We start from the raw sequence: 72,089 nt of genomic DNA on the forward strand, positions 1-72,089 counted from the left end.
GCAAGGCTACCAGGTCTGCCAGGAGAATTAGCGAGCCTCGCGCCACGTGGAGATCACCCCCTGGCCGTTCCCGCAGAGGCCCTGGTCCCGCTTGCACGTGGATTTTGCGGGACCCTTCAAGGGCCACTACTTCCTGGTAGTATTGGACGCCTTCTCCAAGTGGGCGGAGGCACTGCCAGTCCCTACTCCATCGGCAAGCGCGACCATTGCGGCGCTGCGGCAGGTCTTCGCGGCGCAGGGATTGCCGGACATTATTGTGTCCGACAATGGTTCCGCTTTCGCCAGCGCCGATTACCTGGACTGGCTGCAGAAGAATGCAATCCGCCGGATGCTGGTTCCGCCGTACCACCCCGCTTCCAGTGGTGCAGCCGAGCGGGTGGTACAGACCTTCAAGAACAAGCTCAAGAAGAGCCAGCCCGGGGATTTCCGGACGCAGGTGGCCCGGGTACTGTTCCAGTACCAGACCACACCCCATGAGGTCACTGGCCATGCCCCCTGCGAGCTTCTGCTGGACCGGATGGTCAAGACACCCTTGAACGTCTTGCATCCAGACCTCCGGTCCACGGCGCTCCTGAAGCAGCTGAAGCAGAAGCTAGCTGCTGACTGAGGGTGCCGTCCCGGGCCTTTGCCGGAGCCGGGAGCGTCGGTCTACGCCAGGAACTTCCCTCCTGGCCCACCCTGGTCTGCCGGGCATGTGGTTTCACCAGCGAGTGCCTCGTCGCTGCTCGTCCGCATGCCCAACGGGACCACCTGGCACCGGCACGCCAACCATGTCGGGCCTCGCTCCGGGACCTGGCTTGCACCCTCGGCCGTCGCTTCAGAGGACCAGCCCTCGGGGGGACCAACGACCACACCAATGTCGTCCAGAGGAGCGCCACCCACCACGGAGGTGACAAGTGTCACCAGTCCTGTGGCACCAGTTGGACCGGTGCCACTCCTAAATCCGGTCCCTGCGGCTCCACCGGATGGAGCGCGACCGCTACAGGCAGCGCCCGGCGTTGCCACACCTGGCCCGTCGACACCAGTGACCAGGCGGAGTACGCGGCAGCGAAGGCCACCTGACCGCTACTCGCCGGGGTGACCTTTGTCGTCGACCGGCCAGGACTTTGCACGACCAGACGCCGAGTTGGTGTCGGCCGTGTGCGTTGTGTATTTATTTATTTTGTTTTTAGAAAAAACAAACTGGGGGGAAGGAATGTAACAAGTATGTAGCGCCCCCTCGAGTCCGCCTGTCTGTGGCCGCCAGGCTCGGCGGGCAACATTGGTCACCGCGCCAATAAACGCCGTGGAGCGTACGTCGCCGAGGTCAGTCATCGTCCACCCTCACAATCAGGCTGCGTGTCGTCTCTTCTCGGCGGGTGCTTCGGCCCCCTTCGACCACGTTCTAGAAGGATCGTGACAGTTTCAGCGTTTATAACTATTGAAAAGTGTGCGCAAAATCGCATTAGCACCACAGTTTATAAGACGTATCTTCTGACAGCTGGTTGTTTTTTTCGATTTCAACAGTGTCCCTTGACGCGCATCTCAACTGGGGTTTTGAGGCGTGTGTACCCTGTAACTCCGGGCAACATAGTTTAGCTCAATTACATTTGAGAGATGTCAACAGCGTTTGGCTTAATGCAGGCAACAGCGTTAGTGCAACTAGGCTGTTAGTGTACCGGCACTTCCTTAGCATTACATTCGGTGTTAGCAAGCTCCTGTAATATTGGTTTGCACTATTGCGAGCTGTTTAAACAATTGTGGTGGTCTGAAAGTATTTTCTTTGATTTCAGACAAAACTTCAGATAACTGACAACCATGATTTTAAGCAGCAACACGCGTAAGTGTCGTTATTCTGAAGTGCAGGTTATTAAGTGGCTCTAAACAAAACAATCTAGAAACTCCAGCTTATCTTTCGAAGGATACCAAGCTAGATAACTTTGTTATTTGATATGGGCTATATACTGATCCGCTGTGCAGTACTTTCTACACGCTTTTGTGCAAGAAATCGCCAAATAAAAAATAACCTTCGAACAACTTGGTAGTTTTCGTGAATTAAAAAAAAAATCCTTTGCACAAACGTTTAGCAGGCTCTCTCTTTCGAGAGACATGTTAACGAGGACGCCAGATGGGAATATAGCGACACTTGGCGATGGATTCATTCGGTCAATACGATAACAAATAAAACAGGACTGTATCTTACAAAATATTTCTTCAACGGACAAAATGTTGGGCTCACACTGACCGTTGATGGTTGAACATATTTTAACACAGAGCCCCGAGATTAAGGAAAAAAACGAAGAACTTTGCCTGATCTTTTGTCCTTCGGTTTTTCCGAAGCCTCGGGGTTGTGTCTTAAAATAGTGATTCACAGGAAGGCGGTGCATACGGGTTAAGTTAAAGTGCCTAGATGACAGCTATGCCTACAACCGTATTTTAAGGCATATATTAAGTTGGATAGTTTGAGTTCATCGTTGCGGTAGCTCTGACAACTCTACTCGATACATCGCAGCGCGGTTACGCATGCATGCAATGTCGCAATATATGTCAAAATATTTTATGGGTGTTTTCATCTCAATGCAGACCGGGTTTTGGGGTCGATATTTTAAATTTTACAAAAACGTCTAATTTTGGGTTTATTTTCGATATGAAAGAGAACGCAAACGGCAACATTGGCGGATTTTGTTGTTTTGTTTTTCAGTTAATTTATTACTAAAACGGCCCAGCCAGAATTGACGTATGTCCGACTTCTCGGGGATCGGACGTGTGACCGCTTGTTATTTGGTCACTTCACACGTAATTGCACAAGGTCTCTTCTATATAATTATGAAAATACATTTCAATGCGCTTTGTAAATAAACACAAAATAATCTTGAAACAACAGAACGAAATATCTAACAATTTTTTGTTGATGGTTGTCGCGAAAGTATATCAAACGCTTGCGCGAGATCAATTTAAGATATTTGAATTATCTTCAAATTACCAGAAAGCTAAAATTCAGCTGTTTCGGTTTCCTATAGGTTTATGTGTGCAATTTAAAATGTGTAGTATGTAATTTTTTGTTCTTTATCAATAACTAGGTATGAGCGTAATCTATCACTAAATATAAAGCAAATAGGAAAATGTTGTGCACATAACCAAAAATAAAGCTCAAATTTTGATAAATGTTGTTGGAAAATGCCAAGGACGGTGTCAGACTGCACGATTTCTAAGTTGTAACATCACTTTGACAATACAGAGAAAGAAAGATACTTCGGATGAAGTGCCGAGGAAAGCATTTTCTGAAATACGAAGCCGCTATTAAGGTTACTTAAACATTTACAGACATTGTGCTCAAACAGATTATTTTGTTTGTTGCGCAAATTCAAATCATCTAAACGCAATGTAAAAAAAAAAAAAAAAAAAAAAAAACCTTTTGCTAGGTTTTTAACAGTAGAGGTGCATGATTTGTTACTTGCTGTGGAATATACACTTAAACAAAAAAAGGCTTCGTCGCTCGGTGGTGTAGACTGACTTTTTAAGCGCATTAAAAACCCTTGTTTGACTGAATTTAGCCACAAAACTTTTGGGTGCTAGGCTGAAAAATAAGATAGCTTCAGTTGTCAAAAATTAGGTACGAAATTATTTTCTGCTGGGTGCCAAGTCACGTTGTCATCTCAGGCAACGAAAAGGCAGATCAGGCTGCTCGCTCTTCTGTCAACACTTTGTGGACACAAGAAAAATCATCAAAAAAATAAAAAGAAAAAGAAAAAAAAACAATGTAGCAAACGGAGAAACGTTTTATAATGCAGAAATGGCAAGATTAGTAGGATTCCGATTTACTGGAAGAATGGTAGAGTGACCTGCATCGTGAACGTTTCTACGAGGTGGTTCACGGCCGTCTAAGCATTGGCCATAGTCGACTAAAGCGTGGGTATCCTTTGTGTGGCGAAGATTCCCCGGAGCATGAGCATTGACAGGGCCATCTGATCATACATCATATTTCACTTCAATGTAATGTGTATGGCCAGGAACGCCGCAACCATTTTTCACAGCTATACAATTAGCATACCCATTACACGTCATGATGTTAATTGACGACGAACCTCTTACTCCGCAGACTTGTGTTTTTATTTCCTCAAAGCAATCGGCCTTCTGCACCGATATTGATTATATTTTAGCTCCATAGAATGTATGAACATGAGTTTATACATTTTATACTTATACACATCTGATGTTAATAGTTTTATCCTATCATCTTTTACTATAGGTATTTTTCTTCTTAAGCCTTGTCGGCGATAGTTTATGCGTACTTTGATAATTTAGATCTATGTTGTTGTAGAAAAAAACCATCTCCACACCCTTGTCTGAAAGCATGCTTTTCTTGTTACGCTTGTCAAATTATAAGGCGCTGGAAAAAAACAACCACCTGTGTTAAGTCCTTATTCCGAACTCTGCTAGCCGAAATTTAATAGCCTTGGAATGAGCAGCTGCAGACTGTCGACGCGAAGCGGCGTGAACGCAGGGGGAGGAGGGAAAAGGGGGGGGGGGGTTTAACACGCTCCCCAGTGATACAATGCCGTCTGGAAAGGTCATTCGGCGTTCGTTGCCATGGTGACGACGATGAAATCAGACGGCTCTTTTGCTGCAGGAGAACACTGCGGCAGAGCAATACGAGGGGCCTGCTGATTCGCTTCCCGCATGTTTTTCAATGGGTGGAACGCGAACAAAAAGAGTTTGAAATAAGGAAAGTCAAATTTGGGGGTTTTACGTGCCAAAGCAACGACGGGCATCTGGCACGCCCCAGCGGAGGACTGAGGATTAATTTTGACCACCTAGGGATCTTTTGACGTGCAACCAAAAGCTCGATTACACGGCGCCTTCTCCCGAATGAGCCTCCGTCAGATTGCTGGCACCTTAGCCGGGATTCGAACCCGCCACATGGGGATCCGTAGGCCGGCGCTCTTGCCTCGGAGCCACCGAGGCGGCTGTTTCAAATAAGGACTTAACGCAGAGTATCAAACTGCCTAGTCTATGTACCTGGTGCATTATAGCCCTGCACTCGTTTGCGGCTCAAAAATTCAGTTCATATCCAATCTCGCCTCGAAACACATCGAAGTCGAGTGTTAGGCTTAGCGTCTGAAGCGGAAAGATTGAAACGCGGCACCTGCGCAACCGAAGCGAGCAAACGAGCCGGGAATATTTGTTGGCAAACCAGATTAGCGGCTACTTGATATAAAAAAAATCTAGAACAAATTAATGCACATACCGTTCGGTCCTAACACACCGATGGCCAGGGCTTCCACCCGTGCGTACCCGCCGCAGCCGTGGTAGCGCGAAAATATTTTATATGTGCTTTCCGTTGTTTAAGGCCTGTCCAAAATGGTCCACTCATAACTTGCGCCACGGTTTAATGCAGACACTGAGAACTGGATTCTGCCGGGATTCACATCCGATAAGCCGAATAAATGGAATTCGTTACTCTGGGAATATTTAGGGACTCTAGTATAGTCAATAGACCCTTCCCGAAATTAAGTGACATATGGTGGCTATAATGGCAGTTTAGCCTTTGCCGTACTAGTGGCGCCAATGAAAATGGAGTCTGCCGTATTTTATCGGGTACCGTCACATTGGCAAGTCAACGGCAAACGACAGTGTGCGCTTCACAGTAGATTTCCTTCACAATCTCTGTCAGTGACGACAGAAACAAAGATGCAACCAGTCAGAACGTCAATCCACGTACACGGCTTGATAAAGTTCTACAAATCAAGGGGCATTGGAGCGCCTTGATGCTACCAACAGATTGGCTGGGCCCGCTTACGCAAATCTTGCTTCCAATTCCTGTTTCGCATCGTGCTAACGTCACGAATGTATAAGCCTCGAATTATCTGCTAAGGAGCATCTTCAGCTTCTTCGTTCATCATAAACAGAAGGCCGCCATTAGTACAGAACATATGCCATTTTTTCCGATGATGATGGTGATCAAAGTGGCCAGACTGAATTTCGGAAAGGGTCTATTGCAAGAATGGTGCCCACACGGCTGTCCCACGAGTGCAAGCCCGTGCAGCTTGCGAGTGAGCATAGCGTTGGCAAACCTGAAAATGATCAGGCTTGTCCGCACGAGCAGAGACATGGCTTCTGCCAGAGGCCTTGCTGGGAGTTGTCTATGTTCGCCCGCATTGACACCGGTCGCCACATATTGTTCTGAGTGTTTTGAAAATAGCAGGAGTGCGCGTGCACAGATTCGATATGCGCTGGAGACGCGCGACAGCGAAGATTCCGAAAACTTTGGATATGACGTCACACTCCTGGGAGGAGAAGCTTTAACGGAGCTTTAAAAATGATATTCTGCCGTATCTGTGCTCCAGATTAAAAAAAAAACCTCGATAATCGTTTTCCTGGAGGCAGAAGGAAGACTATTTAAGTGTTTTTGTTCAGATACAAAACCGCTCCAGTTTCCCTCTAAAGCTTTTTTTATTTAAGAATTGTTTGTTCTTCGTTGTTCTTTTTTTTTGTGTGTGTGGGGGGGGGGGGGGGGGGGGGCGAGTGGAAGGAGCGTTTATTGTAATGAAAATATGATTCCTTTCCTTGTTCCGAAGGCGTCGCCGCCAGCGAGATAATAATCAGAAGTCACCAGCTTGTTTGGTAGGCTACAGTGCACGAGACGGCCTTTGCTGTTTTGATCCGTGCTGTGCAAGCTCCAGTGAGGTTGTCGCACGTGTAGAAAGACTAATATTCATTTGATGCATTGCGGCAGCGCCAGCCACCGCTGCCAAAATGCATCGAATGAACTTTAGTCTTTCTGCAAGTGCAACAACCTCACTGGAGCTTGCACAGCACCGAACAGAACGGCACAAGCCGTCTCGAGCACTGCCGCATGCCCCCTGTGAACTAAAGTAAAGGCTTCACGCATGCCCCGAACGCCTGTTAAGGTCGGTCAAGCTCGGCATACGCCCAATTTTCGTTCTCAAGAAAGGATACCTAATTTTGGAATGAAACATAACTCTCGATTGAACAGTGAATAAAGAGAACACTGAAGTAATCTTCCGCAGACAGCGCGAACGACATCAAGGAAACTCTGGATAATCGAAGCAGATGTTTTGGACGTAATTGTCGATGGAAAAAAGGAGACCACTGCTTTTCTTGAAATATAGGGACAAAATGTATTTTGTACTCTGGTTGACTCAACCAGAATCTCAACTACGTTTTGAATCTAGATTCCTTGCCGAAAGATCCTTCGGGGATCGTTCAACAATATTTGCAGGTTATGCGGTACAAAGTTTTGAGAAAATAACTAGCGACACCTAAATACCCCTGTGTATCTCGTGAAATATTTAAGCATCGTTATCGCGTTTTTTGAATGAACATTTTGCGCTGTGGCACAAGTATTGTGTTTTTAAAATGTTGCGAGAGTTTTAATTTAATAAATGAAATATGGATAACAATGCAGGCTAGCTGGTAGGCGGTCATACGTATAAAAATCCTAGAGGATAAAACAGGAATAGAAAAATAAATAAAAAAAAATTCAGCCTTTCCACTTTTGTGAAGAAGGAAGACCAGTGGAGCTGTACTGATACATTGCCGCAACGCGCACGCGCCCGTTTCTCGTTTCTTTTCGTCCGACACGCCGCCGATCCTGGATACGCCTCCGGCGAACCAGAGTCGGCCGCACACGGTGCACGTGAGGCCAAACGCGTAATCCACGAACTCTCTCTGGAACCTCGCCGTCGCGCCCGGGAACTGTTCAGCCGGCGTGGAGTGTAGTCGTCGCCGGGCCTCGCGCTTGCGCTTGGCCTCCGTGGCAAGATCGTTGTTCGTAGCGTTGGCCTGCCGGCGCCCTTTACATCGCTGGTTCTGTTCTCGGCGGAGGCTTTCCAGGCGAGGGATGCGCTCTTCTTTGACAAGGGAATCTTTAGCGGTGGACGCAGTGGAAGTCGAGGCAACAGCGGCTTTGCGGTGGTTGTGGACCCATTCGCGCTGCTGCGTACGTCACCGCTCCTTCTGGAGCTTTTGTTTGTACGAGATGGGTCGGCCACGCGCCCTTTCCCAGAAAGGGCGCGCGGCCGACCCATCCCACGTAGGGTGCTTTCAAACACTTTCATCACGTCTGTCTTAGTGTGGCAGCATCTCGGCCATTTCAATGCCCAGAATGCACGCGCTTCGATCTCGTTCGGAGCGAGTGCTTAGCCCTGCCCGGTGCTTTGGCGCCATTTTAAGGCCCATTCGGCTCGCACAGGCAGTTTTCAATACAATAATGGGTGTCTTCGCCCTATGATTGAGGCTCCCTAATCCCACGCAGAGCCGTTTATTGAGAGAGCTTGGCCATGCATTCGTTTGCATAGGCGAGCATCTCGGGGCCAACCACAAGCCGCGAAACAGCCCCTAGTGGTGGTCGTGTGCTCTAAATTTGTGACACGACTAATTTGAGCCGTTTTAGCGTCGCTAGAGTGAAAAGGTTTAGCTCTCGGTGACTGAAAACTTTGTGCATGTGAGGTTTTAGTCACGCCAATATTCAAGTGTAGAATAAACGAACGTGCGCTCCAAACCAGGGCCGACTTGCTAGAAACAGCGTCTCAGCCAGGGTGTACGATAGACAGGTGGGGAAATGAGAGCCAAATGAGCGACTGGATTGTATCCCCCTGGGTTTTCTCTTTTTCTGTGGCGCCATCTATGTGGAGCGCCGCGAACTCTCACTCTGGCTGGGCGACCGGTGGCGACCGGCTAAACTGACGGAGATGGTTTCTCGTGGATATTGAATGGAGGAGTGCCGCGCTCTCGGTTTATTTTGCGCACTCTCCCATAGAGTTCTCTGCAAATCCGATTCCGCTTATTTCCTTCTCTCCGCAGCGCCATCTGTCGCAAATCGGCGGTACCCGCAAGCAGACGAGCACACGAGTACAGCCGAGATGGGAAAAGAAGCACTGCCTAAGCCAGCGCACGAGCCGAGCGGGACTCCGCGTCTCAAGACGCACGCTCGCCCCACCCTTTGCACTGCTTTCTTTAAGCCAGACTCAGAACGCCGTTCTATACTTCGTTTCATTCTATCTGCGAGCGAAGCCAAAGCTAGAAGCGCGAGACCAGCGCTTTTTGCGTTTCTGCCCAGCTCGCGCGCTCGAGCAAAGCCTGAAGGCACGGAGATTTCGTGCTCGCGCTTCCAGCTTTGCCTTCGCTCGCACATAAGGTGAAACGAAGTATAGCAAGCCGGGCCAGAGCGAACAAACATCAGCAATGCAGACAAAGGCAGAGGTACGAGCGCGTGGCTTTCGAAAGTGCCTCCTATGCACGAGTTTTCGTACAAACAAAAGCGTTTTGCTGAGCTAGGCTCACGCGCCTGTACCTTTGTCTTCACTGCCGTCATTTGTGAGATGCAGTAGAGAGGCCGAGATTGAACGCTTCTATTTCACGCTTTAAATGTCGTTTCCAATATTGTGACGTCGCGGTCTCCTGACTGGTTGACGCTGTGTCACAAATTCAGTTTACGCTCTAAGCGCGGGGGGAATATTCGGCGCTGGCGGCAGCCTTTGCTCCGCCTATTGGACAAACTCTCCCAACACACGGCTCTGATCCCACGGTGTAAGATACACTCTTTAGGTGAGGACACGGCGGGGCTTAACGCGCGGCGCGAGGAATCAGATAGTGTTCGTTCGACGGGCATCCGAAAGGCTGCATTATTCCGCGGCCAGCGTGCCCGCGGCTGACAGTGTCGCCGGCGGCCAAACGGCGAAACTGTGTGAGACCGAAAAACATTACAAATACTTTACTAGGGGGAAAACATTCCACTCCTCTCAAATAGAATAGCTCCGGCGCGGACAGGTTTTCTGGGCTTGGCGAGAGCCATCTATCGTCGTGGAGGTCTCGGCTGCCGGGCGGTAAATATGCTTCGTTTCACCTTATGTGCGAGCGAAGGCAAAGCTGGAAGCGCGAGCACGAAAGCTCCGCGCGTTCAGGCTTTGCTCGAGCGCGCGAGCTGGGCAGAAACGCACAAAGCGCTGCTCTCGCGCTTTTAGCTTTGCCTTCGCTCGCAGATAAGGTGAACCGAAGTATAGCTCAGTGCTGCGCCAAATACTTTGCTGCGCTGTGCCGCCGTAATCTTCCCAAGGGTTGCACGTTGCACGTGCCTCGTTCAGCGACGCACCTCGCGGAGACGACACCGCCGCGGCCGCCGCGAACATCCACGTGCACATGCGCGTGAACTGACGCGGACCTCCACACCGTCAGCGGCGCTGTAGGCGTTCTGTCTAATGCAAATGAGCAGAGTGGAATGTATTCCCCCTAGTAAAGTATTTGAACATCACATCGTTGCCATGACACCCCGGTACACCGTGGACTTTCTCCACGTGCGACAACCTCGCTGGAGCTCTGCGCGTGTTGAGCATGAGGCGGCACGAGCCGTCTTTGCCGTGCCCACGTGTCGACGAGTCATCTGCCGGCGCCGCTTGAAACCATAGTGAGAGAGTGAAAGAGAGAGAGTGAAAAGCGAACTTTATCTGCACTGCGCGAGGAGCGCGCTGTCCTCACCTGAAGAGTATTATCTTACACCAAATACTTTACTAGGGGGAATACATTCCACTCCGCTCATTTACATTAGACAGAACGCATACAGCGCCGAATCCAGTTCTGACGGTGTGAAGGTCCGCGTCAGTCCACGCGCATGTGCGCGTGAATGCTAGCGGTGGCCGCGGCGGTGTCGTCTCCAATTCCACCTAAAGCCCCTGGCACATTGATGCTTTAGACCCATGTTGTCGTTAAAAAAACTATCTCCAAACTCCGGTCTAAAAACATGCTTTTCGTGCAAGGCTCGTCAAATTATGAGGCGCTGGAGAAATGCAGCCTTCTGCGTTAAGTCCTTATTTCAAACTCTTTTTGTTCGCCTTCCGCCCATTGAAAAGCATGCGGGAAGGGCCTTAGAACGCACCTGGTATCGCTGCGCCGCAGCGTTCTTCCGTATCAAAAAGTTCGTCTGCTTTCCTCGCCGTCACCATGGCAACGAACGCCGAATGAATAGAAGCACGAACGGTACCGCCGCGTGAAGGCAGCAACAGCTGACGCCATTTTACGAACGCCGTCTGCTAGCCAAAGCCGAACGCGGTGTGTCAGATCAATCGCCTCCGCCGGTGCGCCGTTGGCAAAGACGACGAAGTGACGAAGCTGAGACACGCCGACGGCGATCGAGCAAGCAACAATACCGCGGGACGACTGCAACGGCGGCATTTATTCGGATCAAAGGCCGCCTTCGCCGGTGCGCCGCTAGCAAAGACGACGAAGCTGAGCCACGCTGACGACGAATCGACGAGCAACAGCACTGCGGGACGACTGCAACTGCGGCATTTATTGGGTTCAAAGGCGCGAAATAAGCAAGATCAATTTTTATTTGAATCATAACACGCGGTATTCAAGTTGGGAACCACATACCTTTGCTGGGTCTTTCCTGTGAACTTTTTACAGAGACACGGGGTGCCGCATTCAAAACACAGCTCCGTTTGCAAAATATTGGGGCCCTGAAAAGGACAGTTTAGACCGCTACCAGAACCTATAACTGACGTAACGAGCACTTGACGAGCGGTTGGTGCATAAGTCGTCTTTATGCATGCAGGCGGGTGACGGGCTCAGCGCAGCGGATCACTCGAAGTCACCGGGGCCGTCAGAATCCTCGCCCTGTCTGCGTCGGGGCTCTAGATTTTGGCGGCCGCGGCGACGAACGACTGGAATCTATCAGTGTTTCCGCGCGCCTTGTCTCTCCTCCAAAACATGAACTTTGCAAGGTGACCAGTGAAATGGTGGCTCTCGCGCCGTCCAGATGGAAAAGAGTTTTTGACGTGCCTCGAAGTCTCCAGCGTAGATCCGGCAGTTTCTAATAATTACTATTATTGACGTTTGAAGGGCACTCTTCGTATGCTGCTTCGTTCCTGACGCCATAAAAATATTGGGCGGGATTACTTTGCACCACGTATAAAAAAATGAAAAAAGTTAATTCATGGTCGGATTGGTTTGTGGACACAATTAGTCCAATAAAATTAGTCCAATAATTGATAAGTACGATTATTTAGCTTCGTTATAAGCATCTTTTGTGTGCATGCGTGAAATACAGCACCCAACGAGAAGACACGAGAACAACGCTGCAACTGCTGGACCATAGACCACTTTTGAGAAAATGTGCCGCAAGACAGGGATATATACAGTATACAAGAAGTAGACTATTTAATGTCACCAAAATCCTGGGCGGGGAACGCAAGACAGGGATATATACAGTATACAAAAAGTAGACTATTTAATGTCACCAAAATCATGGGCGGGCAACTCTTGGCGGTATCAGTGTATCGTTTTGAAACCGATACAAAAACACGTCGGGGACGCTGGAATTCTGGACCAACTTTGATTGCGTGCGCGTCTGATGTGTGTGTATGCCATTCTTTCTTTTTAGATTGTAGGCGCGAAAACTCTACACGGACTAGAGCCTCAGTAATGCAGAGTTGTTACTCAGGCCCCACTCAGTGTGGATTTTTCGCGCCTATAATCTAAACAGAAAGAATATTTTTATGGCGTCAGGAACGAAGCAGGATAGAAAGAGTGCCCTTCAAACGACAATAATAATTACTAAAACCTGCCGGATCTCCGCTGGAGACTTCGAGGCACAGTGGAGTAGTCGTCACGATAAATAATATAAAGAAACAAAATAAATAGCCTGCCGGTCGTCGGCTGCGTCATAAGGCCTCGCCAAGCGCGGAGTATAACGGTCTTGGCATACGGTATGTATTGTGCATTCGTTATTTTCTTTTCTTTTCTACTACGTTAAATTATGACGCCAAGACTCTCAACCTCCTCCGTTCCAACGCGTTGTTTGTTATTAATTTAACAAATCAGCTTCAATTAAGGGTTGTGGCACCCTGCAGAGTAAGAAAAAGGATAAAAAAGGAATATTCCGAGCAGCAAGAGCAGCACGGCTGCTCAGGCCGCTCTGGCCAAAGCAGCTCCTCTCATGAAAGAAGACGCCGTCCGAAACTCCAACGGCTCCCTTCTTATTTTTTTTTTTTATTTTTATTCACTTTATTACTTCATTTTGTTGTTGGGTTCGACTGCTCCCGAGTCGCTTCTTTGTGACGATGCCGTCCGTGGACATACGTTTGGCGGTTTTTTTTTTTTTTTTTTTTTTTGTCACGCTATGGTGTGGTCCGACCGATCAAAAAATGAGTTTGTTAGAATTGTATCACGAGGTATAAAATTGCGGACGAAATAAATATAAAAAATGCAAAGAAGCGTGCAGTTCCCCCTCGGCGCTTTATTGGTTTTATTCTTCCAGAGGCGAGCATCGCAGTGCCATGGCGTTCAACTTGTGCCGTCTTCTTGGCGCCATGAAAGACCCTCTTGAAGCAATTATTTGCTGTAGCGCGTTGGCCTGCTCCTGGCTTCTGGGTTTTCGTGCGTGTCGAGAGTGCGAAGCTGCGACGACAAGCTGCAAGTCCGCGCTAGATCTGCGGATAGCTACGCGGGGGGAGGGGGGGGGGGGCGGGGGGGGGGGGGGGGGGGGGTGCGGTGTGTGGATGATTCGTGAGGTGGCCAAGAGGAAGCCGGTGTCAAAGTTCAGTGCCGGGGCGATGTCTCGGTACGGAGCGGTTCCCTTTTCGAAGGATCGCACGCACCTGACGCTTCTCCAACTCATGAAAATCATCCTCCGGATGCCAGAACCTACCGTGCGCCGTCATTCAGCGGGAGGTTGATATCGCAAGTAAGACAATAACTGATTGGGCGAGCCTTTGTCCGTAGGTTGTGGTAAATGCCGTCTTTAAGTATTCAGACATGATTGGTGGCGAAGGCGTGACTGTAGAACCAGACGAGAGTATGTTCGGTAGGCACAAGTACCATCGCGGGTATTTAAGGCCTGGCCAGTGGGTTTTCGGCGGTGTGGCGCGTTGCAGCGGGTGCTGCTTTTTTGTTCCCGTCGAGACCCGTGACGCTAAAACCCTGCAAGGGCTAATAGCCGAGTGGGTCCGCCCTGAAACAAGAATAATCACTGATTGTTGGGCTGGCTATCGCAAGCTTGCAGATGACGCTCGCTTCACGCACCTCACCGTCAACCACAAGCTTAACTTTGTCGACGCGACCACTGGTGCGCACACCAATACGGTGGAGGGCACCTGGGCCCACCTCAAAAACTCTCTTCCATCTGGACGGCGCGAGAGCCACCATTTCACTGGTCACCTTGCAAAGTTCATGTTTTGGAGGAGAGACAAGGCGCGCGGAAACACTGATAGATTCCAGTCGTTCGTCGCCGCGGCCGCCAAAATCTAGAGCCCCGACGCAGACAGGGCGAGGATTCTGACGGCCCCGGTGACTTCGAGGGATCCGCTGCGCTGAGCCCGTCACCCGCCTGCGTGCATAAAGACGACTTATGCGCCAACCGCTCGTCAAGTGCTCGTTACGTCAGTTGTAGGTTCTGGTAACGGTCTAAACGGCCCTTTCCAGGGCCCCCATATTTTGCAAGCGGAGCTGTGTTTTGAATGCGGCACCCCGTGTCTCTGTAGAAAGTTCACAGGAAAGACCCAGCAAAGGTATGTGGTCCCCAACTTGGATATTGCGTGTTATTATTCAAATAAAAATTGTTCTTGCTTATTTCGCGCCTTTGAACCCAAGAAATGCCGCAGTTGCAGTCGTCCCGCAGTGCTGTTGCTCGCCCATTCGTCGTCGGCGTGGCTCAGCTTCGTCGTCTTTGCTAGCGGCGCACCGGCGGAGCCGGCCTTTGATCCGAATAAATGCCGCCGTTGCAGTCGTCCCGCGGTGTTGTTGCTTGCTCGATCGCCGTCGGCGTGTCTCAGCTTCGTCACTTCGTCGTCTTTGCCAACGGCGCACCGGCGGAGGCGGTTGATCTGACACACCGCGTTCGGCTTTGGCTAGCAGACGGCGTTCGTAAAATGGCGTCAGCTGTTGCTGGCTTCACGCGGCGGTACCGTTCGTGCTTCTATTCATTCGGCGTTCGTTGCCATGGTGACGGCGAGGAAAGCAGACGAACTTTTTGATGCGGAAGAACGCTGCGGCGCAGCGATACCACGTGCGTTCTAAGGCCTTCCCGCATGCTTTTCAATGGGCGGAAGGCGAACAAAAAGAGTTCGAAATAAGGACTTAACGCAGAAGGCTGCATTTCTCCAGCGCCTCATAATTTGACGAGCCTTGCACGAAAAGCATGTTTTTTTGGCCATCCCGCGTCCTGTATTTTTTATCCGGAACATGGGTCTAAAGTATCAAACTGCCGATTATGGCGGCACAGCACAGCAAAATATTTGGCGCAGCGCTGATACACTGTACTAGAATACTTGGGTAGTGTTGGGACCGAAGGGGCTCGCCTGAAACACGTGGTATTGATCGCGACAGGTGTCGCGTCCGGCGTTTTATCCGAAAGGTGTGCGCATGCGCGGCTGCACGCGCGAAAATATGAATCTTTGGTGCCGCTTTGGTGGAGTGCACGTAGGATTTCTGATAAAGCTACGACCTGCCAGCGGTCGTACCGCGGCATCAATTACGCTGCGGCACGATCGTTAGCAACATGATGCTTCAATGTATTGGACGGTACAAGCTACATTACCCTTCCTTTACATAAAAACAATTGCGACTTTAAAGAAGCGGTTTCGGTTTGTCGGATGGTGAGCATTTTAAATGAAATGCCCATTTCCTTGGTCGCAAATGCCGAACATTAGATGTTTAAAAGGGATATCTAAAACTCGGAAGCGTTTTTTTTTTTTCCTATCTTATTTTATAACGGAACGAAACGGCACATACTAAAGTTCGAGATTGTTTTAGTATGCTTTTAATTAGAGCCACTCTATATGGCAGCGTAGCTGCCAGAGTAGCGACACGACGCAAAATTATCTAGATGCACGACGTCAGATGCGCTGATAGTGATCTCCATTTTGGGCCTGAGAGGTTGCCATGGTAACCGAGTTTCTAGCGACGCCGGGCGGCAACCTTTGTAGTCTAGTTGATACCTCTATTCGTTCATTGAAAAGTGGTATAAGACGCTTGGCACGGCGGTACGGCAAGAACATCTGGAGGAACGGTGCCTGTTTTTTCTGAAAAGTGAGATGATTTGCAGCCCGGGGACTGTCAGGCGACGAGAGCTGCTATATGGTATCGTACGTGCACGGACAAGGCGAGAGGTTTTCGGCGCCGCCGGGATGGCGGCCGTTTCGTGGGACGAACGTACCGTCCTACACTCTAAGAAAAAATGACGACCCGGGGTAGTCAAAATGGCGTTTCGGAGCCATTGACTACCCCAAAGGCCCTGTTACTAGCCTTTGGGCAAATTGACGACCCTAAGCCGCTGAGGAATGACCACATCCCTCCCAGTGACAACGGTGGGGTGGTCACTTTAGCCTCATATAATATTGTCCAGGCAGTCGTACAATAAAATCATTGACTTGAATAACCTCAAAAAGTTTGTAAAGTATTTTATTTTAAGTTTTTGTAATCAGTGCACAAATTTGAAACCGCCAACAACAGTATGTGTCGCGTAATTCGCGTAAGTTGGCGGAAGCACGGCAGCAACCTGGCAACACTGGTTGGCTTTCTCCCTTCTCGGCCGGTGCGGCCTGCGTGAGCGTCTCGCTGAATTTCTACGTGCGGAAAGGGGCGAGTTGTGGCTTGACGCTACCGACGCTGCGCTTGGTTTGACATGAATATTTGCTGAAATGAGGTAAGCATACTCTTTTCACTGTGTTTAATTGTGAGGTAGGGTTATATTTGATTGTGTTGGGGACTGAGGACCGACAGGAGGAACGTGCAGAAGTAGATATGACTGTTTCTCGTTCTGCCTTTCCTCAGTCTGAGGCTTTGTTCAGTATGTTTAACCTTCACCAGCCCATCTGGGACCTTCCTTTTTGTCGACGGTATTTGAAAAGTGGTTTTTATTTGTTATGGTTGTACACCAGACAATATCTAAGCTTGAATATCTGGGGGTCACATGCGCCGATGTTCATTCTGTATTGCGCGACTCAGCGCTCTAGTTATGCAACAATGCCGTGGAACGATATCATCATGACGTATCCTGTCTTGCCCAGAGAATGACACACCCAAGATTGCCTCTGTTTGCTTGCGAGCTCCCAACCTACATCGCCAACAACACACCAATGGAGTACCGTTTCCCACTATTGAGGGCGCTCGGTAAAGGCTTTTCTGCGACCCAAACGTCACTCACAGACTGCATGTGCGCGATACTGCCTGTGACAAGTTTGAGGCGCATGCCCTGCCGTAGCGAGGCGCCAGCAAAAAGAACGAGGTCGTTTTCATTGTCGCTTAAAATAAATGTTTCTTTTTTTCTTTTTTTTTAGAAAAGGAAGCGCATGGACAGCTCTTACTGGTAACAGTTATCTTGAGAGTTTGATTTTGGGTTGCTAAAAGATATGTTTGGCTGGTTTGTTGACAAGCATCTTCGGTTTAAAACCGTGACAAGACAGGGACAAAGTTAAGACGAGGGGCAGCCGTGACAAGCCAGTGGAGAGGCCCTGGCTACGTGCACAGGCACGTAGCCAGGGCCTCCCCCCTGGCTACGTGCCTGTGCACACCACTGTCAAGTGCAGCCTGTCCTAAAACATATACCGGAAGTTCGCTGCCCTGGGCTTGTCTGCACCATGCTACACTTTTCTGTACCATGCTACACTTTTCGGTACTATGTGCTGAAAAGTGTAGAATTCATCTGCTAACGGCAAATGAATGTAAATGCTATCGTGGCGTACAAGGAAACAATCGAAAGCAGACGGTAACCCTTAAAAATAAAGGAACAATTCCATTTCGTGTCGAAAATGGTTTTTAGTATATTTGGATGAAGAAACACTCACAGAAAATATTTTGTTTATAGACAAAAAAAACAAAAACACACACACTAGAGCAAACAGAAGCAGACAGCACCCCGTGCTTCTGATCCAAAGGTTAATTACACTACCAGTCCTAACGTGACAGCAGCAATGCTATCAATGAAACATTCAAACTTACTGTACTTCAGTTAGGGCAGCTAAAATACATTGAACATGATGGAGAGCCATACTTGGATGCCTGTGACATGTTCAAGCTGTGCTTTCATTCTTTTCAACTAGATTGCATCGCTCTCCCGCTTAACTTGATCTGTATCTGTCTCATGTACTGAGTGCCTTTCTACAGCCTTCTGCATTTCGTATTAGTCATTAGGCTGTTACCATTCATTTGTAATAATAGATGCTAATTCCCCAAGTGTCATTTGCATCGAAGCGTTTTTGAACAAATATGGATTGAATGAAGAGTATAAAAGTATATTGGGCTTTTCTGTTATTGTGCAGGCTCTGTGGTGTCTGCAGCTCCAAGGCATGGCTATGATCATCTGAGAATGGTGCTGTTCCTATCTGTGCACTTCTGCTGTGATTCTCATTTCTGCAAGTACATTAAAAAATATTGGTAACATTTTTACAATCTTTTGAAATATTGTTCAATCCTGTAGAATAAGCTCACTTTCCTACTGCATGCCATATCAGGAGCTACTGTAAAATCCCGAGAGATGCCCCACCCCCGAAAGGTAACCCCCCCCCCCCCCCCCTATTTTTCGCTTGATTGGCTATTCTTTCAAACATCGAAAGTAATCGTAGTGTGGGATATATGATGACCTCGGCGTAATTACATCTTGTTAGCTATAGCGAGATATAAGCGAACATTGCTGACTGGAAAATATAGTCATATTTGCTTCATTGCCCCTTGCTTCGATAACAAGTTTGGCAGAAAAACATAATCTAAAAATAGTTTATTATTTTTTCCAAGCTTTCTTGATTGCATGCTGAAAGTTGACCCACACTTCATTTTTAACAAATTCTCGATTTCAGTGGGTATGTTTCTCGGGATTTCGCGGTAATAGACTGTCATAGTCTATGTGCTGCATACAACTTTTTTTTTTTTTTTTAAACAGGCATTTGTGTGAAGGGAGGAGAGCAGTTGAATTTTTTGTAAACTCTCCACTCATGCTGAAAACTTGCTTTTTAAGACTGACACAGCAGTTAAAATGGTTTGTTATCACAAACCGAGGCTGTCTAAAAGTTTTAAAGACATGGTGGGCTGCATCTATTTCCCCTTGGCTGTCATAAGCGGTCCGCGTGCCTCAGTTCAGAGCCGTATATTGGGAGAGTCTGGCCAGTGGTTGTGGCGACGAAGGCACTGGAGAGGAGAAAAGCGAAGGAAAAGGAGGAGAGTGCAAAGGAGCGAAAGAGAAAGAAGGGAACAAAGAGGAGACGACCACCATTTTGTCGCAACGCTATTGGCTCGGAGCACTGTGGAGGCTACGCGTCATCTGCTACAGGCTTATTTCTTTTTTGCCTGAATCCAAGTTTACGTTCAGACATACAGAAGCTTAATTCGTTTGCTTTTTAAGCCACGAAGGAATAACACTGCATCATTTTCTTGCCAGAGCCTGCCAAATAAAAGGAAAGAATCAAAATTTAGATGTCGATCCCATGCTTCCGCCGGGCGAATGAATGAAAATGGCGGCCCTCCCCACTCGGCTGGGGTCCACGCGCATGCGCTCACGCCTCTCGCTCTGCGCCGCGAGCTGATTGGCTCACTCGGGAGGGGGACGTTACGGCGGCAAGATCATAGACTGACCAAACTTTCCCCATATACGGCTCTGCCTCAGTTTACATAGCCGTGGTTCAGACAAGTTTTTTTTTAGCGGCACTCGTTTTAATGCAGACATTGTCGAGATATACTATTAAGAAAGCAGTTTTATTAGTATGAAACTCAAACTAATTATGTAAGCATATACACAAGTTGAACAGATTTCGGCTGTCGTCATGTTGTCGTCATGACAAGATGTCATGACGACAACATACAAGTCCATCACTGTACAAGTCGAGGTGCTGATGTGATACCTCGAGTTCGGGACCACATTCTGAGAGTTGAAGCAGTCCTGTATGGGCCACCTTGTAGGCACGCACATGTTGCTGAAAGCAGTCGGTTGCAAGCATTTCAAGTAACAAAAACACATCATTATGAGACACATAAATGTTGCGGATCTGTGCAAATGTGGGGAGCTCTCCTTTCACTACCACGAGAATGTCGTCTTCTTTGTAATCTCCTGCATCTAGAGAAACACTTTTCGCTTCCAAGAGGCTCACTTTGTGCTTCAAGCTTTGAGCAGCAGCTGGCAAATTATCTCTGTTGACCTCTCTTGCACGCAGCATTCTTGGACTTGATTTTGCTTCAAGGGAATTCATTTCAAAGCTCTGCAGCAACTGGTGCCGTGATGCAAGCGTCTTGCAGATGTTTCTGAAATTTTTTACCTTTGAAGCCATGGCTTTAAAATACTGATGCTTAGCTTCAAAGCGAAGGCACCAGTATTGGCGCAAAGGTCCAAGGGCAGCTGTCATCCTTGCGTAGTGCACAATGTAGTGGATTTTTGGGAGGATCCTTGCCTCAGGGTACATCTCTGTGAATGCTTGGATGAAGTCTTCCACTAGAACTTCGAGGTATGCAAGCCAGTCCTCGGGAATCTCTTCAGAGAGCACCAAATCAACAATGCCGTGCAGCTGGAGGAGCACATTCCAGTGTCTGTTTCCTTCCGGAATGGATGTTCCGAATATCAGGGGATAGAGTCTGAACAGGCACCGTTTTTGAGAGGCCGTACCTTTGAGGCTTGCTCCTCCCTGAATAAATGCAGCTGTCAGTGGTTCTGGACGGTTTTTCCTGTCATTGAACCCGTAAGGAAAAGTCTCCACTCTCTTCAGATCCTCCAGGCTCAGTGTGCCTTCGTCCATTAGACCTTTTGTGACATGCTTAATGATGAATGCAAGCGCACCTTCAAAAAGATCGTGCATGACGTCAGGGGCCATTTGCATCGTGACATCAAAATAGGTCAACTGTGATATTGGGGATGGGCCGACAACACCATACAGCTTGCAATTGACCTGAGGGTTTATCTTAACTGCAGCTAAGTGGCTGTTGTGGCTATCTCTTGTCCTTATTTGGCAGTGCTCTTCACTTGTCACGGTACGAAGGTCGCGACTTGTCACCATGCAGTAGCGGCATACACACCCTTGCGAAAAACACGCCGAAAACCCTCCTAACTTATGTTGGGAGAGATTGTCGCCACACACTGCCATCACAATGACCTTCACATTTTGTGGAACACCATTTATAGCTGCAGTGAGGCCAGTGCTGCTGAGTTCTTCCAAATCATCAAGTAGTGGTTTCAGGATGGCGCTAAGCCCATGTTTTTCGACATCCTTAAATTTTGCTAGAATGACTAAGTAGACAGACCTGAGCCTTGATCTGTACCGTGGGTGGATGTTTAGCAGTGTGAAATACACTGTTGTCAGCTTGTGGACTCCACGTTTGGCCCCGAGGGGGTTGGCAATTTCCACCTCGTCCATGTACAGTAGCACAAAGAGCGTCATTACAGATGCGTCTGTCACAACATCTCGTAACCTCTCATACACGGATCCATCCCTGAAGTCTTTATAGGTCTTGTACCCATCGTCTGTCAAAGTGGGGACATGCTCATCAATTAAGAGTTCTGGAGCTGCCTTCAACTGGAGGATATTTGTAAGCACTTTTCCAATCGATACATATTGAAATGTGTCACCTTCATCTCCGACTTTCACTTCATCTGGACTCACAAAGGGAAACATGTTTCTTGCGAACTGCTCTCGTGCATGCTTTGACCTGACACAGCTGAAAATCTGTTCAACAAAGGTGCAATCAAGTAGAGTTGCTAGTTCTCTGGGCAGTGCGTCGTAACTGAATGGCAAGGCCTGTTTAACCTGTCCAGCAAATTGTTCTAATACAACCTGAAGCATGAACCGCATGTCTGCAAACACCAAGTCTGCTGCACTGTGAGGCACCTTGTGCTCTTCTGTCAACTTAAAGAAACACATGCAGACAGTCTTACTCATGGTGGAAAGAAACTCTTCAAATGTCTGAGGCTTGGTGGTGCTGGTGGTTGGTGGATTGTCACGACTTCCACCTGGGAGAACTGGGTCATCCTGCGCACTTTCATCTGGGAGAACTGGGTCGTCCTGCGCACTTTCATCTGGGAGAACTGGGTCATCCTGTGCACTTTCACACTCCATGGGGCTTTCTAGTTGCGGAGGTTCAGGTGGCGAAATGGCATCCTTGTGCTTCCGGTATAGATGTTTTCTGTACGACTCGACGTGCCTGTATGACTTTCCACAACTGTCCACAGCACATGTGACAAGGAAGTTGTGCTCTCCACTGTGCACGACCCCGAGATGACTAACGATCACAGTCAATTTTTTATCAAAAAATGTGCAACGGGGGCACTGAAAGAACTGAATTTTCTCCATGTTGTAACCGCCTCTCAACCGGCGTTAAGTGTTCTGACAAAGTTTTGCTTGCTTGCTTCGATCACATCACGCCAAAAGAGAAAGGGAAACTCCACGTTTTTCTGTGTTTTTCTTTTTAAAAAGACGCCAGCATCTCTCGTGCTAGCATCTCTCGCGAGTTCGGGGCCCCTGATTGGCCTATTCAACGTCCTACTCTTTCGGAAGCAGCAGACGGCTTTTTAGAGCAAACAGAGCAGTGAACTCTGCGTGTGGTAAAAGTGCGCGAATGTGGTATTGACGCGACGCGCCATAACCGACCACCCTGAACGCGCGTTGAAGCACACGTGAAGATGGCTGGTTCTGATAGAACCCGAAGACAATCTCCGAAGCGGCATCTCTCATTGTACGAAACATATCTCCGAAGCGGCATCCTTTGTATACGAGTCGGCTGTTTACCTAGTTATAGGGCCCCCCTCTCTATCGCGTAAACCCTAGGATTTAGCGCGATGAACACTACGAGCTACCCGAGCCAATTCATAGCACGTGGCATGTCATGGGACTTCTCTGTTCTGGCGTCACTCCCCCTCCCCCAAGAGGACACGTGACATTCTCCGAGCTATGGACTGGCTCTAGTGGTTCTTAGCGTCCTTTGCGATCCATCGTAGAGGAACAAAGTATAGCTGCGCGCAGTCTTGCCAAAGGTACAGGCCTGAAAGTGTAACCAACTGAGACAGCGTTGGGAGCTACGTGCCCACCGGACCAATAGCCAAGCAGGGGCACCGGATTTCCCCATCGCCCGGGCTTGCCTGCGAGCGTTTTAGTTTCGCCTCCACCTCTTGTTCTGTACGCACAGCAGCAAATCGCTGCTCTAGGGCTGAGAAGAAATGAGCGTTACTTGTATAGTGAAGTACAAGGAGTCCTGCAAAAAGCTGGTTGTAGGCGGCGAGAAGGCTGCGGCGGATGTGAGAACGGCCCTTCTCACAAGCCCCTTTAAAGATGTCGTGGACAACATGCTGATACAGGTGAGTGATATGCGCGCACACGTTTTGTGTGGTACTTGCAGAGGCGCGAGAGCGGCTTTCAAGATTAGGTCACAGAGGTTTTCGATTTCGATAAAATAAATTCTGTTCCGCGTCATTCATGAAGAATGTAGGCTATCGGTGACCCTCTGGAGCGAAACACCCGCTCTGAAAAGATGTCGGTGGTCGCTGCAGGAGCGAGTGGCGAGTAATTGCGAGCCGATCGGGCACCGATGCACTTTCTCCAGTGCTTCCAATAAAAAAAAAGCCACGTCTCCCCGTGTAGAATTTCTTTTTCGAGTAGGTTTTGTTTTGTTTTGATGACAGGTTGAGTCTACACATCTCTGATTAGGCTGCGTCGAATAAGGCCAACATTTATTTAAAAATTGGTGTGGTTTAACTATAAGTTTGGTTATTACCTGCCGCTTACGGCCTGCCCCCCCCCCCTTTTTTTTTAATAATTGTTTTTCATTGAAGCTAGTTAACTAAGCCCATTGCCCTACATGTCTACAAACCTTAAAAAAAAAAGTTTATTACTTTACGTGTGATATGCCGCGGGTGTTCCAATAAAGATCGACTTAAAAAAAAGTTCCTAGAATATGTTGTACGGGATAGACAGAACCTCTTTCTGGGAACAAATTGACAGCCGCAGTGGGCGTCCGTATTCCGAGCAAATATACTAATTAACAAACCAATTAAAAAAAATAAAAACATTATTTCTTAATCGGCGCAGTTTGGTAGCCACTGCGAGTTTGATGCCGCAGACAAAATGACCCCATATCCGTTTTTAAAACAGAAGTTTTCAAAAACTGTAGCGTGAGAAAATCGCGAGCTTTTTCCGAAGGAAACCGAAACAACACGAGAAGCGCAGGAAATCACGTGCAACGGTACCTTCAGCTGGTGACGTGTTGTGACGTCACCTAATCTTCGACGCGCAGTTCAAAACGTCTACGTCATTTTGCCGTCGACCTCGGCACGCAGCACGCGCTTTTTGCCGCATCACTCATAAAAAAAAAATAATAATAATAAATAAATAAATAAAAAGTTTGCTAATGCTGAAGACCATGGAGCACGGAATGTCCCGCACGAACCACTCTGTGCATCATTCGCGCAATGTGTTTCAATCTTTTTATATATATATTTATTTGTTTTGAAATATATATATATATATTTTTATTTCAGTGTTGTTTTGTTTTTATTCTGATATATTTTATTGCATTACATTATTTTTGTGATTTTATTTTTATGTTATCGGAATATTATTGTATATTATTTTTTAATCTTTTTTATATTTGTTGTTGTGTATTTTTATTTGTTTTAGTTATTTTTACACAAAACATGCTGCTCTCACTGGCGCATTTGCTTTTAAATCAGAATTATTAATCCCTCAAGGCCAGCTGTGTGACTATGATATCCAACTGGCCGCCGCACCGACCTAGCTTCGAGCCTCGCCGAGGCTCAATCTTTATATATCAACTTTATATGAAAGCTTAACATCTGTAATGCTCCCATCATGTATTCAAGACGCTCGCTATGACTGCTATTATGATACCTGTTCATGCAATTTTCTTCTAGGAAATGCCCCATAAAACACATTCTGTGTTTAGAAGAAAAAAAAATGGAACTGCTACTTGAAATGAAAATCTGTGCAGGTCTATCTCTCTTGCATGGAGTGATGCGGCCAATGCAAGTGGCCGCCGGATGCCGAGCTGGAGAGAAAAATAATGCAGAAAATTTGAACCACGTGCCGTAATTGGGTGACGTTTCAACTCGTCAACAGCGGAAGTTTTCTTTGCACATAATTCCCTGTGCTTCTCATTCACTGTTTCAGTTTCCTGCAGAAAAAAAGCTAGAGATTTTGTCGCGCTGCAGTCCTTGTGAGAAGGGATTTTTCCGTTTTAGAAATGAATATGGGATCATTGTCTGCATCATCAAACTTGCAATTCATACTGCCCACCAAACTGCACTAATTTACAAATTAATTCGGTAGATATTTAGTATGTTTCTGCAATCCCAGGCATCTACCGTGCTTAGTTGACAATTTGTTTTCAAAAAGAGTTTCTTTTTATCCCAAACAGCATAATTTAGAATACCATGCATCTGCCCATTCCGCACTAAGCGCCCACTCCCAAAACTTTAAACATCTAAAAAAATGTGCACAGTACATATATATATATATGTAAAATTGACGACCTCACATGCGCCCATCCCCTATTTTTTCTTGATTATCTTCAAAGTTTGAGTTGGCACTTGCTCGGTATTTTATGGTATTTTTTGAGATTTTTAAAGTCATTGTAGAAACACTCGGTATTAACTTACCTTTTCACGTGCAGCTAAGCTGATTTATATTTAATATTTGTTTCAGGTGAAGGACAAAGCACTCAATGAGTTCTTTGATATTGATGACACAACTGTTGTCACGAACGGTGACATTATAAGACTGGTCGAAAACCCATTCCTGGACCTATTCGCCAGAAGTGCACCCTTGGAGCTGTTAGTACATTTATGGCACACTTGATCTATTTGCTTGTTGTGTTGAGTGTGTAAACACTTTCACTTTCAGCACGTATAAGAGGATGACGATGACATTACTGCATATGTATAATTTGCTTCATAACCGGGACAGAGCCCTAGCAACTTTGATTTTGTCATGACAGAAATTGATGACACTGCTTTTTGCACATTCTTAAGAAACTTTCTTATGGTGGAAAGACTAAGGACAGAATACTTCTCCACTGCAGCGATCCTGATTTTGCATTGAGCCCGGAGAGTCCTGCTGTTCCCAGCCCTGTATCCGTACAATCAGCACCTGGACCACTATGGTACAAGTTTCCTGACTTCCCGATCAACATTGCTCAGGAAATTGAAAAGACGGAAGTGGGCAAGGTGATGCCGGATTTGAGGAGGAACATCATCAGACAGATTGTCTCATCTTTATGTATAGAGACTATGTGAGTATCAAACTGTATTTAACATTAGTTCTCCATTGTTTAATATTTAATTATTTTCCAGCTAGCAGTCATGATGAGGCATTGGGAGGGCACACTTTCCAAACGCCAGATTGCCTTGGGCAATCTGGCATTTTCATGTGGAAAATTAGTTCAAGGCATTTGCAACAGATGTGCAGTCATGTCTCCACTTTTTGCAGGGTCTTACATAATTTGTAACCAAACATATGTCTTTTATATGCACTACCCATATCCTGAGTCCCATAAATGCTGCTCTATCTGATGTGTATCCTGATAGACGTGAACAATTTCTGTGTGATCAATTCTGGTAGTTCAGTTTTAATTTGGGGTGAAGGCTCAGTATTCTTTTGCTAGTGAGTTTCCTTTGATGAATGTGGCATCACCACAGTCGAGACTGCAAACTCAAACATTAGAAGAGGGGAAACGTTTGTGATTTAAGCTCCACCCTTTACTATCATTAGCATATTAATCTTCCTTTCTTCTTTAAAAAATGCTTCAAAAGAAAAAAAAGAAAGAAATTACATGTTCTGGTTTATACAGCATGAGGCTGCTTCAAGACAAATAGAGCCAAAATGTCCTAGTAGGTGTTGCACTGCTGCTCAGGGAATTTTCGATTAATGTGCTATGAGCTGAGCTAGTTGGTGCATGATACTAGGATAGGGCCAGCTTAAACAAATAAGAGAAAAAAATGTGAAATTACCGATAGAAAAATAGTGTTATAACTGAACTACCAGCTAGACTACATGAGAAATGCTTGGAACTATGGCCATCGAAGAAAACAAAGCAATGCATGTCAGCGTGCCTTTTATCAAGCTAAACATGAAAAAAAATATATATATATATTTGCGGTGTTTTACGTTTCACTGAAATGTGGGTCCATTTCAAAGTAAATTCTATCTATTTATCTCTTAGAAGAAGAAAAAGAAGCACATACCATATTTGCCGGACTATAAGTCGCACCCTTGTATAAGTCGCACCTCTTCGCACGGTTCAAGCGATGAGTTCTTTAGTTTACGTGCATCGGTATTGCAAAATCAGAGTTTTGCACAATCGGCTAGATCGCATGTACCGTTTGATGTGCAACATTGACTTTTTAACTCGCAAGAAATGCCCACAGCATGGAGCTGTCTGGCGGGGGCAGTCAAGTGTTTGTCAGCAAAAAGACGTAAAATGCTCAAAAAAAGATGGTAGTCAGTTTTATTCGAGGTAACTCGTGCCGAGCGAACAAAAGTTTAACGAGCTAGACACTAGTGAACCAAGCTTTGGAGCACTAAGCCTAGCCTAGGCCAAGTCCCGGAGACGACGGGACTCGGCCTAGGCTTTCTGCGCAGGCAGAAAGGGAAACCTTGACATACTTTTTTTCGGTACCTCTAAGAGATCGGCTAGGCACAATTCTTTTTTGTTACATGTAGCAACATGGATGGAGCATGGCAAAAAGAAACTGGTCATCAAACGGAAACTAAGAGAGACATGAGAAAATAGTCTGTAATGCGTGTATGCCAGCCCACTTACCTTACAGTGTTATTGGACTGAATGAAGCAAAAGAATACTGAATGAAGCAAAAGAATGCCATGGCTGAATTAGGCAACGTCGATAACATGCTGTAAAAGCTTTATTCTCACTGCATTGCATATCCAAATTGAGCCGCTCTGGGGAAACCTTAAAATTTCTCGCTTTCTGAGTCAGTTATGAAAAGTGTAGAAGAGTGCGGTGACAGCAGTGCCTCCTGGAGGGGGCAACACCACCTATGACTACATAGTTACGGTGCTCTACAAAAAATGGCGTTCGGCGCATTAAAAAAATGGCTTCGGACCGTGAAAACAAAATCTAAAAACTCGTGTAAGTTGCATTGTTGTATGAGACACACCAAGAAAAATGTTTGGAAAAAACCACAACTTATACACCGGAAATTACGGTAGTCAAGGTGCACAAAGAGGAAGAAGTTTTAAACCATAGCAGATAATCCAGCTACTATATCTCTGTCTCTTTTTGTATCTTTGCATTCTGACACTTACCTCTATTAATACTTTATTGTGTACATTGAGTGTAGTTTTCACATTTCTCAAGTTAGTCTCCCATGTCTGCAAGAAATTAAGTTAAGAAATTGAAGACAGGATGCAATATTTTAATTGTACAATCAACGTATTAATTTATGGCTTAATTATTTCTGTGCCCATAATGACAGTTAAGATCTGCCTAAAATAAATGATGCCAATTGTCAGTCTCATTTGTCAGTAACCAATCGCTCAAATGCTTCTCACCTGAAATATCTCCTAGGTACCCTGATGAACACTACCTTACAGCTGCCCAAGAACTCGTCAGGAGGTACCCGCAACTGATGGATAAATCACGAACTCGCTGTGTGAGTATGCATTTATACATCAATGACCTGATCGTAACAACTAACTGTGACACCTTTGGTTGCCATTGTACCCAAAGGTGATAACTCTGAGATTTCTCACAATCTGTTAGAGGCTGCCCAACTCATTTTGCTTTAGGGATTGAATTTGCAAATATACAAGTCATGAAGGCTCCATAATCTCCCCCTCCCTTTTCCTGCCTTTGACTGCCCTGCCTGTGCAGATCCGGATGAGCATTGTACCTGTGTGGGGTCGCATATTGCTACAGCATGATGCACGTTGAAGACCCCGGCTAGCAGTCATACTGCGCTGGCTATACCACATCTAGAGTACGAAGAAGTGTCGCCATACATCAAAGGCAGCCTGGCCTTACGCTGTATAAATACAAACGTTTATTTGAACTTTTTTTAATTTGATTGGTGTTATTTAAGTTGCAGATATGGTTGAGCAATTAAATCACATAGAATTTAGGTGATATGAACAATCTGTATAAGCATATTCTCCACCACCAAGGAGCCCTTACTACAAGGAGCCCATACTTCAGTTTGTTGTACCGCTGTCACAGCTGTGGCACTGATCGGCTGTAATGGTAGAGCATATTCAAGGATAAAACTGTACATTGCCTATTTCATGGGTTGCATGCTGGAAACAAATTTAGGAACGCTCAACCATATGCTGATAATGTTCACAGGCACTATACTCGGTGACAACTTTTCTTAGCATTTCTGAAGAGACGTGGAGAGTGCGTGCACAGCTCTAGTCAGCGCTCAAAAGGGAAGATGGCATGCATGCCCATACTTTTGACAGCATTGCCAAAAGTTGTCTTCGAGTATAGTCACTTATTTGTTTTATGACAATTTTCGTAAAAAATCAATTACATTTGTGTAGAGATGAGGCTGCAGGCCATCATTCAACACCCCTGGGCAGTACAGTGTTTGTAAAATCATCAAATTAATCAGTAAATTCAGCAGATAGGCAAAGTGGATAAAATTTTCCCAAACATCACATATTGACTCTTGCTAGACAATAGTTTACTTTCATAAATCCCTCCCTGTAGCATGGCACATGCTCCAAACTAGGGACAGTTAGCCACTGAGAAGAATGGTGAAGCCAGCGGCGTAGACTTTCTATTTTCCTGGGGGGGGCAGGCTGAGAAGTTCTCCCCGGGGGGGGGGGGGGGGGGGGGGGTGCGCTTTAACTGCTTGCCAGAACTGGAGATTGAAGCTAACGAAAGGCACGCTGGTACTTAATTTCCCATGTATTTTGTCAATAAAAGCAAAGTAGGCGTTATTTTGTTTACATGCCACTCCTAGAAGCTCGTTACATGGCACGTAAACAGCGTCTCGTTAAGGATCATGGCCCGGGCCGGGGGGAGCTTGGATTTCACCGGGGGGGGGGGGGGGGGGGGGGGCACAAGCCCCGATGCCACCCCGTAGTCTATGCCTATGGGTGAAGCCATATATTTTTTGGTTTGGATCAATGTATGAATGCATCGGCACTCCGAATACACATTAAAATGTTAAAAGAGAGCTGAGAAAAATAAGACAAAAACTGCTAAAGATCTGTGATGAGAGACTGAGACGACGAAACTATGCTCACAATCTACTGTTCCCAGAGTCCACCGTGTCGCACCTCTCCACCAGGGTCATTTCAATTTTGGGAAAGGTCTATTGTCAATTACGTCATTAATCAGACTTTTTCTGATGTCACATTTTAGGCCTCCTGGCACGCAGGTATCAAGAACCGAGCCCGAAATGTTCGCAAAAGGATGCCAGCTGGACTCATGGAGGTGGATTCTGCAAGGGCAAAAGCCAAGGCTCGACAACAAAGCCGAAGGGTCGAACTTCCTGGCGACCACCACTCTGTGCCGAAGAAGGCAGTCAGAAACGTAAGCTCATGAGTAGTTGAGGGTTAGAAACATTTCGTTTGAGCTGCCAAATTATGTAAATATTGAAGTACCTTGTAAAAAATGCACTCTATTTCCACGGGAAAGGCTGGTCGAACAGCCTTGAGGCAATTGGTTTAATTTTTTACTTGCTTGTTCCACTATGTGAGTACTCTGTGGCATTGAAACTGGGGAGAAGGGGGGAAGGGGGGAAGACCCCTAGGACATTTCTCGTAAAATAATCAAAGGAAGGGAAGAGAAATCCCGCCTTCCTCACCTCCATCTCTTAAACACTTCCCACACTCCTGGTGTGCTTGTAACATCCAAGGAAAGGAAAGGCCCATTTCTTTCATGGGGTATTGTTTACTTTCTTTGTCAAAGAGAAGCAGAAACAAAAATGTTTTTATTTGTTCATGGTGCATGTGACAAAACTGATTTGTTCATAGTGCATGTGACAATAGACCCTTTCCGGAATTCAGTCTGGCCACTTTGGTCACTATCATCATCATCTGAAAACGGCATATGTGCTATACTAATGGCGGCCTTCTGTTTACTGATGAAGGAAGAAGTTGAAGATGCTCCTAAGCAGATGATTCGAGGCCTATACATTCTCGATGTTAGCGCGGCGTGAAGCAGGAATTGGACGTAAGAGCTGCGTAAGCGTTTCTTTTCTAACTCGGTCCCAGTCAATCTGTTAGTAGCACTCACTCGGCTTCAAAGCCCCTTGATGTATAAAACACTATCAAAGCGTCTATGTGGGTTGGCGCTTCGTTCTGACTGACTGCATTTGTTTCGCCATTGACACTAAAAGAGATTGAAAATAATTGTAGTGAAGTGCACATTCTCGTTTACCGTTGACCTTTAAGTGATGGTGCCCCAATAAATACTGCAGACCACAGGTTCATTGCTGCCATTAGTATAGTAAAAGATGAACCGCCATTTGAGTCACCAGATGGCACTGAATTCCGGAAAGGGTCTATTACTATAGAATTGTTAAATTCTTGTGCATGTCCCAGTGAAATCTCAGAAAGAGAAATCATGGAAGCAGGTTCTATCAGTCAGTCATAACACTCATCAGAAAAAACAAGAAAGGAAATGGGAACTAGGGATAGAAAAGAATTGTTAAAAGGGCAATGCAAATTTTTTTTTACTTTCGATAAGTATAGTTTAGAATTATTCCTGGATATTTGTAACGTATGAAACACGCATTGTTTTTTTTTTTCTCCACACAATGGCAGTCACAAAAATAGATTTGAGAAAAACGAAAACCAGATAAAGCAGCCACGTGATCTGGAGCCAAATTAAATGCCTCCAGTGTTTAACATAGCCACGCTCTGGGGCTGCAAAAGCACAGGGTGCTGCCTGAGTTCCGTACATTGTTCAAAAGTTCTGCTATTCCCGCCATCACAGCGATTCGACATGAGCCACTACCCAAATGCATCTCGATGCATTGAATGTCATGAGTCCTAATCGAATGCTGACGCAGTGCTTGTGTCCACTGTATGAGCTGTACTAAATATCATCACAGCGAAGATCTCGAAGCTTGGTAACAAAATCCTGGAGATCACATTGTTGGCGTTGTCCTTGCAACTTCGCCATCAAGTTTCGCGAAAAAGAGGCTGGAAGAAAACGCCCATTTTTATCTTTCTAAGTTCACTGCGACGAAGACGCTTCTTGGAAAGTGGCGTTGTGTTAGAGTATTCTTGGGTCCCACTAGTGCCTGGAAGCTTGTGTAAAGTGAGAAACACTCCTACCAATCATTGTTGCACGGCCCCTTCAAAGGGGGTACGTAATAAGAATTTACAGAATGAAAGCATACCAGGGACAGAAGACTGACACATACAGATCTTTTGAAACGTCTATGTCCGTCTTTTGCCCCTGCTGGGCGTTTATTTTTTTGTCTTTTACTACCAGGAAAATGGTCCTTTAAAAAGAATGAGATGCTCCAAGGTCTCGGAAGAGCAGTCACATTATTAGGCTCGTTCTATTTACCTGCACCTGCTGCATTAGTGCAGAAAAGTGTAGGGCGGTGTACTTCCGGTCATATATCAATACACATACCGGAAGTACACTGCACCTACACTTCTCTGCACCCGTGCAGGAGGTGCACGTAAATCGAACAAGCTTATTGAAGGATAAAAGGTTTATGCTGTCGAACATTGAACTCGTAAAGTGCACTGATATTGTGAGTGTCTTTTTTATTCATTGAACAAAACAATAATATATAAATATATAGACATTGTATTCCTGAAATTATTTAAAAATACCATAGCAATGTTCTGACTGTTTCGGAATCGATGTAACACAGCATGCTTTGCATATGCTTGCCATTGTGAGTCATCCTCACATCTCTTGTTGGGCAATTGTTAGTTCGTTGGGTGTCTTGAAGGGGGTCCTCTATAGACCAACAGAGTGTTTACAAACAAGCCCGCTTTGCCCACACCAAGTGTGGGCACTGCGCTTGTGCAGCAACTGAATTCGGGAGGAATACGTAATGTGTTTGCGCATGCGCAGTACTGACAGGAGCGCCACCGCAGTGGCGTGACATCAGTGAGTTGAGTTGGTCTATATTATTCCTAAGAACACTGTTACAAAAAATGAAACATACAATCTTTATCTAAAAAAACAACATGAAAAGCATTGCTTTTAAATTGTTTTTACAATTTCAGATGGTTCAGGCTACAGACTGTGGCCCTGGAGAAGACGAGGAAACGATCAACGGGCAGATTGAGTTTATGAAGAAAGAGATGAAGAAGACGGTGTGGGACAAAAGGAAAGTGGAAGACGCTATGAACCGAACCTACAAAGCCAGGCGGGCATGGTTAAACGGAGCAAATTTGACAGTGACTGCTGTGACAGATCGCTACCCAGCCCTTACGCGGGCACAAGAAGCAAGTATTCATCCTAAACCTATTAGTTTAACTAGGCTACAGATTTCCTGGTGTTTAAGGATGAACAAAATATTTGCAGGCGTTTTTTTGGAGTTTATTTTATGTAAAAAATTTTGTATTTCGACAATTTGGTTTGTGCAAATGCCAAAAAAGATTATTACTCACAAAAACAATTGCAGAAAAAGAACTTGTAAAAACTAAGAGCTTAAGTTTAATTGACATCTTGTTGACACCCTTATAATGCCTCTCACTCACAATAATGCAACAGCACTGGCAAACGACAGACAGCGAGTTGGAACCCAGTTCAAGGTGTGGGTACTTTGCAAGTAATGTAAACATCTGGAGCCTTTGGTTTTATTATTTCTTCACAGATTACCTGGCAGTGCCCAAAGGCATTATAACAAGTTAGGAAAATAATGTGCTCATCATGACACCTGTAACAACCGGTTCCATTCTACAATGGTTTTAACCGAAAAAGAATTGGCATACATGCTCATCCTGTCACAGTGCTTCCTCAGTTTAAAAGTGTGTTTGTTGTGTAAAGGAACAAAATATGGTTACTTTAAGTAGACATCACTGTTAATTCAAGTTTGATTTTTTCTTTAATATTAAGAATAAAATGTTTAATCAAATATTCAGAATAAAAACCAACCTTGAAGTTATCCCACTACCCTTCTGCTTCATGTAATAGCAAAAATATAAGTGTTCTCAAGCAAAATGTTTCTGTTACAAGGAATGCAAGTAACAACGGCCAGTGTACTTTCGAGCAGTGTTGCCCAGCTCTGGCTTAAACAAAAACTTTGGGACTATCCGTGGTGGCTGCCCGACTGACGGTAACTTTCATGCCACTGTCCTTTAAGGATAGTAATTCCAGTAAGAGTATGTGCATGACATATGTCTGAGGGAGGATTTATGAAAATAATACAGTCGCCGACTGATTATTCGGACTCGGAAGGGACCCGCCCCGAAATGGTCCGAACAAGCAGTCCGAAAATTCGGTAGATGAAAAGCTTGCCTTTATTACGCCTAAGCAGGCTTTAAAAAGCCGTCAATAGTGGCTTGCTTAATCTTTTGCCTGCTTGCGATGATGTCTGCTTGCATTTGTGTGAGCGCTGTGTTCTCGTCGTACACATTCAACAGCAATGTTAATGCATTCATAATGTCTGCTGTCAATGGCTGCAGGCGGTAGTCGTCGTCGGAGTCTCATTTTTTGCTGATGCGAAAAACGAGACGAAAGGTGCAAACCCACAAACGCAAAATGGCTACCGGCGACGCGAAAGTGGGGCGGAGGCGTGAAGGGATGGAAGGAAACAAAGCAAAATAATAATAATAATGATGATGATGATGACGTGCAGCTACAGTAAAACCTCGTTATAACAAAATGGGATATAACAAACTAATGGATATAACAAAGCAATCATAATTCCCCTTGCTTGCTATTAGGGAAGAAATGAACATTGGCTATAACAAACTAATGGTTATAACGAAATAATTACGATCGCTCCTTCAACTTTGTTATAACGAGGTTTTCCTGTAAATGAAAAAAAAGGGCTAGCGGTAGGACTCAGGAGTAAGTACTCAAGTCGCGCTGCCAAACCAAACCAACCCAATTCATTTGCAGCGAACATAGAATTCAAAATGGCCACTTCTCGGTGGTGTTTCCCACTGATCGCTCGCGACGAGTTTGTCCGAATTATCAAACTTTCGTACTTCAAGCTGTCCGAAACATTGGTCATGAATATACACTACATCTTTGGGATAAGTCACGGTTCCTCCTTTAGGTCCGAACCATCGAACTTTTGTTCTAAGCATGTAAGTCACCGAAAAATCGGTCGGTGACTAACATGCTTAGAACAAAAGTTTCCAGAAATCAGTGGGTTTTTTTCGTTTTAAAGAAGTCTGAATTTCTGACACTGGAGAATGTCTCTTGGCATTTTTCGGTGAAAATCCGAAAGTCTGCTGCCTAATTATAACTAAAGAGTATCAGCTATGATTTACAGTGCATGTGGTAGATCTTTGCATAATTTCATGCATTAGCTACGCTGTACAATTCTCTTGAACACAAAAAAAAATGTACAGTAAACTCTCACTTGAGCAAACCTCAAGGGACCCAAGGAACATTCACTAAACTGAATATATTCACTAGAATATGGAACAGCATAGGGCACAACATACATCGAGTCAAAAGTGTGAAATGCAATTTATGGAGTCACGTATATCAATATACTATACAAAGTGCATAACAGTTACCCTGCTGCTTTTTCATTTTGAAAAAAAATTTTAATTTTCATTTGCATTGGTGCTCTTAATGCACAAGAAGTAGCAAAGCTGTCCAGAGAGTATCTTTTTTTGCACTTCCTCTGGTACAGCCTGTTGCTGTGACGAAGCCATACCGCAACGGCATCGTCCACTGGCTCAAAATATCCCGTGCAGAGTCGTTTCACGTTGGGATGCTCCTTCAAGCTTTGACTTTTGCTTCACTATCGTTGACAACGTCGACGGTGGAATCCTGTAGTCCTTCGCAACGTCCACTTGCCTTTAACCATTGTCCAGGCGCTGAAGGATTTTGAGCTTGTCCGATAGAGACAGCCGCTTCTGTTGTACTCATAACGAAAGTGGGCGCACAAACTGCTGTCCTGCCGTTGTTACCCAAAACTAAGATGGCCGAACGGAAGTGGTGACTGTTGTAGCGTGCGGATTGAGTTATCGCGACTGAGTCATCGCGGAAGCGCCGCCCGGCTCGTGACGTCATGTCTGTGATAAAAACGCTGCGCTCAGGAATAAAGCACTTCTTGTTCGCCAGCACGCCATGGTCTACAGTCACTTCATGTGGCGACGAGGCTGTCTACGTGCCCTCGTAGGCAACGGAAAGCGACAGCGAGGCGAGTGACGCGAAGGAACGCACGGCCACGGAAGAGCAAGCGCAGCTTGTCATGCGTTGAAGCCTGCCAGCGACGCTACATATTCCCGGAGTATGACATCGCAAGCAGCACGCCGGCCACCGCCTTCGTGTACCGACAAAGGGCAACGAGCAACGCCCCCGAGATTTCGCCTCGGGAACTCGACTTGAACAGCAACGGGGACAACCTGCTACGCAAGGGAACGTCGAGCGGATGAGTACTGTGTTTCTTTTGGGGTTCCGAAATGTCACGCTTGGGAAGAATATCGGAGTTTGACCCTAAGACACAGAACATTGAATCGTATTTGGAACGATTTGAACATTTTTTAGTGGCAAACGACATAAAGGACGAGAAAGTGCTTCCCGTATTTCTGACAGTGATAGGCCCTGAGGCTTATGAAGTGCTAAAGAGTCTGGTCGTGCCGGCGTCCCCTGGCGAGAAGTCGTATGCAGTTGTTAAACAGTTGTTAATAGAACATTACAGCCCTAAGAGTTCCGTTATAGCGGAGCGCTGTAAGTTCAACAGACGTGTTCAGGACGAACATGAAAGCGTAGAAGACTTCATAGTTGAACTGAAACACTTGGCTAGGAAATGCGACTTTGGCAACTTCTTGCAAGACGCCCTTCGGGACAGGCTAGTAGCAGGCATACGTAATGAAGAGAGCCAGCGTGCCTTGTTTGCCGAGGAAAACTTAACGTTTGAAGGCGCTTGCAAGATTGCGCTCGATCGAGAACTGGCGGCTCGAGACACTGCACTCATGCAATCGAGAGACAAAGAGGCATCGTTAAACGCTATAAAGAGTCGACAAAAAGGACGATCAAAGGGCTCGAAACCTAAAGATATTCAAGGGCCTAAAAAGGAAAGGTGTGAAAGATGTGGTAGGAGTCATGCCTCGAATGTTTGTTGGTACAAGAGCTTTGTCTGCCGCAAGTGCTCGAGAGTAGGACATTTGCAAAAAATGTGTCCAAACACAAGGGTGCCGAAGAACACGAATGCTCTGGAATGTTCTGACGAAGACGCTGAGCATGACGTGTACCATGTTATAAATACGACTCAATCGTGTTACGAAGTGAGTGTTCAAGTTGAAGGGAAACCCTTAATCATGCAAATTGACACAGGAGCGGCAGTCACAATTGTTCCTGAGAGCGTGTACGACTCTGTTTTTCCACATGTAAAATGTGGTCCGGCTAAAATGTCACTTCGCACGTACACTGGAGAACATCTGCAGCTCAAAGGACAGTGTGATGTCGCTGTTGTGTACAAGGGTCAAAGTATGACGTTGCCCGTAGTAATTGTCAAAGACAATGGAAGGAGGCTTCCAGTGCTGCTTGGACGGAACTGGCTCCAGCGTTTAAGGCTGGACTGGCATGAGATTGGCCAAGTCACAACGGAAGATAGGGCTCAGGCACTGCAAAGGAAATACCCTTCCGTGTTCTCAAAAACACTGGGCACCATACAGAAGTTCGAAGCGACGATCTTGCTGAAGTCTGGTTCGGTCCCTGTGTTTAGCCGTGCTAGACCTGTTCCCTTTGCTTTGCGAGAGCAGGTAGAAACCCAGCTGCGCAGCATGGTAGAAACGGGCATGCTTCGACAAGTAGCGCGCAGTGACTGGGCAACACCACTTGTCGTTGTCCCAAAAAAGGACGGTAGTCTCAGACTCTGTGGAGACTACAAGGTAACGATAAACCCTGTTTTGAAAACCGATCACTATCCGCTGCCCAGGCCGGAGGACCTGTATTCTGTCCTCGCAGGAGGCAAGGTTTTTTGCGTACTTGACCTCTCTGCGGCGTATCAGCAGGTGCCACTCGCTCCAGAGTCCAGACCATTTTTGACAGTTAACACTAGCTTGGGTCTTTTTGAATTCCAACGCCTTCCCTACGGTGTGGCTAGTGCACCCGCAATATTTCAGTCTATGATGGATGAGGTGCTAAAAGGCATTCCGCACGTCGGATGCTACATTGACGATGTAATCGTGGCAGGATCTGACACGGCAGACTGCCAAAAGACTCTCGAACGTGTCTTGGGAAGGTTGCGTGAGTACAACATCACGCTCAACGCGGACAAGTGCCGTTTCTTCCAAGAATCCGTGACGTATCTGGGTCACACGGTGACCGCAGATGGGATTTACCCTACAGAGGCCAAGAAAAGAGCGATCTTGGCAGCACCTGAGCCCACCACCGTCACAGAATTGAAGGCATATCTGGGCATGTTGAACTTCTATTCGAAGTTTTTAAAGAATGGTTCAACAGTCGCAGAGCCGCTTTATCGGCTTTTGAAGAAGGATCAGAAATGGTCATGGACGAAGGAATGCAGCGAGGCGTTTGCTAATACGAAAAAGTTGCTGACTAGCAGCCAGGTGCTGACATTCTATGACGTCGATAAGCCGATCGGAATGCTCTGTGACGCGTCCTCGTATGGCGTAGGAGCAGTTATCTTTCACGAGACTGCTGACGGCGAAGAGAGGCCTATCGCGTTTGCCTCGAGAACGTTAACGCCAGCCGAGAAAAAGTATGCTCAGTGCGAGCGCGAAGCTTTGGCGTTAATCTTTGGTCTCAAAAAGTTTCATCGCTATCTTTTTGGCAGAGAGTTCACAATCTACACTGATCATCAGCCGCTACTAGGCATTTTAGGCCAGGAAAGGCCTGTACCGACACTGGCCGCCGCACGAATGCAGCGTTGGGCCATGGTGCTGGCAGCTTATAAATATCGGCTGAAGTATCGCCGAGGGAAAAACATGGAAGTGGCTGATGCTCTGTCGAGATTGCCTCAGGCGGTGCCCGCTGAGGAAGAACCTGTTGAGTGCCTCTCAGTGTTTCAGTGCCTCCCATTGAACGTAGAGGAGATTGCAAAGTTTTCAAAACGAAGCCTTACATTGTCCCGTGTTGCTGAGTTTACTCTAAATGGTTGGCCAAGACCGCACGCGCAAGAACTTGGGCCTTATTACGTGCGCCGCGACGAGCTTTCACTTGAACAAGGTTGTGTAACATGGGGTGTCCGTGTAGTGATCCCGGAACAGCTAAGGGACCGCGTGCTGAACTTGCTGCATGAGCAGCATCCAGGCGCCAGCCGCATGAAGATGCTGGCACGAAGTTTTGTATGGTGGCCTGGAATTGATGCGGCTATCGAGCATCACGTACAGAAATGCCAAATCTGCCAAGCAGTTCAGCCCGCCGCCCGTCCGGTACCACTGCATCCCTGGAGCTACCCTGCCCGGTGCTGGTCGCGTGTGCACGTGGATTTCGCTTCAAAGGGTGCCCATGTGTTTCTGGTGCTCATCGATTCATTTTCGAAATGGATCGAGGTTTGGGTGATGTCTTCTACATCCACCACTAAAACATTGGAAAAACTTCGAGGAGCCTTTTCTGCTTACGGTTTGCCCGAGGTACTAGTGAGCGACAACGGTCCGCAGTTCACGTCAGCTGAGTTTGCTGACTTCATGAACGCCAACGGCGTGAAACACATTCGCACCCCGCCTTACCACGCAGCCTCTAACGGTGCCGCAGAGCGCACGGTTCAAACTGTGAAACGAGCATTGCTCAAGCAGGTGCTCGAAGGCGAAGCAACCGGTCGGCAGTGTTCTCTTCAGGAAAATGTTGACAGTTTTCTGATCTGTTATCGCAACACACCAAACAGCGTGACTGGGAAAACGCCCGCCGAACTATTCCTAAGGCGCCAGCCACGCACAAAACTTTCCCTGCTTAAACCCGACTTTGCCGGCGCCATGCAACGCAAGCAAGAACATGTGAAGGAACAACGCGATGTGTCGCGAGGTGCTGAACGTGTGTTCAACGTGGGCGACCGTGTTTTTGTGAAAACAGTGCGCGGTGAGTGTGTCTCCTGGGAAGAAGGAATCGTGTGTCAGGTTGTCAGTGCTGCGACCTACGTTGTGAAAGTGCTCAACCAGCTTCGCTTCACGCACGCTGACCACCTGCGTCCTCGACACGCGGAACCCATCGTGAGACCGGGCAGTACGACTGTGGATGACAATCCATCGATACCGCCACCCACGAGCTTTCCAGCCCAGGTGCCGTCAGCACCACCCAGTGCGAAGGCACCGACGCTAGCGGCGCCACCTCCAGACGCGGCTGGTCCGACGCCGACGCCGGACGCAACAGCACCAGCGCCACCCGCAGACCCCGCCCGGGAAGGACCGGCGACACCTACTGCAGCAACGCCGGTTCCGTCTACGACAGCGGAGAAGCAACCCCTTCGACGAACTTCTCGCGCATGCAAGCCGCCTGACCGTTTTAAACCCGAGGACTTTAGGAAATGAACATTTTTTGCGTGAGGGGGAAGGAAATGTTGTAGCGTGCGGATTGAGTTATCGCGACTGAGTCATCGCGGAAGCGCCGCCCGGCTCGTGACGTCATGTCTGTGATAAAAACGCTGCGCTCAGGAATAAAGCACTTCTTGTTCGCCAGCACGCCATGGTCTACAGTCACTTCAGTGACAAAGAACAGACACACCATGTGGTTTGTTTTCGTCTACCACACCGCCGCTCTGCCTCGGCGGCACTGTAAACACCAGCGATGATACGCCGCCGCTGTAGAGACAGCGGCAGCGGGGCGGCAGGCATTAGCTGTGCCAGCACTGCAGAGCACCCAACTTCGCTGAACTGATTGCAAAAATAATCCTGGGTCCACCGTCCAAGTTTGTTGAACTGGAATACTTGCTATTCCGAAATTTGTATTTCGTTGAACTGAAACATTTTTGCACAGAATGCATAGGAAAACTGCCGGGAAGTTTTTTAAAGTTCGTTATTTTGAAATATTTGTTAAACCGGCGTTCACTCAATTGAGAGTTTACTGTATACATATGCCAGTAAAACTTAAACCCGGCTGTTAAGGATTGAGGGATGAGTTCCAGACTATGAAAATTATATTATTTAATGTTGACATGCAATTCACCAATTCACATAGAATTGTCAACCCAGCCAGTAGTCAAGGTAAATGGGTTTAATACGGGGGGTGATCAAAAAGTTCCGGGACTGATTTTGTAGCATAGAAAGTGAGGGCAGTACAGTGATGCGTGCGCAGCAGTCAAAGTAAAGAACCTTATGTCTCATTATACCAAAGGGCGTCTCTGTGAAAATTTGGAGCTGCGCTACACCAGTTTGTTTGACCACATGCACGAGCATGATGGCGATCTTTCCATACACTGCAAACCAAAGCAAGAACGAACATCAATTTTATGTCAAGCTCAGCAAACATAAAACAGAGACCTCTAAAATGATTTAGAAAGCTAATGTAAAAAAAAAAGTGAGGTGTGCGATGTGTTTTGAGTGGCACTCGCACCTCAAGAATGGCAGAACGTCACCAAAGTCAAGGAGAGGTCGGATAAAGTCGCCCTACTACTCTTCGTCTTCCAGCGATGTTCTGCCATTCCTGAATCGTGAGTGCCACTTAAAAAACTTCGCGAAATTCACTGCTTTTTCACACAAGCTTGCTGAATCATATCGATTGTCTCTGCTTTATATTTGTCGAGTTTGACGCAAAATTGATGTTCGCTCTTGCTCTGGTTTGTCGTCTATAGTAAAATAGCTATTGTGCCCATGCACGTGGTCACAAAAACTTGTGAAACGCAGCTGCAAATGTTCACAAAGCGGTGCCCTTTGGTATAACGAGACACAAAGGTCCCTTTCTTTGACTGCTGAGCGCGCATCACTGTGCTGCCCTCTCTTTTTTTGCTACAAAATGAGTCCTGGAACTTTCTGATCACACCTCGTATAATGCAGACGAAAATATTAGCTAATAAGAACATGGTCTGCCTCATAGAGCAAAAGGCAGGAGTAGGCACCATCATGACCAAGTGACATAATCTGATTCTTTTTGAGTTTTATTATAGTGTTGACATCTCATTCATAAATTGATCACAATTTATAATTTACAGATTCGACAGGAGTTCAGACGGCTGACAGGTCGAGATGCCGAGGAGGGACTTGACGCGTTCCTTGAAAGGAAAACTGAAGAACTCTACAAGCTCTTCCTTATGAAGGCTGCCTCCAAACGACAGGCAAAGGAAATTCTGGAGTACTCCAAGGGATGCTCTCAAGAAGAGAGTGCAAGTAAGTGCCAAAAGAAAATTGCTTTCTCCTCTGGCATGTTTTTGGAAGCTTTCTAAGGTAGCTAATTTGCTTGTAAGTGCCTACAAAACCAGCAATTATTATGCTGCAAGTCTTACGGCCAACAACATGAGCAGATATTTTGAAATCATAATTTTTAGAAAATAAATGATGCCATGGCTACAACAGTAACATACAGCTATGTAAAGTATAGGGAGAACATTTGAACGGTATTAGCGCACACGTATGAGGAAGAGAGAAGAGACAGAAAAGAGAGCTACTCACAACTGTATTTACAAAGATGAAGAAAAGGAAGAACCTCGTCAAGATCCCATAAAGATGAAAAAGGATGAGGAAGCAGAAATATAAAACAGGAATATAAAACACAAAGTCGGGTGTTCCCTCGCACGCACAGGCTTGAGACACTGGTTCTTTGATTAAACACCAAAACCTTTGTTGGCCTTTTCGTTGCCGTGGTGCAGGGTGTGTTTGCATCAGTCTTCGCTCACGCAGGGTCACCCTTGTCAGAGGGGAAGACGAACACCTCGTCCGTGGTCGGCTGCCACTGGGTCGTCGTGCCTGATGTCTCGTGGCACCCGTGACCCATGCGAGTTCTGCATTGTCCGCGTTAAAAAGTCTGTTTCCTTGCTTGTTAAGGCTACCAACACCTCGCGGGTCATTTTATCATTGTGCCTCTCTAGGGTTATTGTTTCCCCGAACAGCGGATTGCAATTGCACTCTTTGCAATGTGTTGCGGGATGGCCTCCCACTGTGGCTCTCAGAGAATAATCATGCTCGCGAATCTGCAGCGTGTGGCATCGGTAGCCTTAACAAGCAAGGAAACAGACTTTTTAAGACGGACAATGCAGAACTCGCATGAGTCACGGGTGCCGCGAGACATCAGGCACGACGACCCAGCGGCAGCCGACCACGGATGAGGTGTTCGTCTTCCCCTCTGACAAGGGTAACCCTGCGTGAGCGAAGACTGATGCAAACTCACCCTGCACCACGGCAACGAAAAGGCCAACAAAGGTTTTGGTGTTTAATCAAAGAACCAGTGTCTCAAGCCTGTGCGCGCGAGGGAACACCCGACTTTGTGTTTTATATTCCTGTTTTATATTTCTGCTTCCTCTTCTTCCTTTTTCATCTTTATGGGGATCTTGACAAGGTTATTCCTTTTCTTCATCTTTGTAAATACAGTTGTGAGTAGCGCTCTTTTCTGTCTCTTCTCTCTTCCTCATACGTGTGCGCTAATACCGTTCAAATGTCTAACTACCAAGTAGCCCAGTTATCAACCCTTTTAAAGGGAGAACATTTATTATGATTGTAATGCCATGCTAACATTTATTTGCAGGGAAGTATTGTGACTGTCTATATTTTTTTTACTTTTTCTCAAGCGCTTCTTGGCAATGGCGCCCTGCTCCTGCTGCCATGCCTGATGAATGAAAAAAGTACCTCGATTCTGAAGAAATTGGTATGAGCAACTCATTATGCACATCTTAGTTTTCATGCAAATAGCTTTTATTACTGGCAGTCAACCTCCATACAAATAATAATTATAGACAGCAGGGCGACAGATATAGTTTTCTTTGTTAATTAGAAATGTCTAAAAGGATGCACTAATATAGTAGTACACAGCATGACACAAAGCGACCAAGTGATCTCTAGTGTTTTTTTCTTTTTTTGCACAGCTGAAGGACTGGGGTCAAAACTACCTGTATAGTGAACTGTGCTTATGCTGGGCGTCACCCTATACTCCGTTTCACAATAATTTGGCAAACTGTGAAGGTTGCAGCCAAAATGCGCCCCAGTAAGGGCGTCGGAGCAAGGCACATACAACCCTCCATGATTGAAGCCACAGAGGGCTCGTTACTACCACAGCAACGGTGCCGTCCGCGATAAAATGTAGATCTAGGCTTCTTTATCTTTTAACTGCAATTGAACTCGCACGATTGCATCTGGCCACATCACATGGAAGAAATAGACGAAGACATGTTACGTTTGAACGATACTTAATTCGGATCAACTCTTTTCAAAGAATGACGTGGCTTTTGAACAATTTTTGAAGTTTGAACGATCGTAGCCCTGTAATCGACCACTTCCGCTCAAAACGTCGCCCTAGCTATAACACCCGCCACAGATTTGCGGGTACATTAGGCGTATGGTTGCCTTGTGAACTGACCCCGAAGAGCTCACTACTCAAGTGGACGGCATTGTTACAGCGATGGACGTTCATCCAAAGTTGTTTGGTTTCGCAGCAGACGACTTTAGGCTAGCATGCAGACAACAGTTGGTTCCTCCGTGCCTCGCATTTGCTGCAGCGATACAAACTCTGTAGTGACGTCGTGTCACTGCCTCGCTCCGACGCCCTTATTGAATCGCGGGGGCTATAGCCTCCACAATTTGCCAAGTTATCGTGAAACAGAGTATAGTAGGTACATCAATCCCTTTTAAAACCCCATTGAGCAACATTGGCAGTCACCATTTGTTGGACATCAAGTGTGTGATTGGATTGGAGTCCTTTCTGGTCGATGACCTTGCACATTGTATAAACGAGCCGAGCCGAGTTAATGCAAAGCACTCGTACAGGTCACGCACCCTCATGTCTAATACATGCTCAGAATATGTAATGAAGCTATAGTGAACTCAGATACCCTTCCTCTCAAATTTTTGTGTGTATCAGAATGCCTGACAGACGTTTCTAAAGGATTGCCAGAAGGTCATTTTGTCAGTTAACTGCCCAGAGCAGTGCCACAGCACAGAAACAAGTAGCCAAGTGTGAATATTCATGTGAGTACAGATGTGGGAGAATTGGAAAGTTAAGAGGAATTATTTAGCCTATGGGTGTTCAAAACTGTCCATGTGCAACATGGTACCACCACCACTGTTCAACATTGCTTGCAACCAGGCTAGCAATGGCCATGGTGCTCACATCACAAACGTCCCAAGATGCCTATCTCTCACTTTGATTACTGCTTGATAGAAAAATATAGAGAGTCATTCAAGATAGATAGTGCACTTATCTTTAATTTGTCATTTATGCTTGCAGTTTCATTTCGGTATCCCTTTAAAAATGTCTGACAACTTGTGAACCTGGAAACATTGTGTTACCCTAGTGGAGGAAATTTAGTGTAGAAGTTCACCTGTCTGCTTCTGAATAAACAAATAGGTTCAGGGAATTTCTAGATGTTATACATGGCAGTATTCCTTTTCCTTTTTCTACAGGAGCCAGGCACCCAGCACATGAACCCATGTATTGTATACGTTGGGGAAGATGTCTTGACCTCCCCCATGTATGCAGTGAAAGTCGAAGAACTGAGCATTGACGTTCCAAGCCTCAAGCAAGCTTTCTCATTGCTAATAAGCCTATTCTGGGCCTTCGGCATTCACTATACTCCGGAGGCCAAGAATATGCTCACCATCCTGGAGCATGCCATTGGTGTTTCTCATACAAAAATGGGCACGGTTGCACTTCGGGTTTGGAGCTCATTGTGAGCTTCAGACCTGCAGATAGACGAGGCAATTTTTCCTGTTGTTCCAAAGATGCTGACAACTTTTCAGATGCTGCAACACAAAAAACAAACTACTCAATTACTTAAATTTAGAAACTTTTGAGGCAGCAGTTAGAAATGAAGAATGCAGCATTTCCACGCCATTCCTTGTGGGGTCAGGATGATCACCGACACAGGGATAGATTTTTTTGCCCTGATTTTGTGAGCTAATGGTTTCAAGGGCATCAGCAGAGGACATAGAAACATGCTATTACTGCATAATTTGGTGTACATACAGTGTGAGAGTTGCATTTTAATCAGGATTACAACCAAAAGTAGCTCGTCGTTGTAACAGGAGACTGGAATTGCAGCTGTTGCGGCGCCACGATGTATTAGAGATGTCGGTTACATATCAAAATATTTCTAGGGGTAACTAATTTCTAGGGATAACATCTTGCATATTTCTATGCAAGATGGCGGTACGAACGGAACGGGACGTCGCCGCCTGCTGTGATTGGTCAGTGCTATGCCGCTGACCAATCGCAGCAGGCGGCGATGTCCCGGCCCCTTCGTCCCAGCTTGTCCCGCAGTCTTACATAGCCCCCCAGGAGGTCGAAAGTAATCTTAAGTTCCTCGTTGGAGTGTGCCAAATGGCCTTTGTTGGCATGTCAGACCCCCAAATTCACCTCTGTCTCGCAAAGTCAAGATGTCGAGAAAGTTTCCTCATGTCAAGCTGCCATAAACACACCTCTTTCTTTGCTAAAGCGCAGCAAATTTGTCATGGTCAATGTGCTGAGAAACGGAGTGAGAGAGAGGAGACAAGAACGTCCAGGGACGTTGGAACTCTGAGCTCTAGTTGGAACGATTAGTGCGTTGTAGACCTATAGCTAGCTGCCTTTGTCTCAATTGCAAGCGTTGAATGCGTTTGAATGCGAGAGCCAAATGCCCGGTGCCAGCGTTCTGCATTCTAATGCATTCGACGAGCGCAGTGGAAACAAAGGCAGCTAGCTTTAGGTTTACCCACTAACCATTCGAACCAGAGCTCGGCGTTCCGGCATTCCCGCACGCTCTCATCTCCTCTCTCTCTCGGCACATTTGTTTTTCGCCAAAAGCTTACGTTCATGGAGATGCTATGACAAGAGTGATGTGAGAAAATCTCGGGTATTGCAGTATTCATCTACATTTTGTGTCACAACGACCAATAGTTTGTCAGCAACCCTAGAATTGCATGAAAAATTGCTTTCTCTGGAGTAAACCATGATCAACCAATTGCTATTTTTTTTAAACTGAGGGCAACTTTTTATATTTCTGGCATAGTGAATTATACTTATTGTTGAAACTGGGTTTTATGGGCTATGCCCACTATATATACTTGTATGGTTTAAACAATATCCATCTTTGCACATTATACATTTTCAGATGCTTTTCTAAGCAGTGAAATTACTAGTTCTGAGTGCTTTAATTATTTAGTTTGTAATGTTTTAAGTTATCTATTTATTTTGATGTAAGTTGATTGCTTTGTTTGATATTGTTCACAGGTGCCAATAGGAAGGCTGCAGGGCTGTTTCTGGCTTTTAACATAAAGTATAATTATTATAATAATTACAGTAGATCCAATTGTTCAGTGTTATAAAAGACTTTTTTTTTCGTTTTTCCTTTGCTTTCATTTACTTCAAGAAGTGAGTTGTTTTCAATGATTTTAATTTTTCAAGAAGGAAAAAAAAGTGTAAATCCCATGTAAAATAAAGAAAAAAAAACTGCCACGTTTACTGTCTTCATTAGAAGCACTTTATGCAATTCCAGGAGTAATTATATAATGCCCCAAGCTTTCTGCACTGCTTATGTTAAATGCCTCCATGCTTAGCAAGCACACTAAAATTTGGGCTTTAAAAATTCTGAGCTAGGAAGGTAAGGTTTCGAAAGCTGCGAAATGCCCAAGTTTGATCAAAATGGTATGTATCGGGTCAATACGGTAAACAAACAAATAAACAGGTGTATCTCTCCTCGCAGTAGAGCCCACTCTAGCAAGAACTCTGGAATCCTAGTTTTACTATTAGTATTATGTTTGTAATGCATACATAACAATGTTTTTTTTTTTGGTTAAATGTTTCCTGCTTTCATGTAAGTTTTTTTGCTTTGCTTTATAATCGAAGGTGCCAATAAGAAAGCTGCAGGTTGTTGCTGGCTTCAGAAAGTAACATTACTATAATTATTATAGTTAGATAGTCCAGTACTGAAAAAAAAGACTCCTTTTCAGATTTTCATTTCCACAATGTTTTAAGAGTTACCGACAAGGTTGTTTAAGAGGTTCATTTAAGTTTTAAAATAAACTATTTTTCAAAATAAAGTTGTATATATCAGACTTGGAAAGTAAGAGAATACATACAATTGCCACTTGTAGTTTTTGTCTCCATTAGAGACATTTGGTTGTAATACTTTAACGTTTTGAACTTTCTACACTGCTGACATGTTATTTCGTTTTATCTAATTGCACGTAACTTTTCTTTATTTTTAGTAACTGCTTGATATTTAATCTTGGGGGCTTTTAATGTGGAGCGAGTAGGGCGACTCATCGGCCACTCGACCAACACGGGAAAGCATCCGCCAGCGCTACAATTAACAGTCACCTATTACCAAGCACTGAATTAAAGGGAAAAGAGAACGAATTGAACAACGCATGACTAAGAATCATGTAACCTTTAGCCAATTACTGACCAGAAATGTAGAGAGACTTGTAACTTCTGCTACTATTGCACGCGCGGAAGCTTATCCGCTGCGTGAAACTGAAACCGAAACTGATGGGGAGCATGCCGTGCGGTGTTCCTTTCGCCGATTACTTTCATATTATGTTGCCCTCCGAAGTGCTGGATTAAGAGAGGTGTCTAGCCTGCCCACCTAAATGCACAAAGAACTTGTATACCAATAATACATGTAAATACTCTTTGTATTCTTCTAGTAAACAGTGGCCCTCACTCGCCTAATCATTGCCAGAAAATGGTAGGGCATATATACGATTCGTGTCGATAGGGTGGTTAGAGTAGAGAGTCGCGCGGGTGCTGTTGTGTCTTGTGTGCCTTGTTGTACTGCTGTATGTATGTGCCAGTGTTCGGTCTGTTGGTTGGTGTATGTACTGTGTATGTACCGTGTATGTACTAGTGATAACGTGTGTGGTCACGCGTAACCGAAACAAAATAAAAACGTATTTTTTAGCGCCATTTAGCGATTATTACCACACCCTCTAGGTGGCGCAAGCTGCCGCCTAATTCAAGGAACAAAGTGTTGCAGTCATGTATCTATCGGTTTACAAGCAGCTGGTTGGCCCAGGCTGGCCTGCTCGGCCCGGCTGGCCTTCTTACCTATTAAAACGATAACAGTCGTAATAATTGTGCCACTCAGCCACCTAAATGCTCGTTCTGTGTCCAAGAGCTGCGAAGTGCAAGCACACACGCGCGCGAATGGATAACCACGTCAGAGAGGTAGGCACTAACAAAAAGAGATCGCAAAAAAAAAAAAAAAAATATAGCGGTAGCGGCAGTCCGAGCTTCGCCTCTCGTAGGTCTCGACCACGCTCGACGAAGGTGCCCAGCGGTTCATCGTCTCAGACTTCAAGCATACGTTGTGTTCAATAAAATCAGCATGCCCATTCCTCGCGTAATGATCCCTTTTTAAGCGTGCTCCGCCGGCGGTCAAAACACAGTCAATCTAGCGAGACGCTGTCGGCACTGTCGGGGGCAATCGCCGCGATTCCGACACACACACTGCCGTCCTTCCGGGATATAGGTACGGTACCGGTGTCTAGGGACGGATGTTTAGAGTATCTGACGGCGCTTGGAAGACGTCGAATAGGCGTATGCGCCCTATTCTCTCACTCGAACGAAAAGCCGTGCTGTTCGCTAGGCCTTACCGGGGAATCTGAGCCTCGCTAACCGGCCGCCATGTTGCTTTTGGGGGTAGTCAAATTTGACTACCTGCTTTTTGACTACGTGTGAGGTCGTGATTTTTACCCTAGGGGTCGTTATATTTGGGACAACTTTTTACCACCCCAAAGGTAGTCACGTATGACTACCTTTTTTTTTAGAGTGTAGTACTTTCGGACCTCGCTCCGATGGAACAAAATTACGCCGGCCACGACAGGACGATTAGCTCGGGACATGACTGCTGCTCGACTGCCCTATAGTGAGCGAGTATATGTTTAGCATCATACTTCTTCAAGGCCCGATCATCCCTTCAAGATGAGATTTTCTCACCAACTGGTGAGGAGCGACGTCGACGGGGTTCAACCAAGAAGGACGGCATTGTGGTCTTTTAGGGAATTGTTGACGCCATCAAAAGAGACGGACGCCGGATATGAGGTGTTCTTGCCGACAGGCCAAATGGTCGTTCGGAAGTTTACCGGCATTTAAAAAGTCAATATCTTTATCTGGTGTAGCACACATATCCGTGTTAATGGGGCCACGAAATTATTTTTAAACTTCTTCTTCCTTACCTGTAATCCTCAACTCGAAAGAGAACTGTGAAATCACGCAGTCGTGACATGCTAGGGCACCGGTGCGATGACCCCAAGCTTTCACCGTGCTTTTTAAGCGCACCGTAGAACTTGGCATTCGCAAGTGATGATAAGGTTTTCAGGACACTCATTTGCCAGGAACTCGAATTCAAATATCCATGGACGAATCGATTGCTGACGAGCGCATACATCCGAGCGACGCAGTTTTCGTGTCCAATGCGTGAGTTGGGGTCGGCTGACGTCATTTTGGCCTTTGTAGGCATTGTAAAGAGGATATTCAGAACCATACACACATGATGATAACATCATAGCACACTGACATCAAGTAGCACAAAACGGGCCCAGCTACAGAAAATAAATATTACACTCGTAAGAAATAAATACGTCTGTAACTTGTTAATTACAAAGACGAACACACCTCCGAGCATCTAAGTTTAATAGTATGTGTTGATGCATTGTTATATAGCAGGACATTTCATATACGTCACTTGAGCAAACGCCAGTTTTTCACTTGAAAAACAAACCAAAAAACACTGCGATCAAATGCAAGCCATTGCAACGAAAGCAAGTTATATTAAAATCTTCAGAACTGCCAATTCGTAAAATTGGCGATCAGTAAAAAAGGTTAAAGATCGCAGGAGCTTCCTCGCTAAAAAATGCTGCGATTATTCGGTGACCCAGGGCTGAAACAATTTCCCTAAGGCCCTACACGCGCAGTATACCTTTCGTTATGATTCTCAGAAATTCAGACTTTCAAAGGAAGTTATAAAAATGCGAAAATTTTATCCTAAAAGCTATGTGGAGCGCAAGTTCGCCTGCTTCTTTTTGCAGTGGTTGTGGTGACGTCAGAACCCCGAGATTTGAGTGGCTCCGATTGAAGTATAGTTTTTAGACCTCAAAGCAAGCTGCCTTTAGGTCTACCCACTATTCTTTATTCAGAGCTCGGCGTTCTGACGTCACCACAAACCCTACTAAAAGAAGCAGACAAACTTGCGCTCCACATATCGTAAAATCGTTGATTAGTATGCTGGGAGTTGTGTTAACATTTACACAGCGTGTAGTTGGTCAGCCATTTCAAAGTTGCGACGAGTCACTCGCTGTAGATGAGCAATTTAGCCAATGCAGTATTACCGCTTGCCTGGGATCTATAGGTCTTTAACGTGCACCACGCAGTAGTGATACACAACCGCAAGCAGGTACGATTCTCATACATATTGAAACGGGCAGGGGTGGGGATTGAATCCAGCTTCCCTGGTTGATTAGTACAAAACGTAAACATCGCAGAAGCTTCCTCGCTAAAAGTTTGTGATCATGCGGTTACCTGGCGCAAAAACAAATTCTCCAAGGACCAACATGCGACGCATAGATTTCGCATCGATTCTCGGACACTCCAACGTTCAAATAAAGCTAAGAGAATGCGAAAAATGCATGCTAAATGTCTTATCGATCCTCAAATACATCCGGAAACCCGAGCACCGCTGAGGCGATATTACTGATGCTGTCGCAAAGGTGCTAATATCCAGAGCGATCTTGCACAGAAAGGGTATAAAGTATCATTCTTTCAGATCTTCACGTTATACCTACGTCAGAAAGCACGAAGAAGCCCTAAATCGTCGGCACGCTGCGGCACATCACGACTCCGCGCACCGAACGAACTCGCATCCACCAGCTCTGGGCGCTGCCATTTTACCGATGACATCACGGCTGTTGAGAGGTCACGTGACGAGTCGTCACTCGGTTGCTACGGAAACCGAGCCAGCTCAGCTCGTTGCTATGGTACCGCGTGTGGCCAATCGCGGTGAGAGGCGGCACAGGGAAAAGCGTGGCGCTACTCTGGCAGCTACGCTGCCATATCGAGTGGCTCTACTTTTAATACCCCAGGTTAACTTCTCTGTCTTCTTTTCTGCCCGTCTTCATTTTCTTGACCTTAATCAGCTCGCTTCACTTGTCGCTCATTCTTGTGTCCATTTATGCGACGAACCACCCAAGCGACGGTCGCAAAGGGGTGAGAATCTTCCATTTCTTCGTGGCTGCCACGACCATCTGAGAACCACCCGACGTTCACTTGTAAGAAATGGCTTATAAGCCCTGACAATTTTTATCACGCGTTTTAACATTCTACTTAAGTCCAAAAACTGAGACAATGTGGGCTGAACAAGTAATGCTTTATAAGATTCAAAGAAAACAAGAAACTATTTCTCATCATTTTGAGCAGAAAACATGAGCACACGTAGATCAGGCAAGGAAAACGTTGTAGTAGTTTACGGCACAGCATTGAAATAATGGCTACAATATGCAGCGCATACATGGTTACAATATGCAGCGCATTATCCTCTTGAGGGTAAACCATCTGAAACCTTCACGCTCACAACAATACATTTAACCGACAGCTGCTTTCTGACAACCTGGTAAGTCTCGCCTGAGCTGGGTATTCGAAGGGAAACACCTATGGTTCCACAGTGGGCGTATCTGGTTCACGCAGACATTCAGGGTGTTTTTGTTTTATTCTTTACATAAATTTACATATTTTACAAAAAAAAAAAAAAGGATGTGGCAGATATGTGGAAGCCGTCTTTCGTTATATCTGTAGGGCTCGGTGGACAATGAATGGGTGAATAACCGTTGCAATGTTTAATAAAGAACCAAGATCTGTTAGTTAACTTGTTTATTAACGGCTTAATTGGTCATGGTGCAATTGCAGTTTTAAAAGGACTCATCATTAAAGGCAAATACAATTTCGACAATTCGCGAAAAGGCAACGAGGTTCGCAAAATTAATCGTAAAAGTTTGCCTTTCTTCGCTTGATTCAAAAACCGCGTTATGAAAATAATACGTAGAATAGTAACTTAGTCGTCTTGATGTGTGGCGCCGGCGAGTCCACCGAAGACACGCTGTCGAGTTAGTGACGAGGGGACAGAGATAACTGTGTCATTCTTCTACGCATCAATATCAGCACAACCTCACTCGCGCTTTCAGCGCGCAGTTTTTTTAATTAAGTGAAGAAAGGCAAAATTTTAGCGACGAAGATCTCAGGGCAGAACGAGCGGGTTGGTAGAGATAATTAAGCTTGAGGAAGAAACGAGAATGGACGGACAAACACAACAAAAACGAACGCCTTGTTACTTTCGCTCAAAGCTCGTTGTTTGTTCGCGAACTTTTTAAATTAAGTTGGCCTTTAATGATGGCTCCCTTTAAAGCTGCAATTGTAACATGGCCCATCAAACATTTCATTAACCCTTTGCCTACCGCAAAAATTAAAAAAAAAAAAAGATTTGAAAATACCGATTTTTTTTACGTGCCCTATACTCTGTTTCACCGTGTGTTGTACCGCAGGAAAGGCTACAAGCGCGAGCTCCTTGCTGTGGGGCACATCTCGGCGGCACGAGCTCCCGTGCACCAAGGGCAGCTGCCAACGCTATGTGCTCGCGCTCCTAGCTTTCGCTACATGCACCGCTCAAAAAGAAAAAAGAAAAAAAAGGCGGGCTGCGCGAGCCGGATAACTCGACTACAGCGCCGCCACGAACTGTCAATACACGCCAACGAGGTAGAGGGGCTTAGAGTGATAAACCGGAAGTTCGGAAGTGGCACCCCCCCGGTTGCCGCCATATTTTACGCAAATGTGACCACTCGTCATGTGACCTCCCAAGAGCCGTGACGTCACAGGTAAGATGGCAGCGCCCAGAGCTGGCGGATGCGAGTTTGTTCGGTGCGCGGTAGCCGTGATGTGCAGCTGCTTTCCGACGACTTCGGGCTTCTTCGTGCTCGCTGACGCAGGTATAATGTGAAAATATGAAGGAATGAGACTTTATACCGTTTTTTGCGCAAGATCGCTCTGGATCATCTGGATATTAACGCCTGTGAGACAGCATCAGCTCTGTATCGCCGTACCGGTGCTCGGATTCCGGGATGTGTCCGAGGACCGATAGAACTTTGAGTGCTTTTAACATGAAATTTTCGCATTCTCTTAGCTTTGTTTGAACGTTGAAATATCTGAGAATCTACGCGAAATGTATACGTCGCGTTAGGGCCTAAGGGAAGTTGTTTCAGCCCTCCGTCACCGAACAACCATAGCAACTTTTAGCGAGGAAGCTCCTGCGATTCTTTTGTGCTAATCCACGATTCTACATTCGATCGCTTTTCTTCCTTTTATTTTTTTTTTTGTGTGTGAGTGCGAAGTGCACCCTTATTTTCAGCTACGAGGATGGCGTTTTATTGAGTACGGGGAAGAATAAATCGTTGCAGGCACCTGCTTCAAAGCTATTCGGCTTGCTATAAGAACAAGTGTTTTGGTGCATGCATAGATTAACTGCGCATTTTTTCTGTTTTGTAGGATTTACTGCAGCTATACTCTTTTCCATCAAGAGTGCATTGTATTAGTCGGTCAATTATTTAATTGTTCTAATTACCTGCATAAGATGATTCACATTTGTGTTCACCCCTTGCCTGGAGAGCAGTCTTGTTGAAAAATGTTGACTACCATTCCTTTCGGTCTCTTCAATAGACTCTTTTTAAAAGTGTGGGCTGTCTATACTTCGCATCACCGTAACTTAGAAAAGGCCAACCGCCACAGCCCCCTCGAGCCAATCAGAGAGACGGAGCGAAGGTGTGTGACAAATCTGTGCAGACGAGCACTCTGGTGATATGTTGTCATGTGCCTCTCTCCAATGTGTGTATTGACTCACCGAGACCGTAGCCTTTGCCGTCTGCCAAATTCTGATGAAACAAATTACAGTAGCTACTACTGTAATTACCCCAGGCTTTCAGACTTTGGGCATTTGTTCGACAAGAATGTTATCATGTCGTATTACACCTGAGACTGCGGTGGAGGAAATTTTGAGACATTCTCCGTGTCTGTTCCTTCTACTGAAAGTTCTTCCGATTCTTCCACCGCAGTCTCGGGTGTAATACGACATGATTAGCTACCACCAGCTCGCCTGCACTCTCACCGTCTTTTCACTAAGAATGTTATGTCTGCCATCCCTGTGAATTCGGCTCAGCACCTATTGGACTCGAATGCTGCATTAGCGTTCGACGTGAACTGGGGCCCATTCGTGTGCTTTACGCCGAAAAAAATGGTGACAGTTGTGTTGCTTGATAAGGTTCTGCAAAGGGTCTATTGTATCATACATATAGGAAGTGTCATGCTATATAACAATGCATCAACACATACTATTAAACTATATGCTCAGAGGTGTGTTTGTTTTTCCAATTAACAAGTTACAGCAGTGTGCTTTAATGCTATTATCATGTGTGTAGTTTTAAGTATCCTCTCTGCAATGTCTACGAAGGCCCCTGGAAGGAATAAATTAATAAATAACATTTTCACATCACTGGAGTTGGTTTTCGGATGCACCAGATGTTCAGGAAAGGTTGAACTAGTGCAGCCCCTTGCAAGAAGTCTGCCAGTTTGGTATGACCCCTTAATTAATATTGAAGGGTCAGAGATGAGAGTGTCCTCGCAAGGTCAAGAGCGTGCAGTGGACACAATTCTCGGTGTGTAGACTCTCAAGGCATGAAGGCAAGCGGAAATATGTTTATCTGGTTAGTGTATCAAATATGTTTATTTCCACTTGATTACATAATTATTGATTCTTAGGAAATGGTTCCATAACGAGTTCTTTCTGCGACAGTCTCGTGTCAGCCGTTTAGTCGTAGTACCTGTTGACCTTGTTGTCGGATGACGCTCCTGGCACGTCGGTGTTCAGTTTGGTCGAGTGGCAACTTTGACCGACTGATGCTGTCTTGTAATCAGACGTCATGTGCGGCCACTGACGTCTGATGCACTGAAGCTACAGGGCTGGCTTCTAATCCGAAAATTTTCCTGGTAGTTTTCGGCATCAATGCAGCAAGCTCGGGCATGTATTGCTTACGTGGCTGCGCCTTTTGCTGTACCGTTGACTTGATAGCTGGCAACAATTTTTGTTTGCTATCCAAGTCTGGTGATGCTTGCGGTTCACTTTTGAGAGCAACCAACCATTCTATTCCTTCAAGTCACTCAGGGGCATTCTCCCTCAAAGTTGGAAATTGTGTGCTTCGTGGAGTGGACACAGAAAATTGGTGTCGGCAAATTTTTAGGTATTGTCCTTGGACGACAACCGACACCAAATCCACTGTCACTGCATCGCCGCTCACCTGCTTTGTCGTGCTTACCTCTTGTTGAGGTGATGGACATGAGGAGCTTCGGGGTAATCAGGGATTCAAAATCTTCGATTCAGCACCTTCGGCATCAGGGACAAAGGTCGCCGAAGGTAATCCTTAATCTCCCGTGGTCGCTCCTCGAGACGTGATCGAGGGTCATTTGGCACGAACCCTCGCAGACCAATTCATTGGTACGGGCTGCATTGGTAGACATGGTCGGCTTCATGCAGTGGTAGCAAAGTGGTTTTCGGTCGCACATTCGCATCACCTAAGTTTTCCTCGGTGTACATTGTTGAGCACAGACCTACACACGATGTCGGGAATGCTTCGGCATTAGAGTGTCTCACTGAATTGGCATTGAATACTAAGGGGCAGCCGGTGGCGGTCGTCGTGCCATTGTGGCGTAAGTTGCCCTTGGTTTGTCAGATGCCGCTTCGCTCGCAGAAGTCTCGGTTGAAATACCTGTCAAACTTGTCCCGAAACACTCTCAGCAATCAAAATAAAAGCCGGGCGACTGATGGCAGGAAGTAGCTTCCTGATCTCCTCCCAGACAACGTCGTGGATGATGTCGTGGATGCCTGGGAGGCTGGCGTCGAAGTAGTAGCTGGACAACTCGAGTGTCGAGACGCCGGGAAGTTATTCATAGTGGCAGGCTCGGGCATGCAGTGCACATTCCATGTTGGAAGCCTTGGTGATATGAACACTTCGACTGTTGTTGGGGGTTGCGGACAAGGCTGCCGAAGGTGTTGTCCCTCACGTGAGGGGCATGGAATCTTAGGTTCTTGTCTTCTGAAGCATCAAGGTCGGCGTGGGCGTGGGCGCTCGATCAAGCGCAAAACATCCTCCACGAGTGCGGTGGCGCTCTCGTTGGGGCCGTGTCCTTGACAGAATCAAGAATGCGGCTCTCTCTCGTTGATGTTGGCTGACGAATGTGCGCTTCAGCTCGATCTTGCAAACTTCCCATGACGTTAAGGAGGATCCATGGTTCTCAGACCAGCGCCGGCAGTTTCCTCCACGAGAAGTATAGGTTCTGCAGGAGCTGGTTGTCTGTCCACCCAATGTGGCGGGCGACACTGTCATATTGTTCAATCCAGTCCTTGACGTCTTCATACAGCTTGCGTGAAAAAGCGTCGGAATGTGATTTGCGACGGGCATGCAAACAATGGTGGGAGGGGACACGGTTTGCTGCTACAGGTTTGTCATTGTTGGCTTAGTCAGCTTCGGAATTTCGGACAGGAGACCGAAATCCGGTGGTTTTTCCTGGTAGCAGCAACTGGCTCGGATTTCAGGTGCTTCGTGGTGTATTTCCGAAATTACTCATTGTGGTATTCGGTCGTCTTGCGGTTGTTCTGCCAGGCTCGGGTCAGGACTTTGCCTACGGCTCGACAGGGGTATAAGACGCAGAATAGTTCGCCAGCCGTGTCCCATTATCGGGTAACTTGGCTGAAGAGCCGCCGGGTTCACACAGAGTGAAGGGCTACGGGTAAAGTGCCCAGCACCTCCACCTGAACACACGATTACAGCTGAGCGTGACCTGCAGTGTCCCAGAATAGTGAATATTGATAGAAGATAGGACTGGAACAAGGATCCGTGACAGTATAACAAAACTAGCAGAAGAGAATCTATCCTGACCACTGAAGAAGCTGCATGGCTTTAGTGGCATTCTGTCCAAATAAATCCTCTCCTTCGGGGTTTGGCGACTGCCGTGGACGAACTGAACTGAAATGGATGTGGGACCTTTCTGGTAATGAGCCACTGCAGACTGTTGCCACAAAGCGGCGTGAGCTGGGTACGTAACACGCTCGATGAAATGTCCGGGCAGCTTGCAATTCGCGTAACGAGTGTGGATGAAACGTTTGTGTTGACGAAACGTGCGACAGACCAGCGGGATCAATGCCAACTGCAACACCTGTGCTCCGTGAAAGTGCACGTCTACGCCGGAACAATTTCGGAAGCAGCACAGCATCACCTAAAGCATGGCACAGGAACTACCAGCTTGAAGGCAGCTCTTCGGTGCGCCGCACACCTGTGCTCCGTGAAAGTGCACTTCTACGCCGGAACAATTTGTAAGCAGCACAGCATCATTCAGCACGGCACGGGAACTACCACTTCAAGGCAGCCTTCCGGTGCGCCGCACAACCGAAGTGAGCCCTCGGTCATTTGATCGAAGCTGCACCACGATTGCACACCGCCAAGCACGACTCACGCAATTTCCGTCGCTAAACTGTGTATCCAAATATATTGCACACGCTTCACTGCAAACCTCGAAGATTCCGATGGTCAACGAGAGCACAGAAACGTCGCCTTAAATTTTATCCTAGCGGTATCCGAATCAATCCGAGGTCCGAGCAACGTAGGTCAGATTGTCTCTTCCGTGGCAATATCCCGGTCGGTCACCAGCGAAATGCACACCGTTTCTCCGTATTTTCACGTTATACCTACGTCAAACACCACCCTGAACTCTGAACTCGCTTTCGACCGGCCTCATATGACGGCTTCCGCGTCTGAAATCAACTCGCCCAGACGAACGACAACCAACAAAGCATCCGACAAGCTCCCGCCCAGCTGCGGCCAGCCGCTGCATGGGCGCTGCCATCTTTCCTGTGACGTCACGTATTTGGTTTGGTCATGTGACGTGTGGTCAAATTTGCGTACAATGGCAGCCTCCTTATGGGGGTCACTTTCCAGTGCAGACCGGAACCCCGGTTTATCGCTCTAAGCCCCTCTACCTCGTTGATACACGAGTCCTCACGAGCTCCCGTTGCCGAGCCGCTCCGGTCCCAACACTACCCAAGTATTCTAGTACACTGTAGCGCTGAGCTAGATTTTAGACGCCATGTATTCTTCCTAAAAGTGGCGCGCGGCACGTGTCTCGAGCATTTCCACAACAATAAATTTGGTATGTAGGACAACCATCATCATCATCATCATCATCTACCGCCCGATAGCCGAGACCTCCTCGATGATAGATGGCTCTCGCCAAGTCCAGAAATCCTGTCAGCGCCGAGTCTATTGCATTTGGGAGGACTGTAATGTATTCCCCCTCGTAAAGTATTTGCTTACACCGTGACCCCATCCTAAGTCCAAACCGAAACTGATACGAGCGTAGGAAACAGCGCGCAAAACAGACGAGGACGAAGAAAGACGTGACGAGCACTGCGCTCGTTACGTGTGCTTCTTTTTTGTCGTCGGTTGTTTTTCGCGCTGTTTCCTACGATGAATTCCCACCAACGCGCCCAACTAACCGTTCTTCTGTGATAGCTGGAAAGGTTGCCGCCATCTCCGAGCGACGGCGGCAACCAGACTGGTTGTCTGCTTGTCGATGTTGCTTACAGATGGCAGTAGCTGTCCAGGTAGGTTTCTGTCGACAGGCGTTTTATACTGGACATGATCCTGGGAAACCTAGCCCTTATTAGCTCCGCTGTAAGAGAAGTGATGTGTCTGAGACTGTTGTGTTGTCCATTTTTCTTTTTTCTTAAACTTTGATTTGTGCTTTTTAAACTACGTTTGTAAAATGGCACGTCAATAACTCGTCCTTGTATAATCGATAAAAAGCACAAATAAGAAAACGAAGTAGGATTGATTCATTGAAGTCCTTTAATGACAAGGATGGCTTGAGGCCGCAGTGGAGAAGAAGGGGGGGGGGGGAGGGTAGTAAAGGGGGTTTGGTCATTTCAACATGTCGGGCAAGGTACTAGGGTAGTCTACTCGCGCTACACCACTCGGTATAAGCCACTGATTTTTCCATGATCTGCGACCACCTTTTGGGCATCATCGTCTGTTTGTATAATAGCAGTAAGGGCTGCAAGAGAGGTCACTTGTAGGTCGTCGCTGCGGTCTCGGCCCCGTGCGAAGGCAGGACAGTACTTTATAAGATGCCGCAAATCTGCGCGGCACTGTTGGAGACAGTGGCTGCTACTTGGTGGTACGGCTGATACAGGTGGCGGCTGCCACTTACTGACTATGTATGGTGTGTAGGCCGCGTTCGCGGTGACTTTGTTTATAAAAACTTATTGCTGCCTAGAAAGTTCTTTGATGACAGGCGTCTGGGGTGTAGCCTCCATGATACGCTGTTTGCTAGCGGTCTTAATAAAGGTACGAATAAAGTGCATGTAGGCAATATGCCTGTTCAAGGGTGTTTCGGTCGGATCCAGGTGATAGGGTGTCTGGAGTGTGGGATTGTCGGGGTGCGGAGTGGTATAAGTCTGGTCCGTCTCGCGTGCCTGTACGGCTGCTACATGCGCCGCAGCATTACCCCCGTCATGCGCTGTATGTCCTGGGGTCCAGAATATGTTTACCTTAATTCAAAATTCTTGAAGCATCTGCAGTCTTTGTCTAATTTGATTCGCTGTGGCGTCTTCCGTGGTGGAGGAGGATAGTTCCTGCACCGCTGCGAAGGAGTCGGTTAAGAGGCGATATTGCTGTCGGAGGGTCGCGTCTCTGTCAGTGAAGGCTGTGTGCTGTACGTCCTCCAGTGCTCCCCAAATGGCGAGGAGTTCCGCATGGAGTACGGTGTCCTGTGGGAGAGCACATGAGTGCTGTCCTTGTATGCGAGGGTCGGTGTCGCAGATCCAGGCCATGCTGACTCTGTCGTTTCTTGCCGTTGCGTCCGTATAAACGTTGATAACGTTGTCTGCACTGCTGGCGTGCCGGCAGCTTTGGCTACGCCTAGCCTCTGCGGTCAATCTGAGCATAGGGCGGTTGGTGAAGCTTCTATGCGGGGGAGTTTCCCAGGATGAAATGATCCCACTGACGTCCGGCATTGTATCGCACCGTCGCCTTTGGTCCCATAGGGTTGTCAACTTTCCCTGGTAGGAGTTGTCCAAGCGGGACTGCCTTCGGATACGGGCTTCGGTAATGATGGTCTGGATCGGAGGTGATGGTGTCAGCTGCTGGAGGAGGGTCATCCTAGTGTGCTTGGGCAGCCCCGTTAGTGTACGCAGGGTGGCTGTGTGTAATTGTTCTATGTCGCGTAGGTCTTTCGGAGAGAGTTCGTATATCGGCACACCATAGAGGACTCTGCCTACTGCAACCACACGCGCAAGGGTTGCGGTTGAGCTTTGTCGCGCCCCGCCATACTTGTTGGACATGCGGCGGACGGCGTGAAGGGTGGGTGTCCAGTTCTTACGTAACGTCTGAATCCACTTGTGTGTGCTATTACAGCTAGCGATCTGGGCACCAAGGATGCGAATATGTCCATTCGTTGAGGCGATTGGTGCCGAGCCGAGCACAAGGGTGATTTGCTTCCGCGGGTTGGTGACGCGCTTTCCGTCTATGCTGATGAGTTCAGTCTTCTCGGGCGATAGTTGCAGCCCCAGTGCATCTAGGGTTGTCTCTAGACTTAGGACTGCTGCTTGTAGTTCAGTTTTCATTTGTTGTTCATTAGGTGGTCGCTAGCTTCAGTTCATATTGTAATGTCATCTGCATAAATAGTAAATCGTGCCGTGGTGTCTCGTTCCAGGGCATCCGCTACCCTTGCCATGGCGAGATTGGAAAGCATTGGCCCGAGTATAGAGCCCTGGGGTACGCCTCTGTCAAGGAAGAATGTGCATGGCGTCCACCCCGGTGCGGTTCCGTGAAGGCGTATGGGTCTACTGTGAAGAAAAGAACGAGTGAAGGAGTGAGCACGGGATCAGCCGAACCATGCGGACAACTCATTTTGTCATCTTGCTCGTACAGGTTGGTCCACCTCCCTCGTTATACGCTAAAAAAACAAGCGATATATGGTTATTGCTGTTTCCGTGCTCACAAGTGTTTTAAAAAACTGTTTGTGACTCAGTTGATGCGGTGTACCTTCTACTAAAAACTTCCAGAGACGTGGAATCTAATCCCGGACCGATGAACGAGGCCTAACTTAAACTGTTTGACGAGATGCACTCAATGCTGACAGCCGTTAACGAGCGCTCCCTTAGGATGGATCAGGCTCAATCGGGTATAATTGCTACACTTAACGAAGTTAAACAAATTCAAGAATCTATCATTACGGAAATAAAAACGAGACTGAACGAGGTTGAAAATAAAACTGCTGCAGTCCCTAATCTTCAGATTGACGTAACCATAGCGTGAAGCTTGGCGGAAGATGTGCAAAAAGAGAACATAGTACTAAGAACACGCCTAGATGATGCTGAAGATCGTTCACGCCGTGATAATTTGTTTTTTTTCGGGATGGACGACACAATATCAGAAACATGGGCGCAGACAGAACAAACAATTCTGAACATACTTAGACAGTCCCTTAATCTACAAGTATCGGACGAAGCTATTGTTCGGGCCCATAGAATCGGCACGTTCTGTCAGAACTAATGCCGCCCAGTCATCGTCAAATTCGCGTCTTACAAATTGAAAGACAACGTTCTTCTCTCAAGGGCCCCCCTGAAAGCAAAACGCATAACAGTAAGCTAAGACTACTCAATTGAAACACGTATCACACGAAAAAACCTAATCGATTTCGCGAAAGAAAAAGGCGGCACTTTTAAGCTTGGACATAACAGAATTCACATTAACAATAAATGCTATGCTTTTGATCTGACCACTGAAAATGTGTACGAGGTTGGTCCCTCTACTACGCCGGTTGTTACTGTCACACACAATTCCCTGCCCGCTAATGACTCATCTCAGCCATCAACATCGCAATAACAGGCCGCAAGGGGTAGGGTGTCTTTTTCACCTGTCTCTGATGTATCAGAACTTTTTACAAATATTAGAAACCTCATTAAAAAAAAAAGTGAAAGCCGTTGACAACGCCATGTAACGCCGAATTGGAGCGCAGCTCTTGAGGAGGAGGAAGGAAGGGTACTGAGGGTAGGGTAGAACCCTCCTCCTTCTCCTCCTCCTTCCCTCATTCTTTAATATGCTCCGGGGGGGTCACCTGGCCTCGGGGGGGGGGGGGGGGTGTCACGTGACTTCGGGGAGGGGGGTCACGTGACCTCGGGGAGGCGTGACCTGGGGGTCACGTGACCTTGGGTGTCACATGGGGGTCACCTCAAGGTCACGTGACCCCCAAGGTGACCCCCACGTGACCTTGGAGGTCACGTGACCTGGAGGGGTCACGTGACCTCGGGGGGTCACGTAACCTCAGAGGGGTCACGTGACCTCAGAGGGGTCACGTGACCTGGGGGTCACGTGGGGGTCACCTTGGGGTCACGTGACCTTGACCTTAGGAGGGCTCACGTGACCTTGGGGGTCACGTGACCTTGGGGGTCACGTGACCTTGGGGAGGAGACCACGTGACCTCGGGGGTCACGTGACCTCAGAGGGGTCACGTGACTTGGGGGTCACGTGACCTTCAAAGGGTCACGTGGGGTCATCTTGGGGTCACGTGACCTTGAGATGACCTTGGGAGGGGTCACGTGACCTTGGGGGTCACGTGATTCCAAGATGACCCCACGTGACCCCGAAGGTCACGTGACATTTGGGGTCACGTGACCTTGAGATGACCTTGGGAGTGGTCACGTGACCTGGAGGGGTCACGTGACCTTGGGATGACCTTGGTTACGCCGACGGCGACGCCGACGCCGCTCAAGCCGGGAACGGGCCCCTAAGAGCTGCGCTCTAAAACGAGACGACTTGTGTTCTATTGTTGATTCAACAGCTGCTGATGTTGTTGTTTTAACGGAAAGTTGGCTCACTGGGAGGGTGCGTGATTGCGAACTTTTTTATGGACCTAAAAGGTACAATATTTACAGGAACGATTCCCAAGATAGGTGCGGTGGGGGCGTTTTAGTTGCCATTGCAAGTCATATTGATTCTTTTTTTTTAAACATAGCTAGCGATTTAGAAATAGTTTGGGTATGTCTTAGTACTAATCACATGAAGTGGATCATGGGAGTTTGCTATAGGCCGCCCTCGTGCTCATCATCTTCCATTAAAGCTTTGCAGGACTCCATAAATCTGGTCGTCATTCGCTTTCCCAGTTCTCCAATTTTTCTGTTGGGAGATTTTAATTATCCTCATATTGTCTTGGCAGGTAATAACCCACCAACAGGCACACCTTCATCTGCCTCATCTGAATGCAATGCTTTTGTTAGCCTCTGTTTAGATTTTTGTTTCACGCAATTAGTTACTCAACCAACCAGACTGACCCCATTGACGGCGAACGTATTAGACCTTGTTCTCGCTACTCATCCTGAACTCGTTTCACCCAACTCCTATCTTCCAGGGCTTAGTGATCATTCCATATTGCATTTTAATGTAAAAGCAGCAGTACCAAAACCATCAACTAATGTAAAGCAAATTCGAGACTACGCCAAAGCTAACTTTGATAGAATTAATCTTGACCTTGCAACTTTCCTCGATGAATATTTATCACTCTTCTCAAGTCGCTCAGTAGAAGAAAACTGGAACTTTTTCAAAACCGAAGTTAATAAACTAAAAAATCAGTACATTTCCTTAAGGAGAGTTATCGAAAACTCCCAGTCACCCTGGTTCACCAGAGCCTTAAAACGCTTATCAAACAAAAAAAAAAAACGTCTATTTCGCACCGGAAAGTTATCACGTGCGAGCACCGTTGGTTGCGTTATCGTACTGCTGCTGAAGTGTACAAAAAAGCAATTGAAAACGCCAAACTAGAATTCATGACTCATAGCCTACCCGCAATGTTGATCAACAATCCTAGACAATTCTGGAATACAATAAACAAAAAGACGCAATCATCTATCACACTAAAAACCGCAAATGGTGATTGCATAGCCAGCGGTGAGTGTTTAAATTTATTAAATAGTACTTTTGCAGATTCATTCTCTACTGATAACATGCACGATTTCCCTTCGCTAGAGAGTGGCGATTACTTTCCAATGGATTTTCTGTTTCTTGATTGCGTTGGTGTCGGTCGTATCATAGATAAACTCAAACTGTCATCTTCAGCAGGAGTGGACGGCATTAATTCCAAGTTTTTACAAAACACTAAACAATACTCCTCAATTATTTTAACAAAATTATTTGAACAATCTATACAAGACGCTGTTCTCCCATCAGACTGGAAGGTAGGGAAGGTGGTACCCATTCACAAGGCTGGAGATAAACATTACCCCCTTAATTATCGTCCGATCTCAATAACCAGCATTCCTTGCAAACTTCTTGAACATATCATTTTTTCTCACCTAGTCAACTTCTTAGAATCTAACAACTTCTTCAACAATGCCCAACACGGTTTTTGAAAAAACATTTTCATGTGAGACCCAACTACTATCTTTCACGAATGACTTACATCAGATTCTGGACCGAGGATCCCAGGCGGACTGCATTTTCCTGGATTTCGCCAAAGCATTTGACAAAGTTTCTCACAATCTTCTGCTTCTAAAACTTTCCAAACTGAACGTAGACAATAACGTTCTCGCATGGATACAGTCTTTTTTAACTCAAGGGTCTCAATTTGTCACTGTGAATAACAATAACTCCTTTTTTGTCAAAGTTGCGTCAGGGGTTCCGCAAGGGACAGTCTTAGGGCCGTTGCTATTTTTAATTTATATTAACGACCTACCCACTAGTGTCTCCCCATCCGTGTTTGTTCGCTGACGACTGTGTACTTTACCCTGAGATTCTCAATCATAATGACACCTGTATACTCCAATCAGACATTAATGCTATTTACCGTTGGTCTGACTCGTGGTCTATGAAGCTTAACACTAACAAATGCAAGGTCATGCGTGTGCCTCGCCAGTCTCAGGACTGTCCTATTTCCTTCATAATGCTCATCTAGAACCGGTATATTTGTACAAATATTTAGGCGTAGCTTCTAACCTTTTATGGAAAACAGATATTCAGCATATTTCAGCTAATGCTAACCGCATGTTAGGTTACACCAAGCGAAATTTTTCATTAGCCCCTGTCTCACTGAAATTAACTCTTTACAAAGTTTTAATTCGTCCCAAGTTAGAATATGCAGCTTCTGTCTGGGATCCCGGACTAGTCACTCTCATATCTACATTGGAAACCATTCAGAACAGATCCGCTCGTTTCATCGTCACAAGCTATCACCCCACCGCTAGCGTCACCTCTATGAAAACAACTCTCTCATTACCATCTTTATCCCTACGTGGTAAAATTTCTCGTCTTTCCCTATTCCATAAAATGTACCACCACAATTCTTTCCTGCGCGACAAAATAATTGCTCGGCCTGTCTATGTTTCGTCCCGTCTTGATCATCAACATAAGGTGGGCATTCCTAACTCTATCACACCCACGTTTTATTCATCTTTCGTTCCCCGTACATCCCAGGAGTGGAACCACCTTCCCCGGTCGATCGCCATTACCATGGACTCTGAGCTATTTAAAAGTGCAATAACTAATTACTTTATTACTGAGTGTGTCTAAATATGTATTATGTTATTTGCATTAACCTTCTTGTTGCTCTCCCCCTCTGTAATGCCTTCGGGCCCTGAGGGTATAATAAACGAAATGAAATGAAATGAATCCAGTCGTAGGCTCGTTGGCTGGGATATCTCTGAGCCAGTTCATGAAAGGTGACTTCCTGCCGAACGTTGTCAAAGGCCTTTCGCATGTCAATGACCAGGACATAGTCAGGCATGAGTTTCCGGGATTTCCTGTTGATCACTCGTCGCAGAAGCCAGAGGCAGTCGTGCGTACCCATGTTGGGACGAAAGCCTGCCTGCGCCGGGTGAAGGCCCGGTTGGACGTATTTGAGGTAGTGTTGCATCCGGGCGAGTATCATTCGTTCGATAAGCTTGCATATCGTTGGCGTTAGTGATATGGGGCGTGGGTTCTCGTTCTTGGTGGGGTCCTTGTTGCCTTTAGGTATCGGATATATGAGCGAAAGCTTGAGTGTATCAGGCACAGAGCCCTGTTCCCAGGTGTCATTGGTGGTGTCAAGTAGCTTCTGTTGTGCTGAAAGAGGAAGATTTCGAAGGTCTTGCCAATTCACGTTGTCGTGTCCCGGGGCTGAGCTGGCCTTACTTTTCAATAGTGCCGCGGTAAGCTCCCCCAAGGTGAAGGGAGCGTCAAGCCCTGGGTCAAGGTTTGTTATTGTTCGCTCCGGAAGATCGGGTGCTGGGCCGTCGCGAGCGTGAGGGAAGAAGGTCCGTATTACCTTCGTTTCCACCTCCACTGGGCTGCCTTGCAGGAGAAGGCCTTTCAGTGGCGGCTGTCCTTTCTTCTTCCCGAGCATGCTGCGGAGAATGCCCCATAGGCGCTGATGCCCAGGAATTTCTCCGAGCTTCGCGCAAGTGGAGTGCCACGTCTCTGTGTCAAGAAGCTGCTGGTGGGCTTGTATGGTTTTATACTGATTTTTAAGCTGCATGAGATCGCGGTGGCGCTTACCGCCATAGCGGTACTGGTGCGTGAGCTCATGTACTCTTTTTCAGAGGTTTGCAAGGTGTGCGTCCATGCACGTTGTTGTCTCGTCGCATTAAATCATCTCTGACGCGCGGGCTTAGCGCTGTAGATGATACTGGCGAGCTGCTCGAAGGAATCGAAAGGCTGTTGCTGCGTAAGCTGGCGGTAAATGTTCCAGTCGATACGCGCGTGCGCGCTTCGCTTTCGCATCTTGCGGTTAAGGGTAATTAGGATCGGATAGTGATCACTGCCCCAGGTGATGGACATTGTGTCCCATTTACGGACAAATCTTGGAGTCGCAAAGGCAAGGTCCGGTGTGGTGTCGCGCTCACGGGAGTGCAGCCCCTCTCTTGTGGCCGTGTCAGGTGCATTAACCAAATCGAGAGCGGACATTTCCATGGCCTCGTGAAGGGCATTGCCTCTGGGGTCTGCTGTGCGGTAGCCTTATGCGGGGTGTTGGGCGTTAAAATCACCCCCAATTATGATGGGGTGCGAACCCGCCCGTTGTTGGATGTCTCGTACCCACTGAAAGTCATCCTGTCGTGCTCTCACTGTGCTTGGCCTGTAGTAGACGCAAACAGCAACAAATGGTTGCTGCCCAGGGGGTTGAATTTTGGCGGCGATCACTTCGCGGTAGTCGTTGCTGATATTGGGACGGGAGGGTTCAATCGAAGTACAGTCCCGTCTAGTCAGTAGGGCCGCTTGACCCTGAGCTCTTGGTTGTTGTGTGACAGGATCTAAGTGTAAAATCGTATTGTGTTGGATCGTATTGTATCCTTGAATATGGCATGGGCCTCGTGTTTCTTGTAGAAAACTCGGAATCGGTTGTACGTGGGTTACACGTCCCCTGAGTGTTGTTCCGGTCTGGATGTAACTTCTGCAGTTCCATTGAAGGCAGGTAAGCGACTTGCTCACTTCCCCTCAGTGGGTAGCTAGCGTCGTTTCACGTCGTCGCTCTGTGTGATTTGTCGGAGTTCTGTCATTACTGCCTCTAGCCGTTCATGAAAGGTAGTGGTTCATGTCGTGAGTTCCTCTCTGAAACTGTTTTCAAGTTTGCGTGATTCTGTGTGTCTCTCTTGCCGGAGGATGCCTAGAATTTGAACGATGGACATATCGTTCGTTGGCTTTTGTACCTTAGGCACGGGCCGTCTCTTTGGAGTGCTGCTACGTGCTCTCGGTGTGCGAGTTCTGCTTCGAGGTTTTTTCTGCGTTGTACTCGAAGTGTTTTTCGTCACAATTTCCCCACTCACAGAAGATTGGGTTGACAACAGCGTCGCCAGCTGCTCCAGCTTGATACGTAGCTGTAGGTTTTCGGGGCGCAGTTCATCAATTTGTCTTTGATATTCAATTACCTGCGACTTTGGCCTATCCGAAGTAGTTTTGGACTTAGCTACTGTTGCCCATGTCACGGTCTTAGAGTTCTCGTTACGTGTAGTAGCTTCTGGGGGTGCCTGAATAAGTCTGCTCGGACAGGCCGAGTTCAGCGAGATGTGGCCGTGGCTTTTGCCAGGCGACGCAGAAAAGGTCCCCTATGCAATCGGGATCCGGGGGATGCTGGGGACGACCACAGTCTCAGCAAACCGAGTCCTCGGGACAGTGCTTGGCGATGTGGTCCAGACCGTGACAGTTGAAGCACCCTATGTGCTTGGGGCGGTAGTCGTACACCCTTACTAGTTCGTAATCGAAGACAATCTTATAGGGAGGCTTTTCAGTGTCGAAGGTGATGGGTAGTGGGCAGGACACCCCTCGAGCGGGCCGTTCCATGTTGCGCCACGTGACTAGCTTACACTCTTAGAAAAAAGGGTCAGTATAGTCCTCCCTAAAGGGAGGAACGCTCTTGACGCATATGTTCCTTCAGAAAGGGAGAAACTTTAGTCCCTTAAGCAGGGGATCAAAAGTTCCTCCGTCGACTGCATCTCATTATGGCGGCCACGAATCGAGCTAATCGACCTCGATTAGGCTTAACGAGAACACTAAGTCTATTGTACGAAGCGAGAGGAGCAGCAAATAAAAACGTAACACGAGCTTTCCGCGAACTGTCTATATTTCCGAAGTTTCTTTACCCCTGCAGGTAAAGAAACTTGCGTTTCGAATGCATGCAGTCACTCAGTCTTCTCATCGTCAGCACTGCGATGTTCAACGGAGACAACCGGCACCAAGTTCGCGCACTCTATGTCTTACCTTTGCTATTCCTTGAGCCACAATTCCTTCGTCTACCGTTGCGTCAACCGCACATCACGGAGGAGTGAAAATCACTCACCCGCAAAACCAAAAGCCGCTCTCAAAAAAAAGCAAATCCGAAGTAACCTCTTGGCTTATCTCAGCACGGTAACACGAAATTATGGCGTAGCCGCGTAGCGTAAGAGGATGTTAAATCGCTTGCCACCAGATGGCAGGGTCAAGCAGAGCAATCGCGAGTAGCTAGGCTAGGTGGCGCTAGGTACCGTCCAATTCATGTTTTACAAAAACAAATTTCTTTTTTTTTCGCCACAATTGCGTTTCCGTTTCTTCGGGTATCTCTAACACATGTAGACACGTTACGCACACTACAAGCATCAGGTGGACATATATTGAGCGCATATACAGGCATCGCACATACAAACATCAATACAACAGCACACTATCCCGATCACTACTCCCGAGCCCTGCGTTTCCGCCTTTTATACTGGTCGTTTTGAACGTACGGAATTTTTCAGTGACTCCCTAAGCAATAAAAAATATTCCGAACATGTTCATTTTTTTTCAGCAATGTCATACATCTGAGACTACTTTTAATGGCCGAGGGGATGAATTTCTTATTAAAAAGAAAACGCTTGATCATGCCGTAATTATTTGAAAGCCAATTATTCAAGCCGCTCCAATGTGGTTCGAAGCCATGCGTTTGTTTTCCCGCACTACCCTTCGTAGCCAGTATTTATATTGTAGTGTTTGTTTTTCTATTTGTGCTGTTCGCGCACGGCTGCAATTGCCGTCTTGAATTAATCTTTGTAGAGCGGATATTCACTCAGCTGGAAGTGATGCTTCACGGGAAGAGAAATCGCTTTTCGATCAACTTGAATGCAGTCAAAGCCGCGACTTGCCGCAACTGTTAAGTGTACCGAGCTACGCCGTTGCGAGCTCGAAAACGTCTAGCGCTCATCCCAGCGCGCCACTTGGAGGGCAGTTTCTACAGGAACCGTAATATATTTAAACAATAAAATAAAGGATAGCGGTTTTTTTCGATTTTACCTTTTTTTATGCTAAACTTCCATTGTAAATATACGTACTTTCCGTCATAGGTACTTTCGTACTGTTCAGTCTTTTCTCCAGAGCGCAATCGCTCTCGGGGACCGACAGTCACATTGGCCACTGTACGATAGGAGCTTAAGGTTCAGACCAGCGTTCCAACATGACTATTCACACGTCGATCGACTGCACCTGATCCCTCAAGTGGTTTTAAACTCTTTAATATAAAACAGAAAGTCATCCTGCGACACCCCGCCCCCTCCATTCACGGCCCGACCAGCGGCATCAATGCCTGACAGTTTACGTCATCTCATCTTGTTGTTACACCACTGATACGCGAACACACGGTCACATCGGCGATAATTCCAGTCTTCTGTTCACAACCCACAACACTGCCATCACGATGTCGCTGACACGCAGAAATACAGAACCATGTTGACGATGTTGCTAACAAGCAGAAATACAGAATCACGTTGAATGCCGGTTCGCACTCGGCACGGGACAACAGAACCGAACTCAGCAGGGAAGGCACCCAGGCAGCCGGCAGGAAAACCTGCCTGCCTTGGACGCAGTTCCCGCGATTTCCACAACGTCGAAAGCGTCGACACAGTTCCTCGTGGTTTCGCTGCTGTAGTTCCGCGTGTGTCCCGCAAATCGGAGACGGCCGTCTTACCCAGTGTATGTAGCGCTGCTGGCACTGCTCCGGAACTTCGCTGTTTCTAGCGGCTTCGTTAGCTCGTTTGATAAAATTAGTGGTAAAAACCTCAATGCAACCGAAATGTTCTGCACGTTTGGACTAGAAGACGGAATTACAGGCGGCCTTCGCTGCCGCTGAAGCTCAATCAACTCAACATTAATTTATTAAACAACGTGCGCGATGTGCTCGAAAAACGAAACCGAAAGAAGATGAGTCGGGAGGGCGAAAGCTTTCTCCGGTCTGCCTGGAGAGGGAGGAAAACGTCTCGGTGAATAATAAAAACTTTAATTTTCCGTTCATAGGTCTGGGTTTGGTTAAGTTTGTTTTGGTAAATAAAAATTTAAAAAAAATTGACAAAAAAAAAAAAGAAAAAGAGCTCCCTTGAGGATCGAACCTTTGACCCCTCGGTCAGTTGCGCG

General features: G+C 46.6%; 2 protein-coding genes across 2 annotated transcripts; one reads left to right on the plus strand and one right to left on the minus strand.

The window, feature by feature from the left end:
* Positions 1–19,757: 19,757 nt before the first annotated feature.
* Positions 19,758–22,259, minus strand: LOC120839984. The gene has a single exon (XM_040210405.1). It carries the CDS (start codon positions 22,257–22,259, stop codon positions 19,758–19,760), a length of 2,502 nt encoding a protein of 833 aa, XP_040066339.1.
* An 863-nt stretch (positions 22,260–23,122) lies between these two features.
* LOC115325517 lies at positions 23,123–47,295 on the plus strand. The gene is made up of 9 exons (XM_040210406.2): positions 23,123–23,260; positions 25,623–25,750; positions 25,999–26,208; positions 28,504–28,588; positions 30,304–30,474; positions 33,141–33,362; positions 42,152–42,326; positions 43,721–43,797; positions 45,549–47,295. The coding sequence occupies exons 1-9, from the start codon at positions 23,123–23,125 to the stop codon at positions 45,816–45,818; spliced, it is 1,476 nt and encodes a 491-aa protein (XP_040066340.1). The 3' UTR covers positions 45,819–47,295.
* The last annotated feature ends 24,794 nt before the right edge of the window (positions 47,296–72,089 follow it).

Source organism: Ixodes scapularis, unplaced genomic scaffold (genome assembly GCF_016920785.2).
Source record: "Ixodes scapularis isolate PalLabHiFi unplaced genomic scaffold, ASM1692078v2 PGA_scaffold4__175_contigs__length_147842914, whole genome shotgun sequence".
In the NCBI taxonomy this organism is placed as follows: Eukaryota; Metazoa; Arthropoda; class Arachnida; order Ixodida; family Ixodidae; genus Ixodes; species Ixodes scapularis.

Coding starts and splice junctions, on each gene's coding strand:
- LOC120839984 (XM_040210405.1), bottom strand. CDS start 22,259: ATGGAGAAAATTCAGTTCTTTCAGTGCCCCCGTTGCACATTTTTTGAT.
- LOC115325517 (XM_040210406.2), top strand. CDS start 23,123: ATGAGCGTTACTTGTATAGTGAAGTACAAGGAGTCCTGCAAAAAGCTG. Junction 23,261..25,622: donor TGGACAACATGCTGATACAG/GTGAGTGATATG, acceptor TATTTGTTTCAG/GTGAAGGACAAAGCACTCAA. Junction 26,209..28,503: donor TCTTTATGTATAGAGACTAT/GTGAGTATCAAA, acceptor AATATCTCCTAG/GTACCCTGATGAACACTACC.